The 72,089-nt window shown below is 32.2% G+C and overlaps 3 protein-coding genes across 3 annotated transcripts; 2 read left to right on the top strand and 1 right to left on the bottom strand.

Annotated features, from left to right (window-relative positions):
• Positions 1-19,996: 19,996 nt before the first annotated feature.
• Positions 19,997-30,878, top strand: LOC108907028 (transient receptor potential channel pyrexia-like). The gene is made up of 2 exons (XM_018710536.1): positions 19,997-20,041; positions 27,762-30,878. The coding sequence occupies exon 2, from the start codon at positions 27,812-27,814 to the stop codon at positions 30,614-30,616; it is 2,805 nt and encodes a 934-aa protein (XP_018566052.1). The 5' UTR covers positions 19,997-20,041; positions 27,762-27,811; the 3' UTR covers positions 30,617-30,878.
• Positions 30,879-31,278: 400 nt separating this feature from the next.
• On the bottom strand, positions 31,279-47,914 carry LOC108907029 (venom serine protease-like). The gene is made up of 9 exons (XM_018710537.1): positions 47,796-47,914; positions 44,165-44,403; positions 42,312-42,438; positions 41,655-41,776; positions 39,842-40,040; positions 37,386-37,586; positions 36,748-36,915; positions 32,644-32,787; positions 31,279-31,399 (listed from the first exon to the last, which is right to left on the bottom strand). Exons 1-9 carry the CDS (start codon positions 47,797-47,799, stop codon positions 31,377-31,379), a joined length of 1,227 nt encoding a protein of 408 aa, XP_018566053.1. The 5' UTR covers positions 47,800-47,914; the 3' UTR covers positions 31,279-31,376.
• A 4,723-nt stretch (positions 47,915-52,637) lies between these two features.
• LOC108907025 (protein Cep89 homolog) lies at positions 52,638-71,140 on the top strand. Its single transcript, XM_018710530.1, has 7 exons — positions 52,638-52,702; positions 52,771-53,478; positions 56,583-57,076; positions 58,679-58,859; positions 58,920-59,087; positions 61,713-61,944; positions 70,928-71,140. The coding sequence occupies exons 2-7, from the start codon at positions 52,844-52,846 to the stop codon at positions 71,138-71,140; spliced, it is 1,923 nt and encodes a 640-aa protein (XP_018566046.1). The 5' UTR covers positions 52,638-52,702; positions 52,771-52,843.
• The last annotated feature ends 949 nt before the right edge of the window (positions 71,141-72,089 follow it).

Raw genomic sequence — 72,089 nt, 5'->3', positions numbered from 1 at the left:
ATGCCGTTTGATGGTTGTGAGATCAGCACCTTTAATAGCCAATAAAGATGTTGAACTGCTTCTGGATTTGCGATATTCAGGAATGAAGCAACTATTGTGGGTACCTTCGCCAAAGTGTTGATTCCAACAGGCTGCGAAATACATTTTTGATTGATGTATCTTAAAAAGAATCTGTCTTGTCTTTGCATTTTCTGCATATTTCAACAGCATTCATGCAAAATCCTTCTTCTATAATTGTAAATTTTCTTGAAACGCCCGTCTTGGTGTCAGGTATTGAAACAAGTAGGTAACTGCTAACGTCCTGTATGTCACTAATTTTCAAATTTGTCAATTCGCAGCATCAACAGGCACCAGAAACTCCCACTATTATTGCAACTTAAAATAATTCAAAGTTCACTATTATACGTAACAACTTATAAAGGTTAAAGAGATATTATCTTAATCATTCAATATTTCTTCTTCTTTATTGGAAGCTTTAGTCAAAAATTCTTCAATATTGGCTCTTTCCAATACTGCAGCTTTTTTGCCTTGTATCATCTCGATTCACTATTCAAATAAGCAGTAAGCTTGTTATATTTTCCAATATCTATATTTTTGTAGACCTTTATAGTAGCCTCCAACATCGAATACTTCGACCACATAGATGAAATTGCATAATTTTTCTTTAAATTTAAAAAATACAATAACATGACTTCTTCATTTATTGTTAATACTCTCCGTTTTCCCGCCATTCGTTAAATTCGTAGTTTCCTGGATTTCACGGGCAATAAATGGAAAATTGCTTCTTGAGCTTCTTCAAAAACAACCACAAGAACACAATTACTTCCTTGCATTTATACCAAATTCAGATAGAACTGTTTATTAAATAATCGATAATACGTACCGTAGCAGCCAGTAGGTAAAACAAAACCTACAACGTTTCATTGAATACTAGTAAGAAATATCAAGTCTTGCGAATATTTTTTATTAAATTCTAATAATTCTGACTCCACAAATATGATTGTGAAGTGATTATGGATAAAACTTTGTATTGCATTCGTGTTTTAATTGCCTTTTATCCATTTAAAAATATTAAATGCTCGAACTACTTTCTCGCGTTTAAACATTCTTGCTAAAATGCTACCTACAACACTTATACAATAAATAACAATTAATATTTATTATCGACTGTCAAAATTTTTGTATTACATTATTTTCATGTGAAACTGTACCTACTTATTATATCTATATGCTTTTCCCAAATATTTTTCTACATATCTAGTCTGAAAAGTCAACTTTCTGCTATTTTATTTTTTTTCTATAAATTAATATAATTCTAAAAGCAATGTTCATGTTGTTAAAAATGTTAAAAATAATAGAAAAAACTTTTTTTCAAAATCGAAAAGAGAACGTATTTTTGTAAACTATTCATCGGTCACTGTATCAGATTGACTAAGAATATCAGTAGGTACTACTCATACTATATATGCGTCTTGAATATGTCAAGAAGAACTATCTCTGTTTTGAACAGTTCAGCAGTTAGATTTGATATTTGTTTAAAATTGACAGTAAAGATTATTATCAATTATCATCAAGTCAGTTACGCAATTACTTAAGCTAAATCTTCTGCTAAATATAAACTTCCTAGAAAAAGATAAGTGAAGTCATAAAAAGTATTTTACAAATTTGACATTTAATGTGAATAAATAAAAACAAATTTTATACGAATTGTTCACTCAATTTTAATTGTTATATTATATGCCACATGTATTCTTTATAATATAATTTTTAAAAAACATCTAGTGACCTTTGCTCCTTTCTTGATCCAACTTAGTTAATTAGGTAATGGTACGTGATTAAGTATTATTGTACGATAATTATCTATAATTTCTTCTAAATTTAAAAGTTTGAACATATTCCCATTTTGCCCAATGTTTGAACATATTCCCATTTTTTAGAAAACTACTTGATAACATTGAAAATGAAACTGAATGGAGTATTAGTTGCATTTTAAAACCTCACAAACAGTAATGCAAAAATTAGTCTAATATTTTCAAATTAAAATAGCAGAATTTAAATATGAATTAAATTCATATTTATTTTCTTACTGACGTACACATAATGCTAAGGAAAAGTTGTATATAAACCTATTTAATAAATCTAATGTCACAAATAGCATCATTTTCGACATAGTTTTTGAACAATATAACATTTAAGCAAATAGTTATCTCTCAAGATGTCTGAGTACTGAGTAAAAGTAAAGATTCACTGAATTTGTATACATTTATGTTAGCCTGTGGCGGAGATATTAATAGACCCTGCCACTAATTGTAAGAAACTCAGATTTCCAACGCCACTGAGTATTTTGGTTTTATCGGTTTCATGAAAAAATATGTGTTTCGTTTTGTCTAAAAACGATCCATTTTCAAGTTATCATTTTATTAAATGTAAAATAAACTGATTATAGTCTTTCCGATATCAATTGAAGAACCAAGAGGTTGACAGTATGTACCAGGTTCGGTCGCTGACGCAGCAACTCGGCATTGAAATATTTGAAAAACTTGTTCCCATATTTATTTAGCCATACCCATATACAAGTCTGGTCGAACTAAGCGTGGAGGTGGTAGAAATGTATGTAAACACAGATGCATTGGGCCATTCGACAATAAATCTCAGCTGTTGACAAGTAGTTGACAAATTGCCCAGCAGTGCAGTGCAGCAATGCGGAATTTGGTGTGATGTGATTCAGGTAATTTTAATTTATTATAGGCACCTTCTATTAATCACTGATATTACAATTCCGAAAGGGAGAAATAATATTATTATAACATGGCATTTTAAGACTTTTTAAAACGTAACAAAACGAAATTTACCATCAATATAATAAAATTGTTTAAGGACAAAAATAATTAAAATATGTTGTTGGCCAAATGAACATATAAAGTCATTAAATTTTATTGCCAGGCGTTTTTTACATGTTCAACTGACTTCGGAAAGACTATACCACACAGTTGGAAAGAGATGTGTAGGATTTTTTTAAAATACAATTTTAAATACAGTATAATTATCAACAGTCTAAAAAAAACACAGGAAAAACAAAGAGATAAATATCGAATTTTCTAACAAAATTCTAGTAAACTTTTCCCAGTACCTAAATTTAAAATAATAACTAGAAATTAGCTCGTTTTTTAGGTAAAATGAAAGAGATATTTTTTCTTTGATATAGAATTGGGTATCAAATACACCAACACTCAGTGCCGTTGAAATTTTGAAGTTTTTAGTCGAATTGTCTTTCAGTACCTACTTCCGCTACTAGTTGACATAATTGTATACAAATTCAATGAATTCTTACCTTTACTTATTAGTTAAGTAACTAGTCCAAGTTAGATCAGTAACGCTTTGTATTTTTGCTAAAGCCCTTTTTGTAACATAGGCTCCTATACACTTTTCTTCTTCAAACATTCAAGAAATCACCCGAAATCTTTTAATCTACCTAAGATAATATAAATTCTACGCAACAGCCATCAGCCATATCACTGATGTAAAAATACCGCTTTACGATCACTCAAGTCATTAAGGTAATGTTGATAAATTTTAAGTAAGATATTTTTAACATTTCTAAAACTTGATCTCTGTGGACGTCATAATGATATTGTGGCCGAGGGCTCTAAAAGTACTAATAAGGCATTGAATACAGTAACTTTAACAAAGTGAAAATAGACTATTCGGTGAACACTATTTTATTTACCTACATGAAGTTAATGTTCCAACAAAAGGATGTTTAACTAAATATAGAACGTATTATCAGGTGAATGTTTCACTGCGTAGATAGTTCACCCTTTGCATGTAGGTGAAAGCCACAAATATAGCTAATACAAGTGGCACAGAACCTCGGTCAGGAACGTAGGTGGAGAATGTCAGACGAGCAAGCCTATCGCCTTATCCCTCAGAAAATTTTCCGGGTGATTTTCCATTTTCCTTTTCTAGCGCGATACCCTTTTTCCCGACGGCTGGCAGAGGGTTTTATATTGATCCAGCAGCTTTGGGGGCGTTGTTTTGACGTCATCGTGACGCCTCGCAGACGCTCTTCCCCGCCTAGCCTACCAGCGCGACGACATCGATTTTGAGCTGCCTAGGCCCTCCGCAATTTCGTTCCAAAATATGGTGCAATTAGGAAACTAGATGCGTAGTTAAAGGGCATGTGCTTTGACTTGCCTGACGATGACTCAGTTCCTGAAATAAGAACTGGATTGCAGTTCGAGAAGTTACCGAGAAAAATTCATTCAACTGTGCATGTCATTTCTACACCCCTTTTTTTATAATTGTTATAAAAACCTTTTTTTTTCTGACAATAAAAAACCAATAACACAATAATTTTATAACTAAAACATCGATTAGGCTATTGACTATGTTAAAAAAAAAGAGGGTACAAGGGAACTACAACGTAACAGAAATTTTATTGTTTGATATGTTCAATTGGCCCTAAAAAAAGGATAAAACCGTGGAGTGCTACCTTTTAAAGGGGTGCGTTTTTGAGAACGAAGTAAAAAGGTGGTATTTTCAGTTTTTTAGTTTTACTCGAAAACTATGAATTTTTTCACTATAGTTGTCAACAGAAAAGTTGTAGCAAATTGAATTTCCAATCGAAATGAGACCTTTTGAAGTCAAAAATTTTTTATTTTTAACAAAAATATGCCCAAAAAAACCAGTAAAAACCCGAAAAAATGCGGTTTTTTTTCTTTTTGGTTTTTGGCCCACAACTTTTTTCTGAAAGGAGTTACGTATAGGCATTGCTTCACAGAAAAAAAGTTAATGTTTTTTCCTTTAAAATAAGCCTTTATAGAAGTATCTACGACTAATAGAAACCGAGATACATTGGATCAAAGTTGGCTACTTTTTGGATTTTTGGCCAATTTTTGCCCTTTTTTGACGATTCTCGTCTTATAACTTTTTTCTGAGTTAATTTAGGTATATGTAATGCCATATTCAAATGAAAGCTGGTTTCAAGACCTTTAAAATGGTGCCTGGTAGAAGTTTGTACAATTAAAATCAACCTAGATATGTCAATTTAACTAACGTTAGTTTCTCTTTTTATAAAATTTTTATTACTTTCGGTATTATTTTGTCTAATAAATTTATTTTTGTGAATGTGAAAGTTAAAATAAGTTTCTAGGTGATTGAATATTATTATTTATTTATTTAAACAACAATTAATCATATTTATCTTGTAAAATTTCGAATTCTTTTAATTATTTTGTACTTTTAATTAAAAAATTACAAAAAAATTTTCAATTTTGTAAATTAGAATTTTTCAAAATTTAAAAATTACCTCGATGTATTTTTACTTAAAAATGCTAGTGTTGAGGATATCACTGCTGCATCTGAATGCATTGCAACTATAATGTATAGTTTAAAAATTGACAGCCTAAAAACTTGTCGATATAAATTATTTTAAAAGTATTCAACAAGTGCAAAATTTATCTTATCTCGATTGCCTTCAACAAGTTGTGCTCTCAAACATCATGGGTTCAGAGTATATTTTCAGATGTAACAGTGGAATGGTTGTACTTTAAATCCCCTTGATTGGGGTTGGAAAAATTCCATAAATGGGCTAGTTTCCATAAGAATAAATCTCCTGCACCTGAAAATTTACTTGAAAAAATAGCCTGCAACTGTATTAAAGAATCTATGGGAATAAATTGTGAGAATGCTTATGAGCCTGATTTTTCTGAATAGGACATTGATGAAAATGATGACGACGAAACTGATATTAATATTGAAAATATACTAAATGAAACTGAAAATTTATAAGATATATATGATTAACTGTTGTTTAAATAAATAAATAATAATATCCAATCACCTAGAAACTTATTTCAACTTTCACATTCACAAAAATAAATCTATTAGACAAAATAATACCGAAAGTAATAAAAAATTTATAAAAATAAAGAAAAAGTATCGTTGGTTAAATTGACATATCTTGGTTGATTTTAATTGTACAAACTTCTACCAAGCTCCATTTTAAAGGTCTTGAAACCAGTTTTCATTTGAATATGGCATTACATATACCTAAATTAACTCAGAAAAAAGTTATAAGACGAAAATCGTCAAAAAAGGACAAAAATTGGCCAAAAATCCAAAAAGTAGCCAACTTTGATCCAACGTACCTTGGTTTCTATTAGTCGTAGGTACTTCTATAAATGCTTATTTTAAAGGAAAAACATTAACTTTTTTTTCTGTGAAGTAATGCCTATACCTAACTCCTCTCAGAAAAATGTTGTGGGCCAAAAACCAAAAAGAAAAAAATGCATTGTTTCGGGTTTTTATTTACTCGTTTTTTGGGCATATTTTTGTTAAAAAAAAATTGTTGACTTCAGAAGGTCTCATTTCGATTGGAAATTCAATTTGCCACAATTTTTCTATTGACAACTATAATGAAAAATGCATAGTTTTCGAGTAAAACACAAAAAACTGAAAATACCACCGTTTTACTTCGATCTCAAAAACGCACCCCTTTAAAAGGTAGCACTCCGCGGTTTTATCATTTTTTAGGGTCAATTGAACATATCAAACAATAAAATTTCTGTTACGTTGTAGTTCCTATCTAAAGTACATAGTCAATAGCCTATATTCACATTTTCGTATTCGACTGTTTTAGCAATATCCAAGTAGTCTTTTATTTAATTACACACTAGATTGGTTATTTTGATGTTAAATATGTTGTAAAATTGTATAAGTATAAGGTAATTTTATATTAACCCACACTGACAAAGATTTGGAAATTTACTTAACAATGGTGCTACATTTCAGAATTTATGGCCTTGTTATTCTAAGCAGATAATTCACTTGAAATCAGTCCTTTTTAGGACTACATGATGTACAAAATCCGATCGTGCAACCTCCTAGTGGTATACATTTGGTCAAGCCAATGCCGACTGTGAAAAACTGTGAAAAACTGAAAAAACGTTAAAAATATCACATCACTATTAGTGGACCATTGAGATCATTTCGATAGTATTACAGTGTTAACTCTTGATTTGATCTTTAAATTAACTTTTAATTTGATCCCTTATTTTGTAATGTACTCGGAGTAGAATTTTCCGCTTTTTCAGGAATACAGGTTCCGACACAAAATGAAACAAAGTCAACTTTTAATCAACCTTCAAATGACGTTCAAGATGAAATATAAGATCCTTAACAATATTTGTAAAGGTCGATTTCTCGATAAAAATCCCTTCGACTTTGGAGGTCCGATGTTGCTTCAGGAGTGACGAATCATTTAAACTCGCTGTGGTCTTGACCTTGAGCGCAAGGTCAAAGTTGAGATCAAATCCGGATGTAAAATTTTCTGCCGAATCCATTGCCAAGGTAAAAAATATTTAAAATTATGATATTGACCTTGAAGTGACCTTTAAGGTCACGGTTAAGGTTAAATTCAATGTCAGCAACCGCTTTCCCGCAATTAACTGAACAAGTTTTATTTATGTCAATTTTGGATCGGAGACTTCACTGACGAGATATTTACATGTATTAAAATGGGATACGTGGTATATTTGCACTGGTTTTTATTCACGGAAGATGTAAATGAATTGAATATACATAGTATTTTATGTAGAATTACGCGGTTGAGTGTACATATTCTTTTTACGATGTATTATTACTTTTTACGCTGTCATGTTATATTTAAAAATGTCTAATACTTTATGCATCATAAATGCATCATAAATATACCAATAAAGTTGTGAATATACACTGATTTGTTTTGGTTCAATTAACCAGATTAATCACCCGGTGTGGTGGTTAGTTTAATATTATCGAAAGGTATAAGAAGAATATTCTCGAAACTGGTCTTTACTCTAAAAATACTTCGAAGATTCTTTCTCAAGATACACTTTGAAGCAGGAGCTAGGACAAAAAGAGAAAGGCTAAAGAGGAAAAATCATGACAGCGATCAATAATTCAATAATCACTTTAAATCATCACTTTAAATTAAAAAATCATTTTATGGAAGATAATGTTTCTCATTTGTCTGACATAAGTATACCTAAATTTTTACTTAATTATTTATCGTAATTAAGGAGACCTAAGATCAATTCAAGCTTATATGTACAGTTCTATAGAGTGTAATTTTATCATATTTTTATGACTGTATGAGGCGTCAAAATAACCTAATCCAGTGTGAGATTTACTGAATAATATAAATTATATAGTCGCTTCGTTGCCAAAAAAAAAAAAAAAACTGTTTTGAGATTAGCTTTTAATGTAGTAAATATATCTACTCGTATTATATACCTACCTAAAAAATGCTTCTTATAGTTCTTAGTATACGCTATTTTCACACTCTTGAATTATAATATGTTAGTGCATATTTAGATGAGAAAGCAACTATTTTATTGGAATACTACTTTAGTATATAATTTGTATTAATATTTCCCCGGAGATGTTGAAATTTAAACTGAAATGAGGTAATTTAAAACGATATTATAATATGCATTTTATAGAGGATGATACATTATATGTTAAATTCTCCTTATTTAGATAATTCTATAGTTATTTTCTTTTTGAGTTTTAGATGGATTTCAGTTTAACATTCATTAATTTGGTAAAATTTTGTTAAATTGCAAATGCTTTTGTTTCTCTTTGAATTTTACTCTGACGTTTATTTTTTTGTGCCATAACGCCTCTAAATATTAAAATACATCATTTTACTGAAAATTGAATATTGAAGCTAATAGCATAACAGTATTGACACATAAAAATGAGAAACATGACTTTGTACTAAAAACCTGATAACTCGAATAGAGAAATATTTTGTACTCGTTTTATTTAATTATATATTTCTACTATTCTATATAAGCAACTGCTTCCTTGGATCAAAAGGAGGGGTTAAGGGGATTTTATAAAATTACTTTTGCCTAACCGCAAATATCTTACAGTGAGAAAAATGTGTGTTTCCCATAAACTCTATAACATATTGCAAAACATTATATTTTCGCTCTTAAAACTTATACTCAAAATGATCTAATTATCTGCCACAGAGATATATTATACTATTTATCTTATTATTATTTGGGTATCTCTATGAAGCATACCTAAAGACTGGTATCAAAGAGCAAATATAACTTTACCTGATGAGAATTTTAGATCTTATTAGTCAAAACCAGTTGCTAAAATAATTTCTTTGACAATCCATTTGGTGCAAGAAAGGAGTTTCGCAGTGTCACATACATACCCAGTCGCATAAAAGAGTGATAAAAATAATACAGCTATTCGTAAATATACTTATTTGTTTTCTTGTTGTCAGTTTGAAATGAAATTTTGTTTTTAATTTCATCACGATCAATAACTTATTTCAGTCGACTATAGATTTCTAAAAGGTTAAAGTTGATATCTCTCTCAAAAGCTTTGTGCCCTTTGCAATATTTACTCTTTTGGGTTTATATACAGGCATTATTTAATGAACTTTAGCAGAATCACTTTAGGTACATAATCTCCGAATTTTATTGAGGAAAACGAAAACTTTTAATTAAACTCAGCTTTATTAAGACGTAAGGCAAAATCATGAACGCTTCCAATTTAGCACGTTGAATTGAATTATTTACTGTAAAAAGGACTGTAAAAAGAGGAAAATTGCGTTATTATTACCAACAAAACTGAACTGCCTCAAGAAAAAAAAAGTGGTAGGTATATGATTTCAAATTAATAAAAGGGACTTAATAGATTTGAAGGAAATATCTTAATTCAATTTCATAATGCCTTCTTTATAAAAAGAGTGTCTTTATATGAGGGACCTGATAAAATGTAGAATTTTATTTCTATATGTGTAGGAATTATAATAATAGAAGTACTTATAATAATCACTACGCTTATCAAATTATACATTTTTCTGAACTGATGTTCTAAAATATATATTTCACTGTTATTATATACAGGGTGTCTCGGAAATGGTGGGCAATCTCTCGGATATGGATAGATAATGAGAAAATAATGTCACAAGTTCATATAAAATTTTTTCCTCCGGGCTCACCCTGTAGAGTTATTAGCTCTTGAAGTTGAGAATTAAAAATGTTTTTTTTGCTGTAACTTTTGTATTTTTCAATAAATTTTGAAAATTTTTTGGCTGGATCTATAATTTTTGAAGCTGCTTTGGATGATAATATGAAATCCTCGATAATAATTATGGGGGCCCGGGGGCAAAGCACCCCCCACCAAAATTTCTAGAAAAAAAATTTTTGTTCCACTATACCCCAAATTTTCCATCATTTTATAAAAATTTATGGTATTTTACGTAAAAAAGGTATACTTGTTGAATATCCATAAAATAGATATTTTTTGAGATAAACCCGTTTAAAGAGGAAGGTACCATTTAATTTGAGACATTTTATTTAACAGAAACACAGGTTTAATCGTAGTTGGCTTTTACATATCAGAATAAAGGACAAATAATTTGCAATAGCAGTGTTCCAAATTATGAGAATTTGGACTTAACTAAACTAACTAAACGAAAAGTGCATGACAATCAAAATTTTGTAACTAATATAATTCATAATAAATTCTCAATATTAGTTCCACCTTCTCTTATACAAATACGAGCTCGTTTAACAGAAGACTGTTGCACTCTCCATAACATTTCAGGATTTTGTCGTATTTCATTTGCACAATAAAAAATCCTTTCTTCTAATTCTTCTCTAGTGGTTACAGGTGTGGAATAAACAAGATTTTTCAAGTGCCCCCAAAAGAAAAAGTCAAGTGGGTTCATATCTGGAGTTCGGGCAGGCCAATGAATAGGTCCACCGCGACCTATCCAGCGATTAGGATATACCTCGTTTAAATGGTCCCTTACTGCAGCACTAAAGTGAGGCGGCGCCCCATCGTGCATGAATATCAGTGCATTTCTGGTTTCAAGATCAACATCTTCTAACAGTTGTGGTAATTGATGCACAAGGAAATCTAGGTAACGTTGACCATTCAGTCTAGGGGGTAACACAAATGGACCCAATAAGTAAGGACCAATAATTCCACTCCAAACATTAACATAAAATTGTCTTTGGTGCCTAGTTTCAATAATAGCGTGTGGGTTCTCATCAGACCAATAATGTAAATTATGGGAGTTAATAACTCCATTCCTCCCAAAACTTGCTTCGTCAGTATACAGAATTAATCTCGTAAACATAGGATTTTGCTCATGTCTCTGAAGAAACCATTGAGAAAACTGTACTCTTGCACGAAAATCATCAGGATTAAGAGCATGCACTTTTTGGATATGGTAAGGGTGAAGAAGCTGTTCTCTAAGGATTCTTGCAACAGTGGTCTTTGGAACATTGGTAAAAGAAGATAATGACCTAATGCTAACTGTTGGATGAGCAGCAACTTCGTCCAGTATATTTTCCTCTACTTCAACTGTACGTGCTGTTCGCGGGGCACCCCTGTTTGCAGTAACAGGAGCAAACTGACCTAAAGACATTAAAATTTATTTAATATCCATTTTGTTTAATAATAGTAATCGTATTTTACCAGTTTCTCTTAATCTTTGATCAATACGTTCGAAAGTTTTGCGATCCGGAATCCTTCTATTAGGATAAGAATGCTGATAAAATCTTCTTGCTGCCGAAGCATTACAAAGAGCCCGCCCGTACATTAAATGCATATCAGCATATTCTTCATTGGAATACTCCATATTTTATAACAAATTATGAGTTATGAGATGAGTCTTAGATTTAAAACTACGTATTTGACAAGTTTGACAATTTAATTGCCTTTGGCATACTCTGACATGTCAAAGCCAACCACGATTAAATCTGTGTTTCAATTAAATAAAATGTCTCAAATTAAATGGTACCTTCCTCTTTAAACGGGTTTATCTCAAAAAATATCTATTTTATGGATATTCAACAAGTATACCTTTTTTACGTAAAATACCATAAATTTTTATAAAATGATGGAAAATTTGGGGTATAGTGGAACAAAAATTTTTTTTCTAGAAATTTTGGTGGGGGGTGCTTTGCCCCCGGGCCCCCATAATTATTATCGAGGATTTCATATCATCATCCAAAGCAGCTTCAAAAATTATAGATCCAGCCAAAAAATTTTCAAAATTTATTGAAAAATACAAAAGTTACAGCAAAAAAACCATTTTTAATTCTCAACTTCAGAGCTAAAAACTCTACAGGGTGTGCCCGGAGGAAAAAAATTTATATGAACTTGTGACATTATTTTCTCATTATCTATCCATGTCCGAAAGATTGCCCACCATTTTTGGGACACCCTGTATACACATGGAATTTTACTTCTATTTGGTCAATTGAAGGTAAACTTCATAATGAGACCCTGTATTGTTTTACCCTAGGAATGGACTTGCGATCCGGATATCAAGGTTAAGGTCACGGAGAGTGACCCTGAAGCAACCTCGGAATAAAATATTTGCCCCCAAAGTCGATAGTATTTTTATCAATGTATTCCTTCAAACCTTCAAGGTCATTTGAAAGTCGACTACAAAAATCAACCTTGATGACCTTTATAAGTGTTTTTAAGGATGTTCGGAATTATTGATAGGTTATCTTGTATTAATCTTGAAGGTCATTTGAAGGTTGTCTTTGTTGCTTTTAATATCGGTACTTACCTGTATTCCTGAGGCTAGATCCTGGAAAAGCTTTAAATTCTACACACGAGTACGATCCAAGTTAATTAATAAGAGGTGAAATTAAAAGATCATTTGAAGAGTTAACCCTGGAATAGTAACGAAACGACCTTATAATTCAATGACGAGATATTCACTGATTAAATTGGGACACATTGTAAAATAATTTATAAATAATAATTTTAGTAATAAAATATGGACATAGATAAATCAAAGAAGAACTTAAAGCTTTATATTTAGGACAAACGCCCTCAGACGTTTAAAACTTCAACGAGAATATTGTGCAGGGGCAGATATCGCACAAGGCAGAAGTAAGATAATCGATAACCCAACATCCGAGTTTATCCTTCCAACAATGGCGCAGACACTGGGGTTATATCGTGCAGGTTCCATTCAAACGCCGTAATCATATTCAATCAATATTGTTAGATTTCTTACAAGAAATCCATTCCATACGAAAGAATTACGAATAACAATTTTTGTATTTTTACTTTATGCAATTGCTTTTTGGATATACAGTTCAACCAATTTCATCTTGTAGGTGAGATGCGCAAACTGGATAGAGCACGCAGTACACATATAAAGTTAGAGAATCGAGAGGTGGGAACTATAGTATACAATCGGGAGAGAAACCGAAAATGGATTAAAGCATTCATAGATTACCTCTTATTTTAGAGGGTCGTATGCGCCAATGAAAAATAAGCTCGGTTTTGCAATAAGTCGCTCATAAATTGTTGAAAGTTGAATTGTACCGTTTGATAAACAACGCTTACAATACGAATTATTTTAAGCCGCGAGAATTGGAGGCTTAACAAATTTAAACTGCGATTTACTATCATCTAACCTAACTTTTGTAATATTTATTAAGTTGTGTGGTGTATGTGTTGAAATGAACACACTGTATTTCAGAACACGACACCGAGTAATAGCAGAGAAAAATTAATGAAATTATAATGTAGACTATAAGAAAGACATAAATTATTTTTAAAGAAAAATACAAATCTCATTTCATAGTTATTTCATATCAAAATTAAAATAGTATCATTCAAGATTTAACTAATACATTTTAATTGAGAAGCATGTCGGAAAAGATAAAGTTTAGGATTGAAGTGGAAGCATGAAAGCAAAAGAAAATGCCACAAGAATGGCCAATTTAACAATTTTACAATTAAATAAACGTTAAATAATTTAGTACAAAAGAAAATTCAAATATTATAGTATCAGAAAAACACATAGGCTAGAAGTTTATTATAAAAAATTGTCATGCAGAATATCATATAAAAATTCTTGTAAACTAGTTTTAAGATGTATAAAATTTACTACGCAGTTACAAAATACAAATTACGCCGTAATTTAATTAAAATAAAATTACATCGCAATATCTTGGAGAAAGTGCGAAGTTAGAAAACAATATCAAGGATACAAGTGACCAATAACAAAAGGACAAATCAGAAAATTTACCTTGTAACGGAAAACAACAGAGCATCGTTGGGAAGTAAACAAGTCGGAAGAAAAAAAAGTTGGTCCGAGACATTGGTGAGGGGTGCATGTTATCCTGCAGCTCCCAAAATAACATCGTAGAACACCAAGAAGCAACCAACTCAGACATAAAAACCATCTTCAAGAGACGAGTACAGCTGTCAAACCACGACTAAAAGTAAGGTTAGAGTGACGATTGACATTCCAATGCAGAGATTATGGAAACGTAAGTCCAGTTGCCTAAGCAAATTCTCCAAAACATAAATTAAAGTGTTGCGCATTCGAAGTAAAAAACATTTTGTGAAATTGAAAACTTCATTTCAAACCATAGACAATGTCAGTGGATAAAAATTAAAATGATATTTTTGAACATTTCATAGTATAAGGATTAGTTTAGTTTCTGTGTTCTTAATTTGAATTAATTTGTTCCGTAATATATTAAAACAGTACTAATTGGTTAACCAAACATTTTTTAAAACATGTTAGGTAGAGTTAAGAAATTTATCAGTTATTAAGTCATGTAAAAGTCCATAACAAATCTAGTTTCTGTGTTTCTTAAAATATTGTTCGAAAATTAAAGATGAATAATTAATAAATATCATATTGTGAAAATCGTTAAAAATTGCTTTAATTCAGTGCTTCTTACTCAAATAAATAGTAATGGTAAATTTAAATAACATTGAACCGCTTCTCTGAGGTAAGAACTCATGCTGGTAATTTGAATAAGTGTTTTTTTTGAGGGACAGTGTAGCATTGATAACTAAACATTCCTATCTAACTGTAATAAAATGTACACTGTTAATGTTATTCATGCAAGGTAAAGCTGCCGGAGGAGAGATTAGCAAAACCAAGGTAAGAAAGTACAATTCGTTCAAATTTGTCATTGTAATTGCTTAATCTATCATGAGAACCTACATCCAATAAAAAAAAATTGATTTCAACACACACAAATTACATTCTACACAACAAAATGCGCCCAAACGAATATTTAATCATTACATATTACAAAAAATTATATACTACATAAGAAATACGTTTAATACACAAAATACAACAAAATTAAATCACACAAAAATTACCAAAAATAAAAATTAAAAATAAATATTAAAATTATAGTATCTTAGTTCAAAGAAATAATTTAACTTTCATTTTGGGAGTTCATTTCTGTTTTTAATTTTTTATTTGAACACGAATTAGTTCGAAAATTGTTAATCCATCAACAGTTTATCATTTATTAACGATACAGCCAAGCTGTAAGAAAGATTTTTCTTTACTGTTATGGGCAGACCTCCTCCAGTACATTCTATGGAATCTGTCATGTACTTCAATATTGCTTATCTTCTATTTATTTTCCTAAAACTTTTTCAATACTACATCTCTATAGCAACTGTCAGAAGAAATGACGTTGAATTAGGTTTCCACTTTTGCTCAGGCTTTCTCGAATATGGTAATTTTAAATAATTAATAATTTGTAGTTTATTTTTATTTACAACTAAATCGGGTATCAGAAAGGAGGAGGGTCATTAAGAGCTGCCAATTACAAAAGTAAAAAAAAATGCATGATTTTTATAGCTTGGAGCCAGACAAACAAGATACAATTGATTTTAACCCACATGGATCCACCCCTCACCATCCACTACCCAGCATAACCCCCAAATAGCCGACCCACATTCAACTACTATGACAGGTAGTAATGGGAGAAATATATCTTTTTACACATTCGCAGAGCCAGACAAGCAATATTCCGTTGATTTTGGGTCTAACAGATCCAATGTCTATCTTCCCATACCAACCTCCATAATTCTAATCACATCCAACCATTGTGGCAGGCAGGAATGCCAGAAAACTCAAACTAAAGCTCATATAAATACAAACTGGACTGGTAGAGTGTAATTAAACCATGGCCAGGAAAACTAAAACTGAACCTCTGACAGGCAAACTAAATCTTAACTCGGACACGGAAATTCTAACTGAGACTCAGACATGAAATCTATATCTGTAACAGAAGATCAGGCTGCCAAAACCAGGATGAAGCACCGACAGCAAACTCAAACTGAAGTCCAATCCAGTAAACCCAAGCTGAAGCTTGGACAGGGAAACTCAAACTGAAGCTCAGACATGGAAGCTCAAACTTTAACAGAAGCTCTAGCTGAAGTTCCGTCAGGCAAACGCAAACTGAAGCTGGGACGGGGAAACTTTGGACCAAAATTAACTGAATATTTCTTGTCTGGTCTAGGGATGTCAGTGTCTGTCATAATAGTTGAACATGGGTAAGGTGGGTTGAATCCGTTTAGCGTAAAATAGATGAATATTGCTTGTCTCTTGGTATGTGTAAATAGTTATCATAGATAAGAGATTTATAGAAAAAATATTTATTTACACCATAAAGGAGATAAGTATTATTTGCGCCCGAGCGGAGCGAGGGCTGGCAATAGAGACCGACACTGCTAAATCATACTTAACTGCTGCGTGGTGTATAATATTTTATCTGCTCCCACAGTTCTTTATGGTTCATGAAATACAATTATTTTTTGACATTTCTTATCCAATTAAATTTGACATTATTCGAAATCTTGCAAAGTCGCCTTGGTTGTTTGGATTTTGTCGTTTCTAAGGTGTATTAACAAAGCTACATAAAAGTTATGATTTTGCTGGTTTTGAATTATTATTTCTAAATGAGTGATTTTCTAATAAAAAGTGCAGCAAACGCTGCCCGCGAATTTTTATTGCCCGAGGAGTCGAAAGTGCATTACGGACGAGCATATAGAAATTTCAAAGAATGGTACCAGAACAAAAATAATGGTGTTATGGTGTTTCTGAAATGTCACTGCTAGCATATTTCATGGAGATGTCAAGAACACTAAAGTCACCGGTGAGTTTGTAGAGTGAATACTCAATGATTAAGCCAACTATTTTCATAGAGGAGAACATGGATATATCAAAATACCCCAAGCTGCTAATGAAGGTAGTGCTAATGGTAGTTGCTAATGAAGGTAGTGACGGTCTTAGGCATTGTAGTAGCATGCCGTTCTGATGAGTTATGCAAACTTTCTTTGGACAACGTCAATTTCAAAAATTTCGATGACATTATTGTAGTTACAATTCCAGATTCTAAAAATGGTATGTCTCGTACATTTACAATTACTTCTCGTCTAGGTTCTATTTCTTACCTAGAAATTCTCAAGAAATATATTAAGATTAGATTGGAAATTAAAACTGAAATTTCACACTTTTTTATGCGCTATCAAGCAGGTAGATGTTACAACCAACCAGTCGGCAAGAATACCCTTTCTATAATTTCTAATAAGATTGCACAGTTTCTGAAACTAGAACATCCTGAAACATATACAGGCCATTCATTCCGAAGAACATCGGCAACGTTACTGGCTAATACAGGAGTTGATATATTAGCAATCAAGAGACATGGTAGGTGGAAATCAGCCACAATTGCAGAAAGTTATGTTGCTGACAGTTTAAGTAACAAAAATGAAATAGCCAACAGGATTCTTTACAATAACATTTCAACTCTAGGTTCTAGTAGTACGTCGCATCCTACTGTTTTAATGGATCAGATAATATTGAGCCTCCGGTGACTGAAATGGAGCTGTCAAATCATTTTGAGAAAAAATTGACAATTAGTATGTGCGAGGGGAATAATTATCCAGATTTTATAAATGTTACTAAATGTAATAATTGTACAATTACTATAAATATTCATTTATAATAATTAATAAAATGTAATGTTCATCAAATATTTCTATTTATGTGTTCATAAAATATGCATTTATAACTCGAAATCTCTTTTTTATGTATTTTTTAATTTTAGGCTCCTTTACTTTTTGCGAAAATGTACAACGTTTACTGTGACTTTCGAGAACGAAATGTGCTTCGTATACTACTGCGCACCCGACCTTCACCGATATTTGAACTGTACTTCCTGTACTTCCACACGAGGATCTTAGGATGATGACGAGACTAACGTAAAATAATAAAAACAAAAATGTTCAGTGCGGAGAATAATTATTGGAATAAGATAAAGAAATTCGTGATCTGTGTACCCATTCCAATTATACTATTGCTAATGAAGTCATACAGGGTGTTGTGTTTAAGGCTGACCAGGCCGATATCTGGTATCTGGGAAACTAAAAGAGTTATCTAAGACCTGTAAAAAATATTGTAGGTATAGTTCAGATCACATTTCAATTTTGAACGCAAACCAAAGGACCCCGCACTTTTTATATGGAAAAGTGGTTTCAGACGGGAGGTCTAATTTTTGTGGAAAACATAGTTCTCAACATCCTGAACAAAAAAGCTAATGGGCACAAAAAAATCTACCGTCAGGATTTTGCGCTACGGCGCATATAAAGTCGGCACCTGGGTTTTCAGGAGTTGGGTTATTTTTATCAAAAACGAGCAAAACGAGCGTGTTCAGTGACCGATTATATGCATGCGTGGAGGTGTGTTGGAGTGAAAAAGTACTATATATATATCCCCCTTTTCTGTGTTCAAAACGAAATTCAAAAATGAGGATTCCGGTCTTCCATACCACCTAATGAAGTTCCGAATGAGGCGCATTAGCTTTTTTATAGTGGTTTTTCGCCAATAGCTCTATAATCCACTGATGTTCCACAAACTATGTCATCTCAACTACTTCGATTTCAACGTAATTATTGGCATTTGTTCTGGCATCGCGGACGCGATCTAATAGTACTGTACGCGTGGGTACGGAAAAAGGCGGTCACCCTTTTCTTTCATTTTTGAATCTCGTTTTGAACACAGAAAAGGGGGATATATAGTACTTTTTCACTCCAACACACCTCCACGCATGCATGTCTCCATAATTGGTCACTTAACACGCTCTTTTTTGATACAAATAACCCGACTCCTGAAAACCCAGGTGCCGACCTTGTATGCGCCGTAGCGCAAAATCCTGACGGTAGATTTTTTTGTGCCCATTAGCTTTTTTGTTCAGGATGTTGAGAAATTCATTTTCCACCAAAAATTAGACCTCCCGACTGAAACCACTTTTCCATATAAAAAGTGCGGGGTCCTTTCTTTTCGTAGCAGTGGTAAATCAAAGACAATTTTTCAATGACAGGAAAAACCATTACATTCTGCGCAACTTTTGCAATACAAACAATTTTCAAATTCTGATTTCCGAGATATCTGACTTCAAACTACTTTTTTGAAAAAAAAAAAGAGTTATTAACCTTTTCAAAATTAGGTTTAAATCTTAGCTGCTTTGGAACTTTCTGTAATATTGAGCTGCATTGGCTAAAATATTATCTGACTCTCTAATGAAGCTATGTTTCAAGAAATAGTTATTTCACAATAACTGTAATATCCGTAAACAAATGTCTTGATTTTATTTCCATGACATTAACCTTATTTCTTTATTATTATATTTATTTGTAAATGAAAAATCTGTACACAACTTATACAAGTCTATTAGCAAACTTTTGTAAGAATGTAAATGTAAATATTTCTGTAAAAGATACGACTTTGAAATAATTTATTTACATCTAGAGATGCAAGAGAAACGTAAAAAGTTCGTTAGTTTAAAATTTTTTCTCCGTATTTGATAATAATACATTCGTTCAAATATCTGGAAGAAATTTGAAATGCAGGTTAATGACGGATGGATAAATAAAGTAAAAGCGCAAAAATAATTCGCGTGGATTATGACGTCACTTTGGTAAGTAAATCTCGACATGAGACTTTATTTAAAATTAAATGCGTACATTGTCATGACAATATTTACATAAATATGTATTATCTCCAAGTTGATTGTTCTTTTTATTAACAATATCATAATCCGAAAACAGATAAAATTATACTCTTAGGGTTTCACGGTGTGCGAAATCTCTATTCCCTCTGTAACACCATTTTTGTTAATCAGTTGTTCAGTTATTGATGTCATCCACGGCCAGGAGGAAGTCATATGTAAGTCCTACAGTTATTTTAAAAGAAAATTATGTAAAGAAGAATATCTACCTATAATTATGCAGAAATGTGTTTAATTGAGGAAGAAATGTTCAAAAACGTTTTTCAAAAATTGATATAGAGATGATGTGGCACTATTTTGAGTAGTCTTGATTCATGTGTATTAAATTATGTATTATTAAATCTCAAACGTCAGCTAGTTCTCTTTAATTTGAGTTATGAATTTCAATTGCACCAATTTCATAAAAAACTCTAATTTAAAAATTTCGAAAAGGCACAATTCCGCTGTGCGCCCGTAAATGAATTATTTCGGTAGGTAAAAATCGATATTAATAGGCCGTAAATAACGAAAAATTATATATCAAAATATATAGAAAGGTACTCCATCTGACGAAACAAATAAGGATTAATGAATGGCCATGAGATTGCAATAAATGTAAGGAAGCTGTATTGATACGAGTTTTTAAAACATACACTCCTCGAATTTTTTTTAAGTACAGTAGCAAGTAATTGAAAACGTGTATTTCTATAAAACTAGAATGTTATAGGGGAAAACATATTAAAATTATAAAATAAATTCATATTAATCTAAAAAGATTGTCAATAGTATTGTTGCAAATTTTCTACAAAAATTGTATACATTATATAATTAATATTCAAGTTTGCAAAAGTAATCGTTAAAGTACACTTATATTATATTACTTAATATATTGCGATTTCATTTTGTGTTAATTTGTATTTAAAGTGAACAGTTGATAATGTCTTTGATGGTTTGTAACATAATTTTAATATGACGAGTATGTGCTTGTGCTTATACGGGGTGTTTATTAAGTACTTGAATCTTCGACTATTTTTAAGATAAAAAGTTCATATGAACATGGGAGGGCGACGGCTTGGTTTTTGAGATAGAGGGTGTCCAAAAAAATTTGGTACTTTAATTATATTTTTGTTCAATAACAAGGCAATTTGACGAAATTCTGGAAATAGGGAGTATTGATGATGAGAAACTCAAGTATTTACTTGTTTTTTGTTTAATGATAGAGGGGTATGTAATTTTTAACTAAACATACCTATTCTCCCTTCAATTTTACGAACAAAAGGTACTCTTAGTATTTGTCGCTGAAAGCAGTCCTTTTGTAATCAAACATGTTTAAAGTTAAACTTGCGTTGGAATTTTGCAAGTTGAATCATATCAGAGTTTTTGAAAAATAAGCGAAAAAAATAATGAAAATTAGAAAAAAATTAAAATTCGCAAAATACCAAACTAAAACTTTTTTTGGGCGCCCCCGTATCTCAAGAATCAAGCCGTTGCGGACCCATGTTTATATAAACTTTTTAACTTAAAATTAGTCAAAGATTCATTTAAAGTTTGTACAAGTACTTAATAAACATCCTGTATGTTTCTGGCATTTTTTAAAATGTAATTAAGTATGTATTTCCGCCACACTGAAAAGAAAAAAGAACTTGATATAAATAATCTCTTGAATCATTTCTTTAGAAGAAAAGGTCGCTTATTTAATTTTTTCTCTTTTCGCTGTGGCAAAAATACTCAAATAAAAAAACCACAAGTACGCGTTTTGGAGTATTTTTTTTAATAACTTTTTGTATTAACCTAACTAAGAAATTTTTCAATATTAGATGTGAACTTCACTTGATGAAAATTTGAGATTATTTTTATAATCAACTTGATTTAATTTTATTCATAGAGGAATGTAAAATGTCACTAATCATATGTCAACTATTTGAATTATTCCAAAATACTCAAAATTTAGCTTATAATTAACTTGTGGTTGGTAATAATTTCAACTAATTCCTTGGTTTTCAGCTTCATTTACAATAATTCAAATTTGCTAATCTCCATCTCTGTAAATGTTTTTTTTTTAATTTTATTCAAATGTTTTCTAAGAAGTTCCTTTTGGAGATTTTCTCACTTAATCCTAGTTCTTATTAAATGATAATATGATTATTTTAGACATACAGTTTTTTGTATTTAGGTTCCATTTAAGTTTCATTCAATTAAATTGAATCTTTTAATGAACCCAGCAGGATTGTTATTACCTTTTTACGTTTTTTATTATTTTATTAGGTCTTATAAATCGTGTTGCCGACCATAACTTTAATTACTGGGAAAATACTTACTTTAATTATTATTACACTGTCAATAACTAAATACACAAGTATATTAAAATAATTCGACATAAAATACTTTATGAAACTGCTGAACGGTCAATGCGAAGGTCATTACAAGCTAAAAAAATGTGTTATAATCAGCGTATAATACTGAATATTTTTTATAAACTTATTTGTTTTACATTATTGAAGTTTCTCAAATTATAACTCAATTTTTGGTGTTACAGTGACATGTACAAGCGTAAATAAAAGTCGTACCAAAGTTCTTCAAGTTGCAAAACTTCTTATTATAAAACTGTTTCCAATTAGACAGGGTGCTGCATTTCTTCTGGGCGTTACATAATTTTATTTAACATTATTACATTTCTTATTGAATTTAATATATACTGTGATGAACAAATATGATAAAAAGATGCAGTTTTCACCATTTATTAAGGCATGAAAGAAATGTAGATAAAATAATTCAAATAAACATATATAGTAATTATGGGAGTTAGAAGTTCCAAGTTTGTATCACAACACAGGCAGACAAAAAAGAATGGCCTTACATTCGAACCAAACCTACTGATTTCTGTGTATTTTGACGTGGTGAACTCGAATGCGAAGGTGGAATTGCTCTGTCAACTACCAATTTTGGGAAAATCACTCTTAAGTTATGCAACTTCTTATAAATATATGGTGCTAATGGGGTGTAATCGTGGAAAACGATTAGAGGCGAGGAAACTATATCCTCACGTATTTTAAGGCGCTGAATTCAATTTCGTAGTTAGAATTATCCCATCGACCCCCATATTTCTTAAAACTACCCTTAAATTATGATAACCACCAGGCCAGGTCCAGGCTTGGCATCTTGGCTTCTGGAGAGTATAGGGCGAAATATTGGTGCGTCTAAAGACACAGCAGAAAACATCGCTGCGGTGTTCCTTCCTAAGCAAATGTAGATATCTGGATTATAAAAGTATTGTTGCAAACATAGCGGAAAATTTCGGTTGTTTAGATTCTCAACTGACCGATTTTCCTGAAAATTTAGATGAATACAGTGAAAAATAAGGTGTATGTTTTCATCAAGATATCTAGCTAATTGTGTCAAGATTACCAAGTGAGATGTCAATATTATGTTGAAGTACTGGTAGATGCTAAATCGAGAACCCAAGATGAACATAGAAAACGCGTTCAGGATCGAATACACAAAATAAAAGCTGATTGCTATCAATTCTATGGAACTCTATCCACAGTGAACATTCATTGTCCAGTATCATTACGCTTATAGCGTTTCTTTTATCCTCGAGCTTCTGCGTAGTGGATTCCGAGCGCGTTTTCTACTTGTGTCTTTAATTTCTCGTTCGGCAGTAGTCTGCCATGATGTTAACGTCCCATCTACCCTAGTGCATTCTTTTCATTTCCTTGATATCTTGATGAAAACGTTCAACTTATTTCTCGCTATAATCACCTAAGTGAGAATCTAGAAATTATAACTTTAAATTCATTAAACAACCCAAAGATCGGAAATTTTTCAACATGTTCGCGACAGTATTTTCATAATCCGGGCTTCTATGGTTTCCTAGAAAGTGTTTAGCAACATCGCAAAAACTGAGCCACGCTGTTTCCTCTGCTCCTCTACTGTAATGGAGTTACAATGCAAAGTGGTGATGCCACATATCGCACGAAAAAACCTCCGAAGTTCTGTGATTAAATCGACAACGGCGCAAAAAAGATTTGCAGCGTTTTTACTTTAAAATAAATCTAAAGATAGATCTGGGCAAAGTACCGTGTCTTTAAAATGAATAAAATTTTGTTACACTGATTTTGAAGAAGAATTGTGGCACTTGATCACTACTACAAAATAAAAAAGTAGCACATACTTTATTACAAAAGCTGTTCGACATTTTGTCCCTCGACTCACATTTGGGCACACCGTAGCCAATTCTGCCGTATTAAATCGAATGTTCCTCCTGGTTGCCGTGTTTGTAAATGCAAATTATTCGCGGCAGCTGTGATACGCTCGCGCAAATCCTCGACAGTTTCCACTTCGGTACGGTAAACCTAATTTTTTAAATGGCGCCACAAAAAAAAGCCAAGAGGGTTTAAATCGGGAGACCGCGGAGGCCATGTTATCGGTCCATCCCGTCCAATCCACCTTACTCCATGCACATGATGGAAATAGTCTCGAACATCTAGCCGAAAGTGAGGAGATGCCCCATCATGTAAAAATCACATGCATTGTCGAACAACTAGGGGTACATATTCAAGAAGGACGGGCAGGTCATTGCGAAGAAATTCGAGACATTGTAAACCATCCATAAGATTGGGCAATATGAACGGTCTAATTAGGCGCTTATCAATATTTCCTGCCCAAATATTTAGTGAAAAATTGTGCTAGAAGTGATCCCGTTCAGTTGCTTGCGGATTTTCCAGTTCTCAAACGTATGTATTGTGAATGTTCTGTATTCCATTTCGAGTAAATAAAGTTTCATCTGTAACTAATAAATTGGGGATTATCATCATTTTGTTGCAACAACCACTCACAAAACCTAACTCGCAATGGATAATAATCCGCCGCCGGTAACAGTGCTGGAATACGTTGAATATGATATGGGTATAACTGAGCTCCGTGTAGTAAGCGCCATACTCCAGGCACCTGCCTAACAATCGGCCTTATACAGGGTGGGCAAATAAGCGAGGTAAGCGGCTGTATCTCAGAAACTAATGATCGTAGAGAGCTACGGTAAGAAATTTTATAGGTAAAGTGGGCAAGGGAAAATGCTGGAAATTATTTTCAAGTTTCCAAGATGGCCGCCAGTGGGCGTTTCCACCATCTTGAATTACATAAAGTTACGTTTCTCGCGATTTTCCCCAATGAATGTAACAAAAAAGTATTTGCGTTTTAATGTTAACTTAAAGTCGAATATTTTTTGTAAAAACAATTTTTCTCTATCTTTCGAAATAAAGTGGTGGGGGGTATTTGAATGTTGTTTGAAATAAATGCCTGTAACTTCGAAACGGCTTAATGGATTTGGATAAATTTGGTATCATTGAAAAGAGCATTTCTTGGGCTTTTAGGTTTCTCGTAATCATGACAGTTGCGACCTACACGGCCGCCGATAGAGGGCGTTATTCGATATTATAACCAAAATATTGGATTTTCTCAAAAAATTTAAATGCGATGATATGACTTTTTTTAGACTAGAAAATAGACAAATGACCAACCAATAAGCCTGCGCAAACCGCATCTTAATATCTTTTTCCTAACTCAAATTATTAAAAAAAANCTTTTTTTCAAAAAATCGATATATCTCGAAAAATAATTAATATTTTTAAATTTTTCAAAAATGTACTTTTTTGGCTTGCCGCGGGCTATGCTTGCAGTAAATAGCAAATATGGGCATGTAAATGTAAACGAGTTATAGAAGAAGAGAAAAGAGAAGATTTTTAACGGTTTTTTCGATATATCTCGAAAAGTAACAAAGCAATCGATACTTTCAAAAAATCTGTCGATAGATCTTTTTAAAACCTACAACTTTCTCATTTAAAATTTTTCAATCCGTGCTATATTTTTTTAGTTATTTTAGAAAAACCGTTTTTTTCAAATTTGCGATTTTTTTTAACCATGTTCGCCATATTGGATCGAGTTTAAAGAACAAGAAACTCAATTTAAAATTTAATTTTCTATACGGTCATATTTTTTTCGTCCAGGTAATAATTTCTGAAAATTTAACATTAATCCGTGACAGAATGCTTGGACTATTTGTCCTCGAGCTCCTGCGTAGTGGATTCCGAGCGCGTTTTCTACTAGTGTCTTTAATTTCTCGTTCGGCAGTAGTCTGCCATCATGTTAACGTCCCATCTACCCTAGTGCATTGTTTTCATTTCCTTGAGATCTTGATGAAAACGTTCAATTTATTTCTCGCTATAATCACCTAAGTTTTCAGGAAAATACTCCAAGTGAGAATCTAGAAATTATAACTTTAAATTCATTAAACAACCCAAAGATCGGAAATTTTTCACCATGTTCGCGACAGTATTTCCATAATCTGGGCTTCTATGGTTTCCTAGAAAGTGTTTAGCAACATCGCAAAAACTGAGCCACGCTGTTTCCTCTGCTCCTCTACTGTAATGGAGTTACAATGCAAAGTGGTGATGCCACATATCGCACGAAAAAACCTCCGAAGTTCTGTGATTAAATCGACAACGGCGCAAAAAAGATTTGCAGCGTTTTTACTTTAAAATAAATCTAAAGATAGATCTGGGCAAAGTACCGTGTCTTTAAAATGAATAAAATTTTGATACACTAATTTTGAAGAAGAATTGCGGTACTTGATCACTACTACAAAATGAAATTTATAAAAAAGTAGCACATACTTTATTACAAAAGCTGTTCGAAATTTTGTCCCTCGACTTGTACACACATTTGGGCATACCGTAGCCAATTCTGCCGTATTATAGCGAATGGTCCTCCTGGTTGCTGTGATTGTAAATGCAAATTATTCGCGGCAGCTGTGATACGTTCGCGCAAATCCTAGACGGTTTCTACTTCGATACGGTAAACCTCATTTTTTAAATGGCGCCACAAAAAGAAGTCAAAAGGGTTTAAATTGGGAGACCGTGGAGGCCATGCTATCGGTCCATCCCGTCTAACCCACCTTACTCCATGCACATGATGGAAATAGTCTCGAACATTTAGCCGAAAATGAGGCTATGCTCCGTCATACAAAAATCACATGCATTGACGAACAACTAGGGGTACATATTCAAGAAGGGCGGGCAGGTCATTGCGAAGAAATTCGAGACATTGTAAACCATCCATAAGATTGGGCAATATGAACGGTCCAATTAGGCGCTTATCAATATTTCCTGCCGAAATATTTAGTGAAAAATTGTGCTAGAAGTGATCCCGTTCAGTTGCGTGCGGATTTTCCAGTTCTCAAACGTATGTATTGTGAATGTTCTGTATTCCATTTCGAGTAAATAAAGTTTCATCTATAACTAGTAAATTGGAGATTATCAGCATTTTGTTGCAACTACCACTCACAAAACCTAACTTGCAATGGATAGTCCGCCGCCGATAACAGTGCTTGAACACGTTGAATATGATATGGGTATAACTGAGCTCCGTGTAGTAAGCGCCATACTCCAGGCACCTGCCTAACAATCGGCCTTGTATGTACATACGTATTTGCGGATATTCATATTCAACACTTGTTCTTCAGCTGCCAAAATACGTTGTGAACTCCAGATTTGCACGTAAATTACCAGTATCACGTCAAGGCCACTTTTTTCGTGTGCTTGTGAATTTGATTTTTTTTCCTTACTAGGTATTATTATTATCAGAGCCACGGAGAAATGAAACACTCTATATATACATATGCTTTTTCTAAATAATGTAGATACCGATAGAGATATTTATATCAAACACGATTAATACATTCTGTATCCTTGCAAATTATTTATTTTATGACTTTGAAGTAATATTGCCGCTACATATTCTTCATAATATTAGTTTTTGATATATCAATCAATGTTATTCTACATTAAATAAATAAATTTATTTTATTGACATAATATTTAATATTTTTATGTTTGTATTTTTCAGATACGTGCCACCTTTTGAACCTCCACGGTATTGACTTTCATTAAACTGTAATGAAACTACTTATTAACGAAATGAAGGAATTCGAAACGGTTCCATTGTACGAAACTCAGTCATCTACAAATAGCTCCGCTTGGCAAAGTCAGAATAAAATTTCTGGCGAAACGCTAGAAAGAGGATTTGAAAGGTATGAGTTTATCGACTGTGGCACTCCACCAGAGGAAGAAGCCCCCGACGTATTCCGCAGTTTAGAAAGAACCACTTCGCTGAATATAACGGAAGAACTATGCCCCTCTACGATCAGAACTCATCTTTTGGAACACATGTCAGTAGTGTCCTCTAGATTAAACCTATTGTTCGATATAGAGAATAAGAAAACCGTTCAAGAAAAGCTCGAGGTCATTTTCGAAAACTCTTCCAAGCAAGAGATCAACATAGCCTTTCTTTGGGCGGCCTTCGTGAAGCGTTGGGATTTACTGGAAGGTTTCCTAAGATTGGGCGCAGATTTAAACTACCACGAACCAAAAGACGGTTTAGGTGCTCTACATCTTGTAGCATTTAGCGACTGCATACCTGGAACTCAGTTTCTCATCAGCCAAGGTTGCGACGTCAATGCCATTTATAAATGCTACGCACCCTTGCATTGTGCTGCTTTCGGTGATAGTTGCGATACCGCCATGATACTTCTCCATAACGGTGCCAGCGTTCAGGCTTTAACTAATACCAGGTTCAATTCCAAAGAAAGCGTACTGCACTGTGCCGTTCGAGCAAACTCCGTAGCTTGTATCAGACTTTTTTCCCATGAAGGCGGCGACGTAGGACAGGTGGAGTTTTCTGGGATGTCACCCGTTCACTTGGCGGCTGATTTGGGGCGAACGCAGGGTCTCAAGATTCTGCTTGAAGTCAAAGGCGTCAATGTAAATGCTAAGACAAAGGATAAAGAACAGACTGCGCTACATTTAGCAGCAGAAAATAGTCATGCAGAATGCATAGAAGTTCTACTGGAAAAGGGAGCTAATGCTGATATTAAGAATCACATGTCGCAAACTCCTCTGCACCTAGCAGCCAGAGCAAAAGCGCATTTATGCGTGGAACTGCTACTGGAAAAAGGTCGAGCAAATCCAAATATTGAGGATTGCGATAAAAGAACTGCTCTTCACACCGCAATAGGACGAACCTCTGTATCTTCTGACATAATTGATATTTTGATAAAGTATGGAGCTCATGTCAATAAAAGAGATCAATTTGGCTACACACCTCTTCATGTGGCTGCTCTAAATGGACTTTCGCAGTGCGTTGAAATGTTGATCAACCATGGGGCCGACGTGACGACTAAATCTAAATGTGGCATCACTCCACTAGGAGTCATGAGGCGCAAAATACCAGCGTCTTTAGTAGCGATAAAAAACAAATTAGACTCCGCTATCACTTTGTATCAGAACTCTAATTCTTCGAATAACGAAGTAGATTTGCGGCTGGATTTTAGATGCATTCTGCAGCACAGTTACCCTCAAGAGATAAGTTTTCTGAATAGTTTTGTAGACGAAGGTCAGAAGGAGCTGTTAATGCACCCACTCTGTTCGGCATTTATTTATTTGAAATGGCGTAAAATTAGAAAATATTACATTGCAAGAATGTTTTTCTGCCTCATATTCGTGCTCAGTTTATCTTTGTATGTACTAACTGCCTTGGCCCGCAATTGTTCTATCCATGGAAGAAAAGAATACATAACTGGCGAAGATGACGTTATGGAATTATGCGAAGATAATTCTATGCTTGGGAAATTGCTACGGGCGAATCCGTTTGTTATAAGGATGCAGTGGTTTGTATTAGTGGGAATAACCGGCGTCGAAATACTGAGGAAAATGTATGGATTGTCAGGATACAAAACTGTTAAACAATATTTTTCGTACCCGGAAAACATTCTGGAGTGGTTGGTCATATTGAGCGTTTTTATCACCTCCTTCATTTATACCGGACGAACCCACATGTGGCAGAACCATGTTGGAGCCTTTGCTGTACTATTTGGTTGGACCAATCTAATGTTAATGATAGGACAACTGCCTGTATTTGGATCTTACGTAGCCATGTATACGAAAATTCAAGCCGAATTCGCCAAATTGCTGTTGGCTTACTCATGCCTACTTATAGGTTTTGCTGTAAGCTTTTGTATTATGTTTCCTGATTCCTCTACATTTGCAAACCCCTTTATCGCTCTAATTTCTGCTATTGTAATGATGTCAGGAGAATTAAACCTTGATATTTTGGTGGACGGAGATCCTGAGAACCCACCACTTTACCTTGAAGTCAGCGCACAGATTACTTTTACTCTTTTTGTACTTTTCGTGACCATTATCTTGATGAATTTGTTAGTGGGTATAGCTGTAGATGACATCCAAGGCTTACAAAAAACTGCTGGTTTGTCGAAACTAGTTAGACAAACCAAACTGATATCACACATTGAACAGGCACTTTTCAGCGGAAACTTACCTCAAACTTTATTGAAATTATTGCACTGGTCAGCTTTGGTTTCTCCAAGAGCTTATAGAGTTATTCTAAACGTGAAACCGCTTAACCATCGAGAGAAGCGGTTGCCTAGGGATATATTGGAAGCAGCCCACCAAATTGCTAGAAATAACTTGGAACGCATGTCTAACAGTGTTACTGAGGAAAAGGGCTCTTCTGAATGTAATATGAGCTTGTCACTACTGCAAAGTGACATAGAAAAGCGAGACAGACAGTTCGAACAGTTGTCCAAAGAAATTAAGGAACTAAAAAGTAATTTTAACATGTACCAAAAAAGTGTGGAACAATTAATAAATACTATTATACAAAGTAGAGGAAATAGTACCTGTTAAAATCTATATATAGAAAAATAGATAGGATTTGTAATACGTAAGGATATATTTAAATATTAAATATTGAGCTTTATGTCAAATATCTTGGTGTATCTATATTTATTCATTTATTTAGAATATATTTTAGAGTACATGTAATATAGTACAAAAAGACTGAATTTGTAGCTATTATAAATACAGTTGGAATATTATTAGCTACAGTATTATGATCTGAACGCGAATTAATTGTTGTTAAATGAGGCAGAATAAAGATTTGTTTTGAGAATGTGTAAATATTACTTTTGTAAAATACTTTGCAAACGAAAAAAATATAGTATATACCTTCATATAATCAATAAAGTAGATCAAGTGAAATATTAAAAGTATTTTTACTGTTTTCCTTCAGATCATCAAACTAAAAGAAATATGGAGTATAACAAATCTACACACCTAAATTATCTAAGGAAGCTCTAATAAATATTTATGTTTTTCTCTATTTAATGTAGCTTTCGGTTACTCGCCGGTACTGGAAAATTGCAAAAATAATATTCGTCAATTTATGACAGAAGCATTACAAATAAAACTGAATGAATAATCTCTTAATCTACGGATTTTAACAAAAATCTGTTAACGCGAAAATCATATTTTTAATTCAAATAAAACCAATTAAATAATAACGGAAATTATTCTTTTTAATTACGTATATTTATTTATTCAGCCTTTCAAATCATAATTATATAATAATTAATGCAAGTAAAAAATTCTTTCTTCTGTATTTTCCTTACTTAATACAGTAGGTTGAATCTGAAAAAAAAAACGAAAACATTTATTAGATACGTATGTAGATGCGATAAAACATTTCTGATAGAACTATCTCTTGAATTATTATTTTTATTTTAAGCATTATGCATTATTATATCACAAAACACATAAATAACAACATAATATGAAATTGACCTTATTAATAAATTAGTTTTGGTACATTGATCAAAGACTCAATGATCTACACTTACAAAGTCACTTTTTAGTTGTCGCTGCATTAGAAAAATATATAAATAAAAATAATAATAATTTGGTACTTTTGTATAATAGACTTGGAAAATATTATTTTACTATTGTTATTTTTAACTACGTCTTTCCGCTATTCCTCAGATAAACAGAAGTAACTACGTCAGTGATTTAATAGACTTGTGATGATTATCATAAACCTACATTGTACTTAAATCATATTTGGAAAAAAATCATGTATCTCTTTTTGTGGAACAAGTCGTTTATCCAATTTCTAATTGTAAGTGGTGCCGAAATTACTTAATGGCAATATTTTGCCAGAATTTCCGTCACTGATTAACATATATGTGTACCATTTTTAAACTTCAATATGTTGTATCCTTGAAATTCTATAGCTTTAGACATTTGGCTCTTTAAGACTTTGTTTATCTGAAATAATTCAATGACAGTACCTATCAGTAAATTAAATACAGTGTATTCCATTTAAAGAGGGTCCAAAACTTAAAAGTTGGTAGGATCTTTTGAAAGATATTTCTTCCTCTGTTTTCTAGGGTGAGATAATTGATGGCGATGGTTTCGTAAACTGAAACACTTGCGTACTACCCCTATCAGGGAAAAATCACCCCAATTTCCAAGTTCGAAAGCAATAGAAAAAAATATAAAACATGTTAAAAATACTCGTTAATGTTTCATAGGGGTTTTCGAAAGAGGGAATTACTACGCCCAACGTACAAATACGCATTTTCTTTAAAAACCCAATCGAACAAGTTTGCGCAGTTCTAGCCCTGACAAAGTGGAGAACGGGGTGCTTTTGTACTTTGGAGGTAGTTACGAGAGGATGGGGTGAAAAATAACATCACCATCGTGATCCCTACCCTTGAGAATTCCTATGAAACCTGAAAGCAAAGGTTTAATCTACGAAACCATCACCATCGGCTTTCTCACCCTCGAAACTAGAGTGCACCAAAAAAAAGGAACTTTACAATTTTCTTGATTATTTGGTTTCTGTACATTTATAAACCAGTTAAGTTTCATCTTACCAGACGCTCTTGAAACTATCCATGATAAATAGGAAGTTACTCTTGTATTTACTCCAGGCACTTGACTGCCACAAGCAAGCCCGTACGAAATTATACCTACTAAGTGCAGTCTTCTAGTACTGGTATCCAACCAAAGTAGTGGCCCTAGAATAAATCAGCATTACTGTAATTATTTGACTACGGAAAAATAATAACATAGTTTAACTTTTCATTGTATCTCAATTATGTATAAATTGAAACGGTTTGATATTGTGGTATGAAATAACTTCCTGCAAAACGATAATATTGATTTAACCAACTTTGATTTTAGTCATAGACTATGATTCTAAATTGAAAATAGGGATGCACTTTAAAAAAATTATATTACCGACATTTTTATCTAAAAATTTATAATAAGAGTATATCTTAGCATCCCTAGAAACCTCTCTGTATCAAATGAAAACAAAATATTTTCAAATGTGCTTAAGATATTGGTATCTAAACAACTAGTTTTTTTACTTTAGCGTAATCATTAATTTAAAAACTATTAAAGTTAGATTAGCTTTTCCACCTTCTGTTTATATTAAACTATCAAATTCTCGACTTTTTTTATCTAGGGCTTAAAAAGGATTAGTGTAGGAACTACAAAAGAAAACAAAATTACTATATAATTATCTCTATTTCTGATGTCCTATTAGTTTATGAGGATTAGTTTCCTGTTATGAGATGATTTAAAAAATAAAATTAGGGAAACGTGGCAAAATTACTGGACAAGAGATAAAAGGGAAGAAAAATATTAAATGGGTACATACGTATTTCTAAAAGCTCAATCTTTTTATTTTCTAATAACCATTCTGCCATGCTAAAATGTGAAAACGTTTTAATTTCAAATAACAGAGATATAAGGGTGGCTCCGTGAAAAGTGAAACGGAATAAACAGTAGTGTTTAACCACTACACTGTACTACAATTTTTTCAGAAGTAATAGTGGTTTTAAACTTTTACGGCCCATGTTGATATTTAAAGTATGAAGGGTTTTTGGATTATTAAGCTGGGGCCTACGTAGCTAGTTACCTTCAATTGCAGACTTATAAACTAATGTAAAAAATTAAAAGGTCAAAAGAATTTCCGAAATTTTTCCGTGATTTTTGACAGACTGAATTTAAGTGAAAAATGGTCGTATCGCAAATTAAAAAACGTATATTGAAGCTCTAAAATTCTAGTTTTTAGATCTTTTGGTCGAAATTTTTTATTAGCTACGGTTATCATGTAATTCTACGAAATAGCGCGACAAAAAATTTTACAATTTTTTTTTTTTCGAAAAATTTTTTTCAGCTACTTAAACCATTGCATAGAACCAGATAGCTTGTTTATTCAGCTTCAATTTATTTTTTATTAAATTTCGATATGACCATTTTTCATCGAAATATCGGACTTTTAATGAAAACGGAACACTTTTCTCTTTAATCACCGATATCTCGGCGACAAATGGTCGTACAGATAATTGAAGGGCAGTTTCGAAAACTTGAATAAATTTCCTACATGCTGCCGCAACTTTTCGGAAAAAAATTGTTTTTTCATCTTTTACACGAACTTAAAAAACAGGAAAAAAATGGTAATTTATGGTTTTTTAGAAAATTGACGGCTAAATAAGAAATATTCACAAAATGACTAATGTTAAGCATGACTTTTACAGTTCGATATACACAAATTTTTTTGTCACGCTATTTCTTATAATTGCATGATAACCGTAGCTCCTAAAAAATTTCGACCGAAAGATCTACAAACTAGAATCTTAGAACTTTTTTTAATTCCCGAGACGACCATTTTTCACCTAAATACAGTCTGTCAAAAATCATGAAAAAATTTCGGAAATTCTTTTGACTCTTTAATTTAATGCATTAGTTTATTGTACTTGCTTAGCCTTAGCTAGAAATATTTGACTTGCCCTTATTCTTGGGCAAGCTTCTGTGGGGCGGACCTGCCATCAGAATCCCTAGACTCGCTCATTAAAGTTCTTGTTGCTGGTTCTAAGACCGCTAAGTAAGGAATAGCTCCTCACTCAATGGTGGTCCTCTGAGATGTTCCGTAGTAGCATTTGTAATTTAGACCAGGCAATAAAGAACGATTTACCCCAAAATATCTAGATTTTCGCGGCCCGGTCCGATTTTAATGCGGTTTTTTGCATTTTGTTCAGAAAGACCGTCGGAAAAAAGTCCCGCCTTTTTTATTATCCGGAAGTGGCGGAAATGCATCGCGGGTGCATAAAGTGCATCTAGAAGTGCATCGCATCCGAGAAACTTGCCAAAGTGCACGAAATACCGCAAAAATTGGTACTCGGGGGTTTTGGGGGGCGCAGAATTCGAATATGCATATATCCAGTCCACCCGATCCCCCGGGGGGCGACTTCCGGCCGCCTGGGGGGCGCGGGGGGCACGTGGATTGCAAGGTTCTCCGAATGACTGGAAAAATGGATCTCGGGGGTTTTCGCGGGTGCTGATTCCGAATTCGAGGGTGAAAAATATCCCGTGTGCTCGTGGAGGGGGCGGTGGGAGGGGGGGGGATTATGAATTCTAAAGTTCTCGAAATGACTGGGAAAATGTATCTCGGGGGTTTTTGCGGGTGCTGATTCCGAATCTGAGGGTGAAAAATATCCCATGTGCTCGTGGAGGAAGAGGAAGAGGAGGAAGATAATTTTGATTGGTATTCATAGTTGTTTGATAAATGAGCCCGTGTGACAATTAATACAGAAGCAATGTGCATTGAATATAGTTTAAAACAATAAATATATTTAAAAAAATTATCAGGCTTATCCTTTCTTTTTCCAACAGAACATTTTAGATTGAGCTTCGTCTCATGATTTTCTATTAATTTATATTCATCCTTCTTAGAAGATTAACGCCCTTCCCCAAAATAATCAGAAATAGTAATCGGACGCATTTGGCAGGATCAGATTCGGAATCAGCACCGGCAAAAATTCACGAGATCCATTTTTCCAGTCATTTCGGGAACTTTAGATTTCATACCCCCCCCCACCTCCACGAGCACAGGGGATATTTTTCACCCTCAACTCAAATCATCACATTGGTACCAATATGTGCATGACATGATGATACAAAAGGATACCGAATGAGTTATCAACCCAAACGTTCACAAAAAGAATGTTAGAAACCAAATGGAGATTAACTGACAATGTAATAGGCATTGCAGAGAAAAGGAGTGCATTCCTACACGAAAATTCCAAGAGGTGTTAAGGCCAGTAAAAGACCGGCTTGGCCCTCTGGATTCTGGATTTTGGAATAGTTTGGAGGGTAGCTCAGTATGAGCTACAGCGCTTAGGCCGCATTGGGCCCCTTGTGCATCCTCCCAGCGAGAGTTCAGCTCTCCTGAGCCGTCAATCAGCCTATCAAGGAGAAAAAGGTGATGACGTTGCTCAGGGGGATTTCTCGGATGTAGGCCATAGAAGGTCACGGTTCTCCTAACACGGATTCTCTCGTTGACGAGACACACCAGTGCACAGTAGCCAACAGTGTCCGGTCTGAATACCCGTCACCAGACGAAGGCTTACACTGGACATGGCCAGGTATTTTTTGGCTGTCTTTGCTAGGGTATCCTAAGAACTCTTTAGCAAATTGACAGCTGTTTATTTCATCCCTCCATGTTCTAAACTCTTTGTGGAAGTTTTCTTTAATCATTCAAAAAGTGCTGACACCTCTGGGATGTACCGCATAAAATGTGAATGTGGAGAGGATTATCAATACTAGTTGGACTTTCCACCCCACTCTCACCACTGTACTGCGCAGGTCTAGATGCGCGCTCACCGATACCGACGCTGTAAGATCGGTGTTAAAAACGCAAGCGGCTTGAGTCGCGGCGAAGTTTTTGAAGAGACTGGAGATGCAGAGAAAACGGCGAAACATTTGGAGGCATTGGATGCGACCTGTTTTAAAGGTTCCCACGGAACGCCTCACATGAACGGTTCCATCTTTATCGGTCTTAGAATCAATAACAAGAACCGAAATGAACATCAGTGTGGGCCAAAGATTCCCAGCTAAAACCATCACACTGATTATCCAGAAGTGTAAGTATTAATGAAATTAGTTAGAATAGGTTTTGTTTAACATACCTCCTGAATCACTTTGACACGAATCCTTGCCAGAGCTATAGGTACACATTTGTTTACCAGTAATGGGGTTAGTGTGCTGTGGAGCACACTCGGTGTTGGAGACTATCGTTAAATTCACTTCTAGCAAAACATCTGACGTTGGACCAGAAAATTCCGTTTGACCCCATCCTAGAAGTAGTTAGAAGCTTTCAATTTCAAGTATCAAGTAATAATAGCAGAAAACAATTCGTATAAAGCCTATTCTATATCTATAAATAATGTTCATATATAAATGTCCCATACAAAAAAAAAAACATTCCCATAAACATTATCAGTCATTACATTACATTACATTACATTACTCGTTCGGTTTTAATATTTCAATGAATTTATTTCACAGTAAAACAGCTATAGGAATTTTTGCAGACTACATATTTCTAAATTTTGAGAGAGCTGAAAATAAATGATGATACTAGAATTACAATATTCCATATTTGCCCTTTTTATTTTTCCTTCCTGATGGAAAACAAAAAGTTTGCGGACAAAAGTATCTAGATCTACACTAGGCTAACCATAGAAATAAATGATCAATCGGTCTATTTACTGTCCTTAAAATATCCGATTCTTATTGTTAGTGTTGATATTAATATAATACTTACCTAAGGCAGTCACTGTTTGACCGTAGAAGTCGAAAGAAGTGAATCTAAAAGGTAAGCATACTGGTCCTACGTAAATACTGAATACTATCGGGCGGTCTGTTCTCAATATTGCTATGTCGTTAGCTTGTGTAGTTGTATTATAATCGGGATGCATTTCGTATGCAGTGACCCGATATAGTGCCGCGGTAGTAGTATCTCCACCTGTAAATAATTAATTTCTTTTTCACTTCTTGGTAATGAAATGGATCGTGGTGTAATTCAACAAAACGAATAGAATTTTTTATGAGATCAAAATAGGCAGAATTGATATTTGAACATCTGGGTCAGAAAAAACGTGATTGAATTTTTAAGATTATACAGTTTTATACCTAATAATTTCAGATAAAATTGCTAAAATTGAAGTAGGATTTTTGGGAAAATTTAATTTAAATGTAGATAAACATATAGTCCACCACTTATTAGTCTGAATTGCCAGAAATGTCTCACTATGAAAGTTAGTCAAATAAGAATGAGACATTATTTTATTCATAAAATATATTATTTCTTTTTCATTTGGTTTTATTCGATATTGGTAAGCGTATTTGTTCTCTGTATAAATCATATCATGTAAATCCGCCAGTCGATGTTTCCCTTAATTATCCCCTATTTAAGAAAGAATTTGGATCTCAGACATGCAAGAACCATTTGTCTTCTTTTGGGATAGAACATTCAGCATTACCTTTGCATGTGACCGTCCTTTTCCCTAAGTATATTTAACAGCAATATTTAACATCATTATAAGGAATAATAAATGAGGAATAATACACTTTGGTTTATTACTCGGGAAAACTGTATCAGATCCCATTGCAAGTTCATCTGGTTTTTATTTCTCTCAATACATTTCACTGGCATGCAACACGGCTTGATTGTGCCAGTTAAAGACTGATTTCCATATAGGATATATAGTCCAATTAGTACAAGAAAAAGTTAAGAGGCCATTTTTATGTAGAATTGTCTGCTTTACAACTTCCATGAAAAACTTTGTTTTCTAGCTCTTACCCTTTTTGAGTTATCTTGAAAAAGTCCTTTGTTTTATCTTTTTCCACCCTTGGCCGGGGGTTGAACAAAAAATTACTCTCACTTATTGTTATAATATACCTTAAACTAACTCATATCAAAAATTCAGCCAAGTTGGCAAAATTTCGATTTAAAGGCTTAGTTAATTGGACTAATAGTTCTTCGACTGTGTCCATACCGTGTGCTCTATTGACTGATTCGTATTGAACGACGCTCTAAGGACACTGTCTAACTGTCTATGCACGGTACCCTACGTATAAACCAGCTTTAATTTAGCAAATGCAAACTCTATCAAGGTTTTGATACACATTTTTTAAAATTGGCCTTTGTTGCAAGGTTGATTAATGGAATATGAAGTGATTCTGCAAATACACTTTAAGTTTTCTACTGTAGAGAATGCTACCATACTATAGCTTTTTGGCAGCCTGTCTCAGTTGAATACTCCTGCTCCTATTCTGCTGTTTGTTTTTTGTAAATCACACCAGGTTTCATTTTCTAGTCCTCTATTTTCTCTTAGAATCTCATGGAAAATATTAGAAATAGTCCAAACGCTTCATCTAGTTATATGTCCTGCTTCGAAGACGTGCTAAAACCTTTCTTCTGTATGTATCTTTAGAACATTTTCTGTTTCAGAGCACTGGTAGTACAACTCACAATCAGAGGAAGTTTAAGGCTGAATGGAGGTAAATGCTTATATATCTTTTTTTCACCCACTTAGATTCATCAAAACCTCATAATTTGTAATAGTAATGATAGTTCGCGATAGTTATCAAAGAATTTACCATAAACTTTATTACCAATAGAAAAACTAGTACGTACTTTAACGCCCAAGAACTAGGTAATTTTCAAACTTGTTACTGTTTGACTGGGTTGAAGTAGTCATAGTAGATCAGTAATAATGAAACTGACTTAATGAAACTAATTTACTTCTACAATATGAAAGTTTCAGGCGCATGAAATTATTATTTCTGTTTAAGGATTCTATAAAATCTGCTTCACTCATAAACAATTTTTTTAGTGCCACATGTGTAGTAATCATACAAAAACAATTCGTTCTCACTCTTATTTGACTAACCATAATAACTGGATTACTTATATATTACTCGGATTCTAGTTAATGAAAATATCAGTAATCTTTTTATTTTCCGTCTCAATTTATCTTAGTGTCTTGTCTAATTTTAGCTGTATTTTATCTTCTAATTTCAGGTCCAAATAATAAAAAAAAAATCACTATTCCGGTTGGTTATAAATATTGTTTTATGGTGATGTTGAATTGTGTAGAATAAAATAAAGTAAAAAAAATATATAGTGTAGATTATTAAAACTTATTTTATTTATAACCAATAACCTTGTACGGTTTGTTCAAGTTACAAGTTCTCTCCTTAGTAAAATTATTTTACCTGCAGAAATATTATGGTCTCCAACTAGTACTCCAATGTTGTTAGCATTTCTGTTTAAAACACAGTGAGCAGCTGAAAGAACATATCTGGTCGATATGATGGAAGATCCGCAATATAGCTCTCCTAGTGAAGCATCGACGAGTCCAGCCATTTCGGGATATTCATTTATTCCAGTCTCTTGTCCTCCGACGATGCGGGTCTTAAAAAAATCAGGTGAGGTATTTTTAAGTTCAAGTATAGGGTATTATCTCATGTTAAATTGTTGTAATGAAAAATATAAGTTTGAAATTTTGAATATCATTGGGAACATGTTTTTTTACAATTAATTTAATAACAGACCACGATGTTTTTGTAAATTGATAACTATATTAAGAATACGGAGAAGCAATGACTTCTAAAGTTATTTGTAACAATTCAAGGCGGAAACTGAACACAAACTGCTATTTACCAAAATGACTGTAAATAAAGTGAAGAAGATACTATTTGTACGACAAAATTAACATTTAATAAATAAAGAAAGATCATTATTAAAAGAATTTAAATATATTTTATGCATAATGTGGACTAGAACACCTTTGTAACTTGTAGCATAATTTGATATAGAGGACACGTTTTTTTTCTACAGACGAAATCCAAATGAGCACGAAATTGATAAAGTAAAAAAATAACATTAGATTTTACAAGGGCGCTTTGGTTCTCAGTCGACCATTTATTGTCCAGAGGCGGGGGATGGCCACAATTTTTTACTTTTAATAACATAAACATAAAAGTGTAACATATTTTTCAATCTTTGATTGACGATCTCATCGTGAATGCTCGAAAGTATGAACTATAAAAAAATGATTAAGAAGGTCGTAGTTAAATTTTCTATTTAAATCTGTTTCATTTTTCTCCTTTTGTTCGTAAGAGTAACACATGTCATTGAATTTTATATACAAAGCATATACTATATAATTTAACTGTATTTTCGGCTTTTCTGACAGATCTATTTAATTTTCTATTTCATATTATTCATTGCGGTTTAGTATCGAAGAAATGGATTATTCAGAGCAGAATTTTCTAGACAAAATAAATAATTTCCTCATAATTGAGTATAAAATAAATGTTTTTGTAAATATTCCGTTATTATTATTTAATAACTTATTCACAATAATATCTTACTGATAACGAATTTAGCATCATCAGCATTCTAGAAATGAAAAATCCTAAATATGAAAAGATCTGTGCTCAAAAAAATAGTTTTTGGTCCACCCATCTGGAGCGCTGAATCTTAAACAAACTAAGTATTAGAGTTTCCACTCTACAGTGTATATTTTGTGATCTCCATCAACTCCGAGTTGCTATACACGTAAGCCATTTTTGACACTTGAAAAACTAATGTAAACACTATTCGGAATATACAATTTTTGTACTTCTGAAATGAAAATGATTTACTTAAATTCTATTTTTTTTCATGATTTGTTAAACATATTCTCTTAAGTAATAGTGGAAGCTTTATTAGAAAGTTTAAATAAATAAAATAATAAACAGAGTTCAACACTTAAAGATACTCAAGCCCGGGTATAATTTAATTTCAATGTGTAGAAATTTTTAAGACCTACTGAAACAACTAGTTAATTTAAAGAGAAAGTGATTATAGCAAAATGGCGACTCCTGAAATTTATTTTTTCTAGCGGCTTTTTTCTTTGACGCACTGTATTAAAATTTTTACGGATAATTCCTTCAAATAGGCCACGAAACGAGCTTTAGTTTGGTTATATGGAACGATAGTTTTTGTTTCATTTCTATGGCTGTAATATTATATTTAACTTACTTCGTGTCTCCATCCACAATCACAAACATTTGGTGTTTCTGTAGTAGACGAACTAGAATCCTGTATAGCAGTAAGGGTACATACGAATCTTCCACCAGCTGAATTACTAGCCGCAAATAAACCTGCAACAGTAAATATTGCTTTTACTTCACTATACAACTACTTTAATACGATGTTCCCTACATCGACATTGATTCAAGCAAAAGCAGCACAGTAGAGATTGCAATAAAAAGGTAAAGAATATTTATCCACAGTTCTGAATATTGATAGACATACATACATATATAGACGAGTAGGCAAAATTATTGTCCTCAATTGAAATGTAACGTCCTTCGTTCATATTTTTTTGGAAATGATGATATGGCTTTAATTTGATTAAAAATAATCATCTTTGACTACTTGAATTTTGAAAACAAAAGACGTCGTTTTTGGCCACGGCTCATAGGAAAAGATATTCTTATTTTTTTATGTTCTCTGAGGCTCTGAATTTGTGATATCTTTTTCCAAATCTTCTTTTAACTAGGTACGTTGTGTAAAAAGCTACTTTTTTTTATATAGAACTGTATCAATAAGGAACTAATTATTATGATCCTTTTACTCTAAACGAGATTATCATATTAATACCACAGACAATATTTTGTCTGTGTTAATACGTACCAATAGCAATGGCGTTTCCTTCTGTGACTAAACTAAGTGTTCCAGTTCCACAGTAATTATGAGAGTCTGTGAAAGCATCATTTCCGGATAATGAGATGGACAAGCGGTCAGCATTACAGTTTGAAGACTAAAAATAAAATAAGTAGGTAAATAAAAATGAAAATAAACACATTAATTTTACACCAAGATATAGATTTTTGTTTTATTTACACACAATTTTGTTATCTTAGAACCTACGGTATATGAAAGTAAATGATAATATTATTACACTTGGCTAACTGACTGTTTAAAACGGACGTTTTGGAGTTTATTAGCCCTGTTTGAAAAATTCTGATCTCTAATAACTAGGTAGTCGATTTTACAGAACCCTTTGCCTTTGCCATAACTTCTTAGCAGACCAATTTTCAGCCTTATGGATTTTTGACATAAGTATAAATGTCTTCATTGTTATGACCTTTAATATAGCAATATTCTAGCAGTATTAGAAATATTTAAGAAATTTTGAACCCCGTGTGACAAATTAAAAAAATTATACATATATTTAAATTAATAGAACAATTTTAACTTTTATAATAAATAATAAAATATCTAGTTTTATGAAGATGGAACGAAAGATAAATTCGAGAGCAGTCTCGTGATAGGTAATGCAAGTTTGGTTATGGTTTTGTTTTGCATGACTTTGTGATTATGGAAATCACACTTTCTTCCTTGTTTTTTTTTTTTATTTTTTAGATTTGCAACAATTTTTGATACCCTATCATAATATCTAAATGTCAATGAGTATAAATTTTTGTGTACTTTGAAGAAGGTCATTGAAAAGGGATATCTGCGTATAAGGTTATTATTTCCAATTATGCACATTAGGATTAAGACGGCTTATAATTAGTATTAAATTTTCACTATATTTAAATTTCGGAATATTTGATATTGTTATTTACAAGTGTTAAATACATTGGTGTGTTTATTTTACAAAAAAGTTTTTGATTGTTGTTCTTAAATACTTTTCTCTTCTCTACTCCAGTAAATTTTTGTAAAAATTATTTAATTTTATGGTATTCGTTTTAATAATGTCTGTGGTAAAAAGTACACATTCGATTTGTACGGGTTCAGCTATGACAAGCTTATTGCGGGTTGCTCAGGTATGCGACATTAAACTAAAAAAGTCTATTGAAAAAGGAAACTTATAATAATTACTAACTTCGAATTTCTGTGTAACAGTATTATCTCAATAAAAATCGAGTAAATAAGTATTTTATTTTTTATTCTTGGTTATCTATTCTTTTTTCAAGCACTAAATTGTTTACTGGGTAAAACCAAACAGTCTTCCTGTTACTCATATTCAGGTATAAACATTATCTTGTTTTTTTTTTCGTTTATCAAATTAAAATTCAACGAAATTGTATTAAAAATACTTTTTCGCCAAACTCTTATTGCTACAATGAAGTAAAAATAAGTAATTAGAAAATACATAATTAAACATGTAAACCAGTGATATTCAACCTTTTGTCGCGGACCCCTTCAAATATATGTTTATATTCAAGGACCTCTTACATAAATCTCTTCGCATACCTCATAAGACGTCTTCACGTACCCTTAGGGGATACGCGTACCCCTGGTTGAATACCGCTGATACAAACTGTCACATTAGAACTCGGAATTTAAAAAAGTCGATTAAAGTCGGAAGCAAAGAGAATAAGAACAAAACATATTTTCTCATTTTTTAATTTCACTGTCAGTACGTAATAATTATTGCAATGATTTCTGTTCTATTTCTGGAGTTAAAGGTAAAAGCTACTTGATCATCACAAACATATTTAACTAGCCCCTCCATATTTATTTTCAGTGATACTTACACTGGGAATAGCTATATCCTCGCAAGTGATTACTATTTTTGTACCAATTTCGCTGTTAGCTTTCCATCTGCAAGAAGTAGACGTCGGGTAACTTGTTGGATATTCAGAGTTGTAAATGTAATACGTTTGTCCTAGTATCATGTTTTGGTAGTAATCGCAGTTTGGATCTATGGCCATAGAAACTGGCATGAAAAAATTTAAAATACTAGCCAAGGCCATAGCCAGAAACTGGAAGCGCCCTGAAATAAATAAAACAGATTTATAATTAAAATAAATCAAAAAGTGAATTTAATAATGTATGTGTTTTTGAATTCATTCATAAGATTTTCATTTTATTCATATATTTTTCTGTAATTACTCGTATAATTGTAGTTGTAATTATTTATAAAAAATAAAAGTAAAAATTAAACTTCATTCATGATAATTGTTTATTTTAAACACGTATGGTGCAAATTCTCATAAGAAATGGTCGGTTTGTAGAACCATATCGATTTTTTTTTTGTAAATTTCACTTTGACTGTTCATACGAGGTCTACTCAGAAAATAATCGAACTCTATTTTTTTTAAATTTTATTATTAATTTATACATTATTGATACCGACCACCCTATTGGAATCAAAAGTTGTAAAGAGAGCTGATCGTTTAAAATTGAATACATCAAAATTATATCTATTGATGTACATTTAACTTGGTTTATTTGTCGATAAAAATTATTATTTAGATTTATAAAGAACAAAATTACACATATACTCAATTTAACTAAATAGGTATACCTAAAGTATAGAAAGATTTCTCATTTTCATTTTCAGAATCGGAAGTGGATCCACTTGTTTCTCTGATCTCTTCAATACAGTCGCTGATGGTCAATTCTTCACTTTTTGTTGCAACGTCACTCTTAATAATTGCAAATAGTTTCAAATTTATAAATTGGTCTTTTATGGCAGGAAACAGTTGTGCGAGTGGAATATTGTCTTAATTTTCAAAATTATTCATGTCGATATCGCACATAAATCCGGTTTTAGAAAAGCAGTTTTTTATTGTTATTGGGAATAAGTTTCGCCAGGCCACCGGTATCCATATCAAAGCATTGGTTATGGTAATGTTTTTCCCTGTTTCTTGAAGAGGATAACCACTATCCACATGTTGAAAGCGTCTTAATAAAGTATCTTGAACATTAACATCAGCCGATTCGCCTCATACTGTTTTGAAGGTAATATTGCGTCTATGTCAAATTTTTTACCCACTAATTTGAAATAACTCAGTCCTAGGCTTTGAGCAACTTCAAAGGCTTTTGCTTGCATTATTGGCTCCGATATTGGTAAGTGCTTGTTTCGAGCCTTACAAAACTAACTGAACTACGGCATGTCCATCAGTTTAGGAAATTTTCTTTTTTACAGTGTTGCCACACCTTGTTGATAGAATTTTTGATCTTATTTATTTTGTAGCAGTATTGTCACTTCAGTCAGGAAATTATAAAAATTTTCAAGTAGACAACTACTTGAAAATTTTGCAGCTAATTTCCTGGTACTCAAACCATTTTTGTCACTTGATAATATCAATTTTTTCTTTAACAGAAATACGATTCCTTTTCCCCGCAATGCTCAAAATTTGTTTGATTATATTTATGTTAACACCTAAGAATTCAAAATAGAACTAAAATTGAAACCAGATTCCCATGGCTTAATTTTTTTTAAACCCCACTCTCATTAAATAATGTTCTACCTACTTTTATGAGGGTACGTTATTTCCCTTAATGGGAGGGGTTTTATTATTGTTGTATGCTGGAAAATCCAGTAGTGCTCGCGGTCATTTAAGTACATTTATTCATAACTTTAAATTTCTACATAATATCATTGGTATTAGTATTTGTTTTGTACAGTATTTTGTGTTAACCAGAAAACTGGCAATTCTATCAATTAGATAAGCAACTAATCTAACAGAAATGTACAAGTATATTTTATAAATCTTATCTACACATTAACTTTTCCAAATAAAAACTGTATTAATGGATTTTCGTGATAAGAGTTTCTACTTCAAAGCAATATTTACAAACATTGTACAATGTTCATTTCAGATATAACGTTTTATGAAATCAGAGTGGGAGTTCATAGGATTGCTTTTCCTGGCAATATCGTGGGTATTTCTCGAACGATTATTGTGTTTTCTTTATTGAGTTTATCAAGTGTAGTTAATCACAGGTGAATAAGACATGATGAGAATATAATAACAAATCAAAATTTGGGAGGATGTAGGACAGAAATGTAACAATAATCTGATATAAAATGAAATATGTCTCAGGATTAATTAAAAAACTTTCAAATTGCTATGAAAAAAATTCCGAAAAATTTAAAATTTTCTTTTCATGCTTACGTTATATATAAAATTGCATTTGTAGCAAGAAAATTCTACAATTTTTTGTTTGAGAAACGAATAATTGTAGTTATTTTAAATTATAAATTTTTTGGGTGTTTGGAAAGCTAATTTTTTTTTCGAATGTACTTCTAGGAGTTGTAAGCAGATATCGAATTTTCAAAATGTCCAGTGACGTCGAACTTCTAGGTGTTTTTCCGTTATTAGTCATTGTAAACGTCAGATCTATATCCGAATTTAGTTGATTTTTACTTTTAACTAAATAAATGCTACCGGACATTTTTTATGAGATTTTTTTTATTATTTTAATCATTCGAATTTCAATTTAACTTTTTCCAATTAACATTGAAACACATTGTATATTTGTACACTTGATATATTTATCAAATATTTTATTTTCTATAAAAGACTAAATGTAAATTCAAAAGGTAATATGATGAACTCTTCAAAATATCAGTATATCTGGAATGTACTTTGTATATCATAATTTTGCGAAATTTGTACAAATTTTATATATTTTATAAAGTATAATTCTCAAATGTTTTTAAATTAAAAAATAATCTATCAATATTGAAAACTGTGATAAAAATGCACTAAAAGACTTTTAATCCTAGCTATTCATGAACCGAAGCACAAATACAAAATATCAGGTCAAATTAACTAATAATTAATAAACGCTTATTAAGTTGTAAACACGTATTTCTATATAGTAAAAGTGAAGCCAAAAGCAAATTGACTTCAAAAATTCATCACCTAATCGTTATTTTAATATTTCATAAAATATACAACTTAATTATTAATAATAATTAGTGTATTAGTGTACAGAGTGACCCAAATATAAGCACACTATTTTTTTGCTGATTTGGCGCCAAAATAAAATTTTTAACATTTCTATTACAATTTTAATTAGAATAATTAAAAAAAATGTTATGTAGGTACTTCATAATTAATTGGAGCTATTTTATGTTATATAGTAGATATTTATGAAATTAAAAAAACTGTAACAGCAAAATTAAAATAATACGTTATCAACTAATAAATGTACAACCGTAACACGACAAGAATACGTAAAAAGTGAAAACCATAAAAATAGTAAAATTATTACAGTTAACTAATTTCGTATTTGTAACAAAATTGTTTGCCTCAATTATTTTCTCATATAAACAAAATTCTTAAGAAATTGTAAATATTTTTCTGATCCTATACTGGCTACTTGTAAAAACCGCGGATATCTAACAAGAAAACCTTATACCACACTTACCCATCTTGCTAAGGAATAGTAATTACTTCGGCTGTTGCCTGCACTAGTAACTATTTGTCGTGTAGTGACACCGATAAAAAAATAATTTTTTACAGACCTCGGGGACATACAATGATAAAAGGTAATAAGGTCTACTTCAATTAACCGCCGATTATTTTTAATATGTTTTTATCTTTTAAGTATGGTTACGTTGAAAAAAATTATCTAAAACAAATAAATTAATAATCAATATCGTTTTATTCGCTCATGAGACCATTGAACCAAACAATGGCATGGGGGTGGATTTGATTGCTAAATAGTAAATCACTAAGTTTACATTGCACAAGTTAGTGTGAGTAGGTTTGTTTTTTAGTCTTACAGTTTTATTTATGTAGGTACTGTATATTTTAGTATGTCGACGTTAAACCATGCTTTTCGGGTTCGCATACATCTGAACATTCAGTGTCAATACAAACGTATAGTCTTATATAGAGCTGTGTATTACTCGATTACAAATTACCTACCAGTATTCAATACCCAATTGATTATTTTTATTTGACAGTATCCAGTATTCGAAAGACCCCCTTAAAGTTTAAGTTTTTCCTGATGCTCTAAAGCCGGCCTTTTTCATTGGGACACCCTGTGTACAGGGGTACAGTATAGTATTATATGCACATACGTATATACTATATTATAACATTGACCGATATTTTAACCGAATATTTACGTTAAATTTTGTTTTCAAACGAGAACTTTGGAAAAATCAAATGTAATTTTTAATCTATTATTTTCACAAAAAAAAAACATTTTCTAACTATATACAGGGCGTAATTGGGGTGAGGGGGGACATTTATACGGAGGCTACTTTTGACTTTTAGAAACACGTATCAACAGTTTATTTTTTTCAAATTCTGTAGTGAAAACCAATTTTTTTAAATCTTGTATTTTAGTTATTTTCATACCCCACCACTGGACAAGCGAGTGTAACCTCCAACAGCGGAGTGCGTTAGTCTCGAGGACTAGTCCAGGATCCTCTTTTACGGTGTTTAAAATTTATGGTTCCAAATTTCTCATTCTCTGAGTTTGTTCCCGTCCATTATAAGCTAATTATAATAATTTAATAAATTTTGAACCAATCTTAACAAACATTTTCTTATTCTTATAACACAAAAAACTCTACACCGTTATTAAACAGTGAAATCAATCACTTTATGAAGTTAAACATTTACAATACACAAAGGCACTTTACGAACACCCTCTCGTAAACCGTTTACCATTCCATCACATCATACCACGTGTGAAGACAATTTGCAGTTGCCGCCTCTAAAAGGCGGTATGGTATTTCAGCAGTACAATTATGGCTAACCTTCATTTCCTTCGGAAGCCTTCGGAACCTGATGGGATTCTGTTTAAATTTAAACTGTGGCAGTGACAGTAGTATAGTACAACTAAACTAGTTCAATGTCACAGGTCATTGACACTGAGATTTATAAATTAATTGCAGACACAGCTTAATTAAATTAGTAACACATAATTGGTTGTAAAAACTTGAAAATGACTAAACATTTCTTATAAATCAGATTAACATTTTTATTTATTTTATATTTTTTTTTTTGAACAACCAATCTAATTAAGGTTATAAAAACTTCCGGCAAAGCTGATAGTGCAGAACTATAACGCCCAGCGGCAGCATACACAAAAATTAAAATGTATTTAAAAAAACTAATTATATGTAACGTTATTTGATTAAAGAAAACAATTTCAGATTCGTATTCAGGGGAACATGTACTATTACCCCTAAAAAACTGACCCCCACTTAAAGTTACATCCTGTATATCTGTTTCTCTTTTTTCCTAAGTACAATATATTTCGTGTATGTAAGTTGCTGCTTAAAAAATTATATGGTCTGTTTTATTTGTTTACTGGATTTCCTTTCAGTTTTATGATATTTTGGTAATTTGTTATCTATTATATCGTTATCAAGATATATGAACAGATTTTTTATTCTAGCATCTGAAAAATACTTCAGAGGGAGCTGTAAAAATTAATATGATTACAGTATTAGCAAAGATCTTTAAAGTCTTAATGATAGGTAATAATAAAAATACAGCTAGCAAAACAAAATAAAATATTAAATCTTTGTATTGATTTTATTGTATAAATTGTTTTATTATTTCGAATAAATACAGCGGCTATATCTATGTAACTTTTTGCTTGACAACAGAAACAAGTTTTAAATTAGACGAAATACTGCAAACATCATTTTGCCTTGGCAAAATCGCTGTGCATTGGAGGTCCTTATTTGGGAAATCCCAGACAAAAAATAGTCGAGATTCGATTTTGGAGACACTTTAATTAGACAGGTAGGGTCGGTTTGTACTAAAAATTATTATTTTCGTAAAACTAATTCGCGAAACAATTATGTATGCCTTGCAACTGTTAAAAAATGTATCTGCTAAAAATATATTTTACAGAAATATCGAACAAGTATGTTGCTATTTGAAAGAAAATGTGCAAATTGCAAGAAGGCAAAATAAGTTGTTTCGCTTAAAAAAAATGACCAAATCTTATTTATAATATAGTTTAAAAAAAATAATAAGAAACTTCTGAAAAAAATAAAGAAAGCTTAAAAAGTTACAGTACATTAGAAAAAACGCCGAAAATGAAAAACGTCCAGGCCTATTTCAATTTCCTGTAAAAATTGTTGCTCTATCTAATTTAATATTCTGTCATTCTTTTTTTTTAATTGATGTTTTATGTGTATCTTATTACTAATTATGTACTATGGTTATAAAGTACTTAAACTCATTTAGATAGTATCCTGAGTTAAATATATACCGACTGTTATAATGATATAGACATTTAGATATAGTAAAACAAATTCATATTTTCCTACTTATATGTAAGTATATCATGGCATAGCCTCTTCTTCAAACCATTATAATTCTATTTAATATTTAAAATGGCTTTTTGTTTCTCAGAAAATTTAGAATTCATTTGTAGCGATTATATTGAAATTTGATTTTTCCACGATGATGGACGTTGTTATGCCACATTCCATTTAGATTTCACCATATTTCATAAGGATTTCGGATGATTGGGCCCACGTTGGGCGCCACGTCGGCTTTGGTAAATCCTTTGAAAAGTGAGAAACGATCTAATTCGTTTGGTTAGCATCTTCCATTCTGGTACACTCTCGTGACGGTACGGTTTCCTGGAAGCTATTATCTAAGGCTTGTTACACTAAATGTTTTAGTATGGTTACTAAAGTATCTATATAACTGTTTGTTAGGCTTTGCCTTGTCTAGCACTGGTTTCGAGGTATTCTATGAGTATCAGAAATACATATTTAGAAGCCTCGAGGGGCTTGTATAGAAGCTTAATTGGAATTTTTGTCTTGTTGGAGGGCGCGCGTATGACAGCTTTAGGAGCTGTATATCTTCAAGGATTTTCACTGCAGGATGGACAACGCCTACGTGGATGGGGCGCTACAAATAAGGTCGAGGCAAAATTTTTGCGAACATTTTTAACAATGTCTGAACTATTAAAAATTTGATTTACTGAAAACATATCTATTAATTTGCAGTAAATGCTATTTAAGTTATAAAGAGTTTTATGCAATGCAACATTGAATTTTATGTCGTTCTATACGTACTGGCCAGGATCCGTCACTGGTTCATGAAAAACAAGGCATCAAGGTAGACGTCCGATCACAGTTCTTGATAGTTCCGCACAGGTCCTGCATCGGAGTCCACCTCAGGTTTGGTCAACTGGCCTCTCCTGATTTTACTCAATTTTGGATTATCGCCAATTAAAAATATTGAACGACCTGTGTTCTTGGCAAGGTACTGCTGCTATTTTGCAGTTAGAATTCCGTAATATTCGGAAAATTTATCAGTTATCAAAATTGGAAAGTGAGGTGAATTTTACATTTTCGCAGCGCTGGAAGCTTCTTAGTGATCCTCGGTGAAAATTTTGGAATGTGAGATGAAATATTTGATTTCCGCGCCTTCCGCTGCTCGTTCGAAGGTAGTTTAGGTCTTTTTGAACTTCTTCCCCTTGCCGGAAGTGACCCTACACAAGGTGGTTGGAGACGGCTTTGTTATTCCTATTGGAAAATTGAGTGAAAATTTGAAATCCGCTTGATATAGACACTGAGAAGGCTAATTATGTATTGTGTTTATTATGCATTTACGTCCAAAACAGATTTTAAGGAAAAATGGCGTACCAAATAAAGAACTATAGGTATACACTTTTGAAGACGACAGGTCTTATTGCCCTGTATACTATATTTTCTTAAATTTTCCAAATATTAGTGATGAAAGAAATATGTTTTATACCAAAACAAAATTATCGGATCTTGTGAACTGTGAATAATAATCGTTACAAAATCAACTAGACATCTTGTTGTTACTTTTGTGAAAACTTTATACTACTTCCTTTCTTTGAGAAATGACAAAGTTGGTCACCCTGTAAGAAAAATTAATGAAACATTTAACATCGCTGACATCTTCTGACGAGTGTTTACATTCGGTACATAGATATCTATACTGTACATATAATTATTTTAGTAAATAATCTACTTTCAATAAAGGAGATGTTACTTATATCACATATAAACTATTATTTCTTTCTAAATTTTTAAAAATACTAATCTTGAATTAACAAATATAAAAAAATAAGTTCCATTTACTTAGTAAATACAGATTTCTTAACTCAGCTAACTTTAAATTAGTCACAATTTGCTAGATGGCGCAACGTATTCAAAAGTTCGAGTTGAAGTCGTTGCTATAGTAACCACCCAAAACAATGTGTCACAATTAATAATATTACTCCGGAGGTGTAAAACTTACATTCTCATACAATATTGATCACAAGTCTTGTTTGTTAAGTCAATATTATTAAAGTGGTGTGTCTGAATTCTCCAGGTGAGTAATGCCATATCTCAATATTTAATCGATTGCGATTTATACATATATTAAACTGTTTGTTTTAGTATTTATTTTTACTAATGCATTGCTTACGTCTCGCATCATGACAGTAGTTTTGTTGATTGACAACAAACTACCATGCTTCCACTGTTTCAAATAATCACTAGCTCCCCGGCCAAAGAAATGCCAACAAACGATGTTCCTGCCAAATCTAGGAGAAAGAAAGTCGACGTTCCTGTTCACAAAATTTATCAATCTCATAAGGAAGGACGTAAAAAATCTTTTTCTGCGAATTTTAATGCCCACAAAGATAAACATAGGAATAAGGAAACGGAAATCGTCGATCATCAGCCAATTCATACTGAAGTAATTGTAGAGATACCGGATTCGGACAGATCCGCGAAAGTTAGCAAAAAGCAGCTGGCCAAAGAAAATCTTAAATTAACTAATGAGAACAAAGAACTAATAGTAAAATTTAACGAATTAGAGGATCTTTCCGTCAAAAAAATTACAAAGTTGAGGGAAAAAATCGGTTCGCTCCAACTAACTAATGCGGAAATTGAAAAGGAAAATAAATACCTGAATGAACAATATCAGGATCTGCTTTACAACTATGAAAGTGCACAGAAACAGTTGGAAAGCAGTAGGGTTTGCAAAAATTGTGAAGAATTGAGTATTGTCATTGATAAATACAGTGCAGAAAATACTCTTCTGAAAAATAGTAGTAAGGAATTGGCCGAAGATTTAGACATGCTGAAAACTGTTGTTTACAGGTTTGTTATTACTTTTTCCAATAGGTACTTTAAATTAGCATGAACTTTCCCGAAATTATTAGATTTATATACTATAATAAAGCAACATTCAGTTTTAAATATAAAAAAGTTTAAGTGATGTTCTTGATGAGATACGTATTTATCTGTTGCACACACTGAAATAAAGAACTACAGTAGAAGTAGATGGCAATTTATTCCCCTTCATCTTTATTGTAATTATTTTATGTAATTTTGCAAGTAGATAACTGTAAAGTTCTATTATAAAATTATTTTGCATTTGCAACATTACTTTGTGATTATACAATACACAAATTATTTTTATAATGTAGTTTTTATAATTATTTATAGTCAATTATATTATACATTACATTATTATATTACATATTATTATATTACAATTACATTGTAATAATACATACTTAGATACACAGTAATCACAATACAGTTTTTTTCATTTACAATACAGTCCATTTTAAGATTATTTTAAAGATGTTTATAATACTAAAACGGCCTTAAATTAACCTATAATTTCTATTTTCCGGACATTTTCCTTTACTATGAAAATCATATTTAAGATTTATATTAACCCTAAAAGAAGTATTAAAATTTTTAACGATTAATTTATTATGCTGTAAGCTTATATTAAGAATGATAATTTTGCAGCAAAATTTATATACTTCAGCGTAATATTAATAGAGTGGCTTTTCTACAATTTTATTATACAGGGTGTCCCATTCATGTTTCAAAAAAACTTGTGTGCAAGTTCCCGATGGAAAAATAATAGGGTTAGTCCTGTTTTCGAGATACAGTGTGTTGAAGTTGTTACTTTCCAAATGGTTTTCCTTAATTATCTTTAAATCGGCTAAAGATAAAAATGTCAAAATTTGTACACGAGTAAACATCAACTATGCGTTAAGAATAATGTGCAAACGGTTTCTTTCTGAAAAGCAGTGTCGCCGATACAGGTAATTGGAGGGGTACAATCGAAAAAAAAATATGTTAAAAGTCAAAATTTATTACATTTCTAAACGGTTCTGTAAACTCTAAAGTATACTACAAAAAAAAGGTATACTTGTCGAGATTCGGTAGCATGTGCCATTTTCGAGAAAAATGAAGTTACGTAGAAGGAAATGGGGGACAATTTCAGTATCTACTGTACTATTTCGAGTTTGCACATTTATTTAACTGTGCAGCTGGTTTGTTGTGTATGTCTCCGAGTCAGCTTCCTAATATTTTTCTGTTTTTATCACTTTTTTTAAGCATTCATGTTCAGCAACAATTCAGTCCATTCAACAATTGTTTATTTTAGTAATGGTAGTGTAGCAGTTTACAAAATCTAAAATTAGTTAATAGTAGATAATTAATTACCATAATCTGTTTATTTTGATTTACTTTTTTAAATGTTAGTTTACAACAAACTTAAACTTAAAATAAATTAATTTTTTTAGTTAATAAAATGGTTTACATTTTAACTGTTTCATGTGATACGTAACAAATTAAAATTATAGTCGTAAATGCAAATACTGTTGGTAGCTAAATGTCTTCAGCTCATTCAATGGTAAGGTCCTCTTTCAATTTAATATTTTGTTAATGTACTTGCTTTATGTGAGCAAAAAAATGCAACTTCATTTTTCTCGAAAACGGTACATGCTACTGAATTTCGATAAGTATACTTTTTTTTTTGTAGTATCCTTTAGAGTTTACAGAACCGTTTATAAATGTAATAAATTTTGATTTTTAACATATTTTTTATTCGATTGTACCCCTTCAATTACCTGTATCGGCGACACTGCTTTTCAGAAAAAAACCGTTTGCAAATTATTCTTAACGTACAGTTGATGTTTATTCGTGTACAAATTTTAACAGTTTTATCTTTAGCCGATTTAAAGATAATTAAGGAAAACCATTTGGAAAGTAACAACTTCAACACACTGTATATTGAAAACAGGGCGTCTAAGAAAAAAACTTTACATGAACTACCCCTATTATTTTCCCATTTTTTGAAACATGAACGGGACCCCTGTATACAAAAATTCTCAGCCAGATATTATGTACGTTCAATCAATAAAATTGAAACAGTGTAGTAAAAACACAAATATTTTTTGTATTAATTATAGACGAATTAATTAGCTATTAGTAGTTAGTATGAGATTTCTAGTCTAATGCCTATATAAGAACTTTTTTCCTGAATAGCGACGTTTCGTTTACTTATTGCCACATCTTTAGGACCTTCTTCTTCAGTGTAGATTTAGTTTTTATCTCATTTTATTTGCGTATTTTCCCAATTGTAAAAGAAATTAATAAACTCTTGGGTCAAAAGGTTCAATCAAAAGCTATTTTTATCGAAATAGTTTTGCCTAACCAGAAATCTCAATCTGAAAAAAAGCAAAGAAGTTAAATTTTTGGATATACTTTATTAAAATAAAAAAATGCTGTATTAGGGAGATGGGATGGCAGCAATACATATAAAACTTAACAAAAACGATTTTAATCACTAATGGATTATTTTTCCAAAATTGTTTAGATGAAATGGCCAAATGTATTTATGTCAGTGTAGCCTTATGTTAGTTTTATAAGCTGTTCTGTATATCTAATGATTTGTAGGCCCACCTATTGTATTAGAATCGTTTATTTTTTTTTTTTTTTTAATAACATAGTCTTGACAAAAACGCTCTTAGAGTGTTTTTCTTATGCTTTATGACATTACACAAATCTGAGAACGTAATTAATGGTTTTAAAGGTTCCTTGTAAACTGAAATTTCCAGGTTTGTAATAAGGACGTTTTTGCTTAGCATTTTCCTGATTAGAACAATATTTACCACAAATAAATAACTAGCTGTATAAAAATTTTCTTTTTTAAGAACAACAGAAAATGCTATTAATGAAAAAAATAAAGTTTTATGTAAAAAACATTATTCCGTTTATCCAGAACCACTGATATCTGTCTCTGCAGTAGCGGTTTCGTTATTTGACTGTGCAAATGTAGTTCTGTCATGATGAAGCTTCCTTGGGCTCAAAAGAACATTTTAGCACATTATAAATAAATTATCTACAAAATAATTATTCATGATATCTTCATTCATATAGTAAAATATATATTTTAGATTGAATGTTCAACTTGAACGATATCAAGAAACCTTAAGAAGAAGTAATATTAGGATTACCAAGCAATATCCGGCGATAACAGACGCCGTAGACAGCTTGGAAGTGGACGAGAACATAAGCAAGAACATTTTATCCGAAGTACACAAGAATCACAGGCACACTCCCATTTCATGGGGAAGCGTAAACGTTCACACCTTGGGACCACTTTTAGATGCTTATGAGGATAGGCTTAAGGAAAAGGAGGAAATAATACAAGGCTACGATAATGAATTGTCGAATTTTACTGGTAAATTGAAAGAGATTATGGAGGAAAATGAAATTTTACACTCTAAGTTGACCCTGGACGAGGGATGCAGTTCAAAACTTAAAGTGGAATTGGTCAACATGAAGCAGGAACTTAAGTCTGCCAGGGAACAAAACGATTTGTTGATTAAAAAATGTGCTATGAAGCAAGATAAGGTAGAAGAGATTTTAAAAGTGTATGAAGCTAAAGGTACGTAATTTCTACGTGATAACAATTAATTCTATTACCTCTTTTATATACAGGGTGTTTGGTGAGTCGATGCATTCCTTGCAGGAGGTTATAGTACAAGTGATTTGTGATATATTTCCTCAATATACCATATTTCGAAAACGCAGGGTATTAAAGTTTTAATAAAAAATGCAAATTTATAAATATTGCGGAAACCGCTCAGAATATTTTAATGAAATTTTACAGGTTTTGACAGTTAACAACAATACATGTTTTACGATAAAAATATTGTTTTCCTCGCTCACCCGACCTTAACCCCCTTGATTTTTATTTATGGGGCGTTATGAAGATTATGATATACACCAACGAAGTGATGGATTTAGATGATCTTCATAAACGCGTTCAACAATACGGCGATAACTTTGAACAACTACCGTAAATTGGATTCCATTCCATGAAAAAAATAAAAAAAAAATGTTTAATCACCCCTAAAAATAAAAAAAAAATTAACAGTAATATCTCTCTTATTATGCAACTTTTGTTAAGACATTTTTTAAAGATGTTTAATCACCCCTTGAAAATAAAATCACAACACCGTAAACACCCTTTATACGTATAAACAAAATTAAATGCTAGTAAGAAAAAAATCAATTCTAGTAGATTTTCACAATTAAATCGACTCGGTAAATGTATTTTCCATACCTTCTTTACGGTCTATGATTCTTATTTTTTCATTGATGTTTTCAAAAATCATCTAACCATATTCATAACACCCATAAAAATAAAACACAGAAACAAAATTATTTTGTTGAAGGGGAACATTCATTTAAAGCAGAAGATAGGACTACTCCGATTAGCAACCGGTGAAAAAGAAGGCTGTGTTTTAATGTAATCTTGATCTCATGATTTTAATAATTTTTAATTTTACTGAAATATAATTGCCAAGTTGAAGGAAATAAAATTACTATTCCAAACAAAATTACTGATCCCGTGGCTTGTAATCATTTATGAAATCGAATCTAAGACTTGTTAAGCTTCCTGGCTTCTCTTATAGTATTAAAAAAAGACTGAAATGATTGAATTCCCGGTTAACGATGGATTTACAGTTTAATGAGGTGTTCAGGTCAACCTACGTTTTTATTTTGTGTGCTTGTGTAATAATCGTAGCTGAGATATAAATACTACATCTACTACTCTACTACTACTACTACTAATTACCTAAACCTTTAAACTGCCAAATTGACATAGATCGACATGCTGTTATATCAGTAATATCTAGTGCTTACTAACTAACTGCTTAGTTAGCATCATTCGACAGCTAAACATACCAGACATATACCGGCTGTATGTTGGTTCGGCCGTTTGTAGGCTTAGGCAGTGAGTACCAATGTTCAATCATAAAAATATCTGAATCATTCGTTGTTAACCCACCTATGACATACTAATAAGAACTAATTAGTTCGAAACCGGTATATGTCTGGTGGGTTCGACTGACGAATGATTGTTGGGCATGTAGCCTGCAAAGCAATTGTTTCCCAATATCATAAATTTTTAATACTTATGCAATTATCTCATATTTTAATTACATCATTATTATACCTTATTTTCACTATCAACTTTTAGTTGAGCAGATGAATAGGGATTTCGGTGTATTACACGAAGAATACGTGAAATGCCGTACTGAAAACGCTGCTTTAAAAGAAAAGAGTAAATCTTTAGTGGATGCCCAAGAAGATTTTCGTACTCAGATGCAGAGTTATATTCCTATATCGGTGCATAATGCTAGCGTAAACGAATGCAAGAAGTAAGAATATGATAAAAATTATTATTACAAGAGGATTTTAATAATTCAGTTTTTTTCTAGATGGTACGAGGAATTGAAACAACAATATGAAGCCGAAAAGCAAAAATTGAAGATAAATATTGAGTCGCAAGCAAAGTCCATTAACGAACTCAATGGCGAGGTTTCCAATTTGCGCCACGTTAAAGAGGGATTGGAAGCTAAAATTTTACAGTTAGAAAAACATATCAAGTAAGTATTTCTGGTTCTGCATTCTTGTATATTTAAATATTTTTCCTAATCAGTGACTTATCATAAATTAGTGAATCAATGAAAATTAAATAAATTATAATTTATTATTATTAATACATATTATAAAAAAGTCTTCTATTTGCGGATATAATCCAAAATTATATTTGCCATTTACCGAAGTATCAGAATGTGACTATCTCCATTAATGATACTTTAGCACCAATGGATTATTGTAGGTAGAATGATGTAGCAGTGAATGAATCAAAATCACAACTATAATACGTATTATTATTTATTCATGTCTTTGTTGAAAACGACACAGTCTTTTGAAAACTAACAGCAGGAAGAAATGTTTTAGAATTAAATTTCCCATAAAATAAAGTAATAATTTTTATGTCCGCCAACGGTTTAAAAAATTCTATTACTTACATTTTAATGGTGCATCATCCCTTATCAACCCTTTAAAATGCTTCAATTGAACTCTACTTACTGTCGATTAATGCTCTTGGTACACTCACACCCTGTACCAAATTTGGTTTTTCTAAATTCAAGTATGACTGAGATACTGATTTTTTTTCCAAATTTGAAACACCACTCTCAAGGCTTATAACTTCTCAAGGGTGCAGCTAAGTATAAAAAGTAAGTTGCGTTAAGCCACTATATTTTGGGTTCCCCTACATGCCCATGTGTCAGTTCTTATGCGGAACACCTTGTATATTACTGTACCAGATATGAAGCAGACATTCTTTCTACATTTAAAATTAGACATTAACACTTTTTCATATATCAGTATCTAGCCACTATGAATACATTTTATAGATTACATAAACATAAAGATTTTTTCAATGACAGTATAAAAGTAACACTTATTACAAGTATATGGACTGAAGATTTGGGGTAGTCAAGCTCTTCTGTGTTCTATCCGTTTTAATTTTTTTATTTACTTTGATGTAGTCATTATTTAGGCAATTTGTGTTCTATTTTTCAATTAATGCATATTTTTCTATTTTGATTTGTGGAACAAGTGTTTCAATCTAGTGAAACTGTATTGTATTATGAACGTTAGGTATGCAGGATAAATAAAATAAATGAAGTTCAGTAAATATGTAAATAAATAAATAAAACAAAAAGATAACATTTAATAAAAAATGTCAGTATCGTTTATAAAAAACGCATACCTATTTAAATAATAATGATGTTGATTGTTGTAAATGGAAACAATATTTAGAATTGTTTAAATTTGGCGTATAAAATCGCATCCCTTTTGATTTCACAAGGTGCAGAAAAAAATTAAAATATAAAAGATATGTATTAAGAGAGAACTTTTTTGAAACCTTATCACCCTAGGTATAAGTAAATATTCTTAGATTTGAACGATTTCATTTTATTTTCGTTTAATTCGCTTTTGTTCAATTTAATTTAAATAATAAAAAATACTTTTGATATCAGAAATTTTTATCCGAAATTACTCTTGAGTCAAAGATCCTCCATAATTTCTGCACAGGACAGCAGTCTGAATTTTGTTGTAGTTTGCTCCAATATTCGTTATATCAGTGCAAATTAAACATTTGTTGTTATTAACTCGATTAATAAGGAATATGAGAACATCCTACATTTCCTGCCTATTTATTTATATTGTATGTAGAAAAATTACTGTTTTTATTTAATTTAATTAAATTAAAATGAAAAATTTGTGGATGTTTATTTATGTTAAACAAAGATTTCCAATTTTTACGCGAAAAAAAATCCGTAAACATCGAAATAAAGTATTATTTAAAAAAAAATCGAGTTCATTAAACTATTCATATAATATCTTGCAGTTAACAATAAATAAAATTTTAAAATTAATGAAAACGAAATGTAAAAATGGAACTTGTAGTAATGCATCTGCCGTTACATATGATACAGATAATACAAAACTAAAAATAACATTTGATAATCTTTCCTTAGAATTTTTCTGTATTTTTTTTTTCTTATATGAACAATAAGTTTCGTATCAACGTTATTTTTGCAATTGAGGCAAACATATATTCGTATTTGTCCTAACACAAACCAGCCTTTTAAGCCCTTGTGACAAAAAGACAAGTAGAGGGCGGGATTTTATCACAACTAATTTAGTTAGCTTGAGTTGTCTTGTGTTTGGAGTTAGAGTTAGCCACTTGATAGATCTCGCGAAGATTTTTTTGGTTAGTTAGCTTCATTTCTCTTGAAAATGTCAAGCCTCAGTTAGCTATAATCAATCGCGTTAGCGTTTTTTTCACCAAAACACTCTTATCTGTTTTCATTCTCAAAACTAAAATTGATTCAAGTCAAATGTGACGGGTTTTCCTGTTTTGTTTATCTACGTTTCACACAAATAAATATAAGATAACATAAATAGCATAAAATATTCATTCAAGAGCTAATGCAATTTAAGGGACGATTTGAAACACATATTACGACCGTTTAGTTTTTACCGTGCTATTTTCTTTTGGCAACATTTGATATTATTTCAATATTATTTCAGTGTTATTTTTCAAAGTTTCTCTAATATAGTTCTTTACAAAATATTATCATCATTAGAATCCGGTTTATGTTTTAATAACTACTGAACGAGTAAACATTAAAGCTAAAGCTCTTCTTTAGAAAATGGGAAACCAAATGCCTGGAGTTGGAACACGCCCTGAGTGAGATCCAGCTATCCCGCAGCGCCCTGCGCAAACAACTGCACAAGGTGATGGGCTTCGCCAAAGACATGGTGGCGGAACAGGAGACCCTCTTGAAGGCGCTGAATCAGCGGCATCTGGAGAACAAGGCCGTCAAGAGGATCGGCTCCGACATGGCGACCAAAATGGATTCGTTGAAGAACCAATTGAAGGTAATCACCGCGGCTACGTCTTTTCCTGTGTTTTTTTTTAACGGCGGTCACAAGAGCGTACCGGATCAAATTGCGGAACTGTTAAAGCTTGACTAGACGCAACCGACCGTTGATTTTGTTAATTTATACGGGGCTGGTTTCATGAGATCAGGTTTACGGCATAAAAAATGAATGGTTTGTTTATGCAAATATTAGAATTGATTTTTGACTCCGAAAGCAAAAAATTCACATTTCGCCGATTCTATAAAAACATACTGAATCGAAGGATGGATGAAATATTAGATATATAATACAGCTTTTTATTATTTGAAATTATTAATTAATTAACATGGCAGCAGCATGCATCACTGTACACTGTATTTTCAGGTTTAGACTACAGATTCATGTTCCAAGATATCTCGATTCTTGTTCGAAATAATCCATTTTTATCGCTCTTCTTTATCTGTTTTTCAGATTTGGTAAGGCAAAAATTGTTTAATAGAAATCATCCCCGTCTTCTTTGAGCAATTTATTTAATAAATTCATATTTCTTTTTTCACGAGCGGTAAATTGCCTAAAAATAAAACAGAGCTCTTTGCTTGAATCTGAATCTACTTGGTTGCGGTGCCTAGATAAAAGACATATAATTATTTGAGACAACCTCGTAGAAGGAACACTGAACTGGATTCACTAACTACTATCAGTGTAATACTGTAATTATTACGAACACGTATTATTAATCCCACTCACATACCCCCGCTATTTTAGTTTCTAACAAACTCATCTGCTGAAGTAACTATTAATTACAGCAGAATGCGTTCAACGAGGGGGCAATACTACTTGCTCACGCAGAAACATACATGCACACGCGCTAAATTACCTTTTTTGTATATACATACTACATACTTACAGGACAGTACAAGTGTTATCAGATGCCCAAACAAGTTTATCTTTATACGTTTTCGCGGAACGTTTTCGTTCGTACGTACGTTTTCCCAGAAACATTGCCAATACAAAAACTTCAAATTTAACTAAAAACAATCGAATTTAAGTAATCTTACTTAAAAAAAAAATTGATTCAAATTTGGTACACGTTATAAGGGCACAGGAAACAATAAAAATGATCTCCAAACATTTGATTTATTTGATTTATTTACCTCTTCAGGAAAACAACTGAATTTCTGAATTACCCTGCAAGCATATACAGCTGGAGGTAGCCTCTCTCGTCGAAAGTGAGTGGCTCACGACTGATCCCACGTGACAGGAACAGTCAATCATATTCGGGGAGAGAGAAAGAGAGCGCGAGAGAGAGATAGTGTGTACGTTCATAGCAGCTATCTCTACCTTTGCCTTGCAACGTGCCCTGCCGTTGGGAGGCTACCTCCAGTAGTATATTCTCGAAGGAATTACCTGTTGCTTCCACACAATAAACTCTTATTATTAATTCCTCATGAAATCAAAATATATTTTTACTGTACACACAAAGGCAGAAACGGAGAGGATCCCAAAAGGTAATACTTTCGTAATTCATTCAAATTTGGACAATTGGTCATCTCTTTAAATAAGTTCATTTTAGTGTCACCGTGCATTGTCATCCAAATTAAGCGTGTATGCAAAATTTCAGCTCAATCGGTCAGTTAGGAAATATATTTTTAAGAAGAGAGCGTTATACATCGTCTCGTACACCACTGCTGACGAAGGGAATGAAATTATTTTTATTGCTTCTTGATCTCTTATAACGTGTACTTAATTTGAATCAGTTTGCATATATCGGTTTTCAGATATTAATGAAAGTAATTTAATAAGTACAGTTGTTATGATATCAGTTGGAACCTGTGAATCTTAAAGCACAGGACCGTCTGCACTTCTCTTGACAGTTCTTTCTATGCTTTAGCCATGATGTGTCTCGTAATTTCTCTCGAATAGCCATTGGGCGAGTCCGGTATTGGTAGACCAGTCGGCCTGATGTAGAATCGACGGCGGCGCGCTGGTCGTCAAAGCTAACCTGTATTGGTCCACTAAGTCGTAAATAATTTTTTACATGGTATCCTATAATTATTAGTTTGGTGTCAAACTTGGCTTTGTCAATGCCGTAGAAAGCAGTGCTTGGCGTAGTATATTTATTGTTGGTATAATACGTATTATTAATAATTTATTAGTTAATATTAATATTTGTTCATATCATAGCCAGTAAAGGGTAATCACTTCATATTATAAAACAAAGTCCTCCGCCGCGTCTGTCTGTCTGTCTGTTCGCGATAAACTCAAAAACTACTGCACCGATTTTCATGCTGTTTTCACCAATGGATAGAGTGGTTCTCGAGGAAGGTTTTAGTATATAATTTGTTAAATTTTTGTATACATTAACGATATTTGTTGGAGATGTCGGAAAAAAATAAGCCGTCTGGGAGCTTTCAACGAAGACGCTGCCTAAACCCTTTGAGACATAAATAATGTATGGTGGAATTGTGTATCTTATATAGGTCTACAGAAAAGTCGATGGAATATGTCTATCTCTTAAGGATAACATACTATATCCATTTTAATACTTTAAAAAATGTCCAAAGCGTCGAAATAAACTCCAGTTCGAAAACAAAGATTTACACGTACCACGTATTATTTTAAATATATATGAATGTTTGAAAAGAGAAAATAGTGAACAATGTGATAAAGAAATTAGGAAATGGAAGAAACGGAAAAATAGAAAATTAAAGAATATTGACGATTTTACCAGAGATGTAATACGGCGCACAATTTATATGTAAAGAAAATAAAGTTCCTACTTTAAACACGATTCGAGATAAATTAAGCGATTATCCTGATTATAATTATAAATCTTTAGATACTTTACGACATGTTTTATTACAATGCGGTTTTAAACATAAAAACTTTGGCAATCGTATGGTAATTATGGAATACATATGGTATACGTTGCACTTCGGGGAGATTATTTACAAAAAATTCTAGAATATCGTTAACTAAAAATAAATATAGCTCGGAATATAGTATCTCCAAACGAGACAGGACAAAATTTTTCTGGACTCCGATTCCGTAGAGTTTATGAATTAAATGTTTTTATGCGCTTCCAATTGATAGCGTAACGACTATACCCTACAACCTGTAAATGTATGGTTTTAGCTTAGGTCCAATTCAATTTTTTTTACCTGAGGAGTATGTGATTGGTGTATAACCAATATTTTCTGAGGCACTCTGTAGTGATAAAGGTTTCCGATATTTCATTACTACATTTTTTTAGATGTATACGTCTGAAGTAGTTTTTGAGACATTATAACAACCTTATCGAATTTACTCCTCATTGATCAAAATCAAGTACCTACTCCCACTTTTATTTTTTTATATGGAGAAAAAAGAAATACGTTCAGGTATACATGAATTCTTTTATTTGATTTAAGCAAACTGTTGGAAAAATTTTATGTTCTATGTTAGTGACCATTGCATTACAGTTACCTCTACTATTTTCCTAAATGGTAAAATTTGGTACCATAGCTAGTAGAAACATTTCAATTGATAGGGTTTAAAGTTACCTATTCAATTTTGTAGTATGCAACAAGTATTTGTTGTGGTATTATAAAACTCATCCTTGGGAAATATGTTTAAACTGAATGTCTCTTTAAAATACTTTTATATAGATAAGACATTCAGAACATACTTTATTTAAAAAAATATAAGACCATCATGTAAATGATTATAAAAACTGCTTATTTCAAAATTGCTTATAAAATTGTTAATTCCAGTTTCTTTTTATCATTTAATATGCATGTACTTATTTACTTTTAAACTTCTTTGATAATATATTGCATCTTCAATATTCTAATTAATTCAATTTTAAATCTTGTGCGCCGCGTTATACTGTGTCTAATGCTGCAATGTGTGGAACCAATTACATATAACTAACACTTTCCTTGATATTTCATTTTGAAAGTAAATAAAGATAATTCACGATCGTAAGTGTACCTACCATTGATTTATCTATCTTGAGTAAGATCTACTTGTAGCAGTAGCGGATGGATTTAGTCTTCCTTAAATGTATCTAGATATACAAAAAATTGGTTGCCGGTATCCGTAGGTTAAACATATTTTGAATTTGCAATGAAAAGTTGCCAAAAATGATGCTTAAACCAACATAACTTTAAGAGGTATTATTCAGATAATGCGCAAAATTGGAAGTAACGAGCGTTCAAATAAAAACGTGGTCGAAATTGGCTCTGACACATTGGATGTAGGGAGTAGCTTATAGCGACCAACTTAACCTCATTTCTCAACGAGCTGTATAGCAGCTGTCAGTTTCAATAACGTTAATGACTATATAACTTTATTTTAAAGAATAATCGTGATAACAATAACAAACAATTAAAGGAGCTGCGGAAAGTGTCCCCCTCCTTGTTATAACAATAAATTAAAGCAGCTGCTGAAAGTGTCCCCCTCCTTGTTCCAAGCACTTTTCACACCTGTTCCTCAAAGAATTAAAGACATTTTCTAAGATGCTCGGGGTATTGTTAATTTCACGAATCTTGTCTATAAGTCGAGCCTGCAGATGGTTTAAATCAGGAATAGGCAGTTCAAAAATAGTGTTTTTAAGGTAAGGCCACAAAAAGAAATCACACGGCGTAATATCACATGACCTCGGTGGAAATTCATGTTCAGCATTGAGACTTATTAGTCGATTTTGGAAAACTTCCCTCAACATATTCATCGTCTCGCCTGCCGTATGTGCCCTTGCGCCATCTTGTTGAAAGTAAAAGTTTGTAATTTCGTTTTCTTCCAGCTGGTTAACAAAAGGAGCGATAATTTCTTCTCTATACCTTTGCGCAGTAAGAGTACCATTAAAAAAAATAGGTCCATAAATCCTCCTTCGATTGAGAGCACACCAAACTCCAATTTTTTGAGCGTGTAGAGGGCCCTCGACAAAAAAGTTATCTGGTTTTTCAGAAGACCACATTCTCATATTCTGTGAGTTTACGTAACCACTTAAATGAAACCAGGCTTCATCAGAAAAAAAGGTGATATTATGAAGTTCACCGTAGTTGTTTAAAAACCATTCACAAAATACAGCCCGTCGCGGAAAATCAACTTCATGAAGTTCTTGCTGACAAGTTAAACGATAGGAGAACAAACGCAAATCTTTTTTTAACACTGTGTGGCAGGTACCGACTGATACTCCCACCATTTGTGATAAAACACGTACAGAAGTTCTTGGCGCATTTTCCATTATTTGTTGGACATTTTCTTTTAATTCTTCAGTCCGCTTTTTAGGTCGGCCGCTTCCTTCTTTTCTTGTTACACTGCCCGTTTCACGAAAAACATTAACACAACGCTGAACTGCACTTTGAAAAATTTTGTACTCAACAACGCCGGGAAATTGATTTTGAAATTCTATGAAACATTCCTCAATAGAATACTTCCATATTCCATCAATCTTGCGTCCATTTCTAAAGTAGGACTCTATGATAAACACTTTTTGTTCTTGAGAAAACACCATTTTAAACGCTTTTTAAAACGAAAATATTCAAATTGATAGCGGCGATATAGCGCTTTGACAGATGACGTTTAAGTTCATTTGCTATACGCTACGCCCTACGTCCAAATTTTCAGAACCAACTTGACCACGTTTTTATTTGAACGCTCGTTATGTTCAAGGTGACCCAGAACTGATGGTTGACCATTACAGGAAAATAGAAAGAGCAAATAGGAATCCGGAAGGCACGATGTTACCTAAATCAAAAATTTAATCTCCCTAAGTTTATACCCTACGGGCTCTAAGGAAATTATTTTTCCAATTTCCAATTTCATTAAAATTTGTTTATGTTGGTAATGAATATAAACGCGGTACGTTGTTTTTTACGACAAAATTGTTGAAATCAGTAACAGACTTGATTGAACCTATTTTTCTCTATACATATCGTCTTACATCCTTTGAAAGGGATTAGGTCAGAAAGTTATTTTAATAGAATTTGTGAAGGAAAAAGGGTTTTCACATAACGTAAAAAAATATTTAGAAAATTTTGAAGAACTATTTCGATAACGTGACAGTTTTATTTCAATTAATTATTTTTAACAATTAAAAATGAAAAGTCCTTATCAGTTCAGAAGACGAAAACAGATTGATTTTCAAACAAACAACTTTTTGAAGTGCGTGTAAATTGTCTTTTCAGTGTGATATTTTTTGTTTAAGTAAATCTGTTTTCATAAAAAATAAACCTTCACTAATTCTTTTGCCACCAGAGTATATTTTATTAACTTTATAAATTTTGTTCATAGGTGGAAAATATTCAATAAATAAAGAAAAAGAAACAAAAACTATACCACAAATAAGTAACTTCAGACACTACTTCTCAGTTTTAGGTCTCCCTGTACATACAAGTAACAGACATTAATAAATGTTCGTATTTGTTTCATGGCTTCTTTATCTTTCGCATATATTTGTTCTTAATGACAATTTCGTATAATGTTAGGATAATAAATGATCCGACATCTCAGATGACATTGTAAAAATAGGCTTGCCGTGCTTTTACATGTAAATATAACAGAACCTTTATAATTGTAGGTATATTAGTGATAACAAATTATGTCAGACATCTTGTTCCAATTTTCTTATTATGGCATGTCATTTAAACTGGGAGTGCCTCTATAAGGCAAAAATAACTAGAATTCTTATTCTGTAATATCTAAATATAATCTACACCCACTACGACGAGTAAAGTTAATGTTTTGATTTTAATATGAATAATATGCACTTATGTGGTCAAGCTTTCATAAAATATTTACATAACTGGTGGCTATAAAAATGTTTTCCGATATATTTATTATTTCAAATCATTGACACGGTCGATAGCCGCACGGTTTAAGGCGTCAGTACTTAAATCGATGTGTCGATCTGCCCGGGTTTCGAATCCCGCGGCCGGTAGACCGTAGATTAGCTATGCTTGTACGGAGGGTTGGCATCCTCTGTGCAGGTATGGTAGGGTGGAAGAATGTTGGCTCGGGTCAATGTGAGAGATTGACACCGGTTGGCATTTGACCGCCCCCCTAATTAATGAGATTTTCCAGGTTTCCCTCATTCCTGCACTGAATGGTGGTTAGGGCCTACCAACATAAGTCCTTCCTGGGCGCAAATGCGGCCTGCGTAATAATAATATGCCGCCTCCTCTCCCGCACAAGTCTCCGACTTCTGGGCTAATTCTCGTAGTTAGAATGAGGAGTAGAGATATTATTATTATTATTATTATTATTATTATTATTATTATTATTATTCGTCATGCAAAACGAGTGAAAAATTGTAATAGACACAAACCAGACTTACATTCAGATAAAAGATAAATCATTTTCAGTGTCATTTCCATTCATGTATAGTTTGGTTACAAAAAAGGCAAAATAAATAAAGATTACACAGCCACACAAAAAAAAGTTGTCTGTACTTTTCATGCGACATATGTTATCCGTAGTATTTTTGCCTCCTGATCACGAATCCGGTGTCAGAATTGAGCTATAACAGGAATTTCCTAACGTCAAAAAACAGGTCAAAAATAGCAAAAATTCACGAAAAAGTGCTAGGAAAAATACAACAATTTTTTTTCTATATTTAAATGTTCATTTATGTGGTTAACACCCCGCCCAACGTGAAGCCGCGGTTAGAATTGATGGTGCTTTTTTTAACCTAAAAAAAACGGATCAATTAAGGTCAGATATCGCCAATTTTCAAAAAATAACAGATTCGCGTCAAATTTGGTATACGGGGGTTTTCTAGGTCGCTGATCACGGATCCGAGATTAATTTTGCAAAATTCAAGATGGCGGATACAAGATGACCGACCAAATTTTCAAAAAATAACAGATTCGCTCCAAATTTGATATCAAATTTGGTATACAGGGGTTTTCGAAGTCACTGATCACGAATCCGAGATCAGATTTACAAAATTCGTTTTTAAAAATTTAACCAATTACCTATATACTTTAAAAAGGTTAAAACATGATTGGGTACTCAGGTTATAAAGTGAATAAAAGTATGACAAAATGAATTTCGCAATTCTGTCTCGAATTCGTAATCAGCGACCCCGAAAACCTCCGTATACCAAATTTGACGCGAATGTGTTGTTTTTAGCTTTAACCGAGACTCAAAGTACCGAACCTTGATCTAATAAAATACACAGTGTTACAATTTAGCGCTATGACCTTGCCTTGACTGGCCGGGTCATAGCGACCTTGCTTTAACTTAATGGGGCTGCAAACAGAGTTTTTATATTTCGTAACTTGATTTGACCTTCAAAGAACCTTCAAGTTCGTCCTCTAGGTCATGGTCAAGGTGATCGTTGTATGATCCCATCAAACCATAAAACTTTCAACCAGAATCCTTTGTCGTAAGTACTTTCCCGATAAATATCGCAAAATTTAATTCAGAACATTATTTGACCCTAAAATAACTTGTTAGAGTCACTTTGACCCATAACAGAAAGACATATGAACGCAAAATTCTTCGTTCTGTCCATTTCCGGTGTTCGAAATATATTTATCCAAAAATGTATCTGAAAATTCAAGTTGACGTTCAAATGACTTCTAGGATTGACCTTTGGATTAAGATCAAGGTCACCATCGAATCAGAATCCTACAACTTTTGTCTAAAAAGTTTTCTTGACAGTGCTCCCCTAAAAATATATTGTAATACGTTATTTAAAATGGGACACCGTGTATATTTTACCAGACGCATCAGAATAACCTATTCAGATATTTTAAACTGGATTTTATTTTTTACTAACAAAATAAATCACTATTTGTTGATTCGAATTTAAAAATTAAGGTACTACTGAAAATAAAATGAAAAATGGTTCATATAGATGTCATTTTACTCATAATTTAAAATTTCTTCTATGGTTATAAACTGAATGAATTGTTAAAAAAATATGAATTATTCTTAAAAAAAGAGTGGTTGGGATCCATGTTTAAAATGAATAATATTTCATATTCAATGACGTATAATACTTTAATTTTAGGATGTCCAAAAAAACGCTTGGCAAGAATTTACCACAGTAGAGCAGAAAATTCAGGAACAGACAGATTTGATAGAAACGATGAAAGACGAACATCAGAAAGAAATTGAAAAACTACAAAAAATCATTCAAGAACAACAAGAAACGAACTTGTTGCTAAAGAGCGATAATCTTCCAATTCCACATTATTTACTGTACAAAGATAAATATAAATAAATTTTACCATATTTTATACAATAATCTATGTTTGTTCCGAATGTTTTTATAGTTTATACTTGAATTTATTGGAATATTTGTTATCTGGCTTGTATTTATACGATTTTTATTATGTGAATGGAAATATTGTAATATAGTGATAATCTAAAGTAAATATTCTGTTTTTAAGAAAATCCACATTTGGATTATAAAACATTTATGTATGTAGCAACTCCAATTTTGAATAACGTTCTTAATAATATTCACATTTTCAAATAAGGTTTTCATTCCTAAACCTAAAATTCTTCTTAACATTGTTATGGCATATACAGAATGTATCTAAATTATTTGATCATATAGACTAGGCGGTATCTGTTTTGGTTTGGGTGAATCGTATATCCACGGAGATTTTTGGCTTTTTGGCTTTCAAATATCACTAGAAATGAAAATTTTTCTATGCGCATAAAAAAACGTGGGCTTAACTTTTGGCGGCACAATATGTTAAAAAAATTCGAAAAATGTCATATTTTCCTTCCTATTTCATTACGTATCTTTTCAATAGTTGATTTTAGGTGAAACTGAGAAAGGAAAAAAATGTTTGTAATAAAATTTTTTACAAAATATGATAGTTACAAATCGAATGAATCATGATTATTATTGTAAAAATCGAAAAAATCGCCAAAAATGGGGTTAAAAACATTACTTTTTAGGAAATTTTTTTGGGGTCTTTAAGTTGAGTATAGGATCTTCATACTTGGCTCAAGAAAACTTCATGTTAGAATCATCACACCAAATTTCATCAAAATCGGTTAGATAGATTTTGCATAATAATTTTGCAATACAGATTTTGAAAAGAAAATTGCAAATTTTCAAAATTCTGCATAGCAAAAACCAAGGCCCTTAGATAAAAATTTAATCACATATAGAACTCTCGTGCTTTCAAACGCTTTTTGAAAAATTCGGCAATTAG

This window comes from Anoplophora glabripennis, unplaced genomic scaffold (assembly GCF_000390285.2).
Source record: "Anoplophora glabripennis isolate ALB-LARVAE unplaced genomic scaffold, Agla_2.0 scaffold166, whole genome shotgun sequence".
Classification (NCBI taxonomy): Eukaryota; Metazoa; Arthropoda; class Insecta; order Coleoptera; family Cerambycidae; genus Anoplophora; species Anoplophora glabripennis.
The sequence above is the reverse complement of the archived record's forward strand: the minus strand, read 5'-3'. Positions and strand labels throughout refer to the sequence as shown.

Excerpts from the sequence above, each read along its gene's own strand:
- LOC108907028 (XM_018710536.1), top strand. The coding sequence starts at position 27,812 with ATGAAACTACTTATTAACGAAATGAAGGAATTCGAAACGGTTCCATTG.
- LOC108907029 (XM_018710537.1), bottom strand. Across the intron at positions 41,777-42,311 it reads AGGAAACGCCATTGCTATTG|GTTTATTTGCGGCTAGTAAT; the intron begins GTACGTATTAAC and ends TTACTGTTGCAG. Across the intron at positions 31,400-32,643 it reads GATAGTTTCAAGAGCGTCTG|ATTCAACCTACTGTATTAAG; the intron begins GTAAGATGAAAC and ends TTTTTTTTTCAG.
- LOC108907025 (XM_018710530.1), top strand. The coding sequence starts at position 52,844 with ATGCTTCCACTGTTTCAAATAATCACTAGCTCCCCGGCCAAAGAAATG. Across the intron at positions 53,479-56,582 it reads CTGAAAACTGTTGTTTACAG|ATTGAATGTTCAACTTGAAC; the intron begins GTTTGTTATTAC and ends TATATATTTTAG. Across the intron at positions 58,860-58,919 it reads AGCGTAAACGAATGCAAGAA|ATGGTACGAGGAATTGAAAC; the intron begins GTAAGAATATGA and ends GTTTTTTTCTAG.